The 71,844-nt window shown below is 37.0% G+C and overlaps 4 protein-coding genes and 1 long non-coding RNA gene across 7 annotated transcripts; 3 read left to right on the top strand and 2 right to left on the bottom strand.

Moving 5' to 3' along the window:
* Positions 1-13,842: 13,842 nt before the first annotated feature.
* On the top strand, positions 13,843-19,220 carry LOC147543576 (uncharacterized). 2 transcript variants are annotated; one of them, XM_086633975.1, is made up of 7 exons: positions 13,853-15,623; positions 16,065-16,498; positions 16,773-16,934; positions 17,526-17,601; positions 18,279-18,437; positions 18,720-18,901; positions 18,960-19,220. In XM_086633975.1, the coding sequence occupies exons 1-6, from the start codon at positions 14,016-14,018 to the stop codon at positions 18,867-18,869; spliced, it is 2,589 nt and encodes an 862-aa protein (XP_086490101.1). In that variant the 5' UTR covers positions 13,853-14,015; the 3' UTR covers positions 18,870-18,901; positions 18,960-19,220. The 2 variants fall into 2 exon arrangements, with proteins under 2 accessions (XP_086490100.1, XP_086490101.1); XM_086633974.1 differs by having other exon boundaries at positions 13,843-15,623; positions 18,720-19,220.
* A 7,194-nt stretch (positions 19,221-26,414) lies between these two features.
* Positions 26,415-47,138, top strand: LOC147543574 (uncharacterized). The gene is made up of 5 exons (XM_086674123.1): positions 26,415-26,754; positions 43,661-44,195; positions 45,322-45,471; positions 45,921-46,047; positions 46,704-47,138. The coding sequence occupies exons 2-4, from the start codon at positions 43,982-43,984 to the stop codon at positions 45,977-45,979; spliced, it is 423 nt and encodes a 140-aa protein (XP_086530249.1). The 5' UTR covers positions 26,415-26,754; positions 43,661-43,981; the 3' UTR covers positions 45,980-46,047; positions 46,704-47,138.
* Positions 27,108-29,039, bottom strand: LOC147543575 (putative F-box protein At3g24580). 2 transcript variants are annotated; one of them, XM_086637020.1, is made up of 3 exons: positions 28,500-29,039; positions 28,324-28,411; positions 27,108-28,194 (listed from the first exon to the last, which is right to left on the bottom strand). In XM_086637020.1, the coding sequence occupies exons 1-3, from the start codon at positions 28,615-28,617 to the stop codon at positions 27,261-27,263; spliced, it is 1,140 nt and encodes a 379-aa protein (XP_086493146.1). In that variant the 5' UTR covers positions 28,618-29,039; the 3' UTR covers positions 27,108-27,260. The 2 variants fall into 2 exon arrangements, with proteins under 2 accessions (XP_086493146.1, XP_086493145.1); XM_086637019.1 differs by having other exon boundaries at positions 27,108-28,411; positions 28,500-28,764.
* Positions 47,139-51,996: 4,858 nt separating the features above from the next.
* LOC147543573 (F-box/LRR-repeat protein 15-like) lies at positions 51,997-61,300 on the bottom strand. Its single transcript, XM_086674121.1, has 17 exons — positions 60,400-61,300; positions 58,801-59,017; positions 58,353-58,485; positions 57,667-57,766; positions 57,380-57,577; positions 56,893-57,163; positions 56,664-56,762; positions 56,385-56,473; positions 56,191-56,290; positions 55,942-56,112; positions 55,252-55,404; positions 54,857-55,017; positions 54,581-54,779; positions 53,845-54,305; positions 53,409-53,472; positions 53,160-53,246; positions 51,997-52,378 (listed from the first exon to the last, which is right to left on the bottom strand). Exons 1-17 carry the CDS (start codon positions 60,819-60,821, stop codon positions 52,298-52,300), a joined length of 3,006 nt encoding a protein of 1,001 aa, XP_086530247.1. The 5' UTR covers positions 60,822-61,300; the 3' UTR covers positions 51,997-52,297.
* A 5,962-nt stretch (positions 61,301-67,262) lies between these two features.
* On the top strand, positions 67,263-68,800 carry LOC147543572 (uncharacterized). The gene is made up of 3 exons (XR_015224202.1): positions 67,263-67,392; positions 68,021-68,538; positions 68,694-68,800. It is a non-coding gene; the product is annotated as an uncharacterized LOC147543572 (long non-coding RNA).
* The last annotated feature ends 3,044 nt before the right edge of the window (positions 68,801-71,844 follow it).

Raw genomic sequence — 71,844 nt, 5'->3', positions numbered from 1 at the left:
CCAGAGGTGGTAAAAAGTACTTCATCACCTTTATCGATGACTCCACTCGGTTTTGTTATGTTTACTTACTAAGGAGTAAGGATGAAGCAATCGATAAGTTCGAGCTTTATAAAACCGAAGTAGAAACCCAACTTAATAAAAAGATTAAGACTTTAAGAAGCGATCGAGGTGGAGAGTATGAATCTCCTTTCGCCGAGATATGTGCGAAGAATGGCATAGTTCATCAAACGACGGCTCCTTATATACCTCAACAAAATGGTGTAGCAGAGCGGAAAAACAGAACATTAAAAGAAATGATGAACGCTTTCTTAATAAGTTCTGGTTTACCTCAGAACTTGTGGGGGGAGGAGATATTATCGGCGAATCACTTATTAAATAAGTTACCCCATAGAAAAACCGGTAAAATTCCATATGAATTATGGAAAGGAAGGATGCCGTCTTTTAAATACACGAAAGTGTGGGGGTGCCTAGCAAAGGTATTAGTTCCTCCTCCTATATGGGTCAAGATAGGACCTAAAACTGTGGACTGTGTATACATAGGGCCCGCAACAAATAGCAGCGCCTATAGATTTCTAGTACAGAAGTCTGAAATCGAAGATATACACGTAAACACCATTCTGGAATCGAGAGATGCTAAGTTTTTTGAACACATCTTTCCTTTCAAACAGAATTCAGAAGTCCCATCTGAAAGTAGAAAACGTGTAAGAGATGAGGAAGAGGAAAATCTAGAAACATCTAAAGAAGATGATATGGAAATCGAGGAAACAACACTCGAACCTCGAAGAGGGAAAAGAACAAAGAAAGCTAAGACATTTGGTCCTGATTTTCTAACCTATATGGTAGAAAATGAACCTCAAACTTTCACAGAAGCAATGACTACTCCAGAAGCTCCATTATGGAAAGAAGCTGTTAATAGTGAAATAGAATCCATCATGCAAAATCATACATGGGAGCTAGTAGACCTCCCACCGGGTTGCAAGCCTCTAGGCTGCAAATGGATTTTCAAAAGAAAATTGAAAACGGATGGATCTATAGACAAGTATAAAGCAAGACTTGTCGCACAGGGATTCCGACAAAAAGAAGGGTTAGATTATTTCGACACCTATTCTCCAGTTAGTCGAATCACCTCAATAAGAGTGTTAGTAGCTATAGCATCCTTATATAATCTAGAAATTCATCAGATGGATGTGAAAACCGCTTTCTTAAACGGACAACTCGAAGAAGAGATTTATATAAACCAACCAGAAGGGTTCATAGCTCCGGGACAAGAAAAGAAAGTGTGTAGACTAGTGAAATCACTATATGGGCTAAAGCAAGCTCCAAAGCAGTGGCACTTAAAGTTTGATGACACATTATTATCAAACGGATTCAAGATCAACGAATGTGATAAATATGTCTATACAAAGATCACTGCGAAAGGATGTGTTATTCTATGTTTGTATGTAGATGACATGCTAATTATGGGAAATAATTTAGATGTCATCAATACAACTAAAAAGATGCTTTCGAAAACTTTCGACATGAAAGATTTAGGGAAAGCGGAAGTCATTCTTGGAATTAAAGTTTCCAAGACAGCTGAAGGGATAAGTTTATCTCAAACGCATTACGTTGAGAAAATCTTAGAAAAATTCAGCAAAGATGACCTAAAAATGGCGAATACTCCGATAGATCCAAGTATTCACTTGATGAAGAATACAGGGAACGCAGTAAGACAATTAGAGTACTCTCGGATTATTGGAAGTCTGATGTACCTAATGAACTGTACTCGACCAGACATAGCCTACTCAGTCAGTAAGCTAAGTAGATTTACGAGTAACCCGAATAACACACATTGGAACGCCATAACGAGAGTGTTACGGTATCTAAGAAAAACAAAGGAGTACGGACTCCATTATACCACATATCCCGCAGTCTTAGAGGGATATGCAGATGCAAATTGGATATCAGATACCGATGACACTAAGTCAACCAGTGGATATGTGTTTACACTGGGAGGGGCTGCCATATCTTGGAAATCTTCGAAGCAAACGTGCATTGCTCGATCGACAATGGATTCAGAATTCATTGCTCTAGATAAAGCAGGGGAAGAAGCAGAATGGCTACGACAATTCCTTGAAGATATTCCAATATGGCCAAAGCCAGTGCCTGCAATCAACATACACTGCGATAACCAAGCAGCGATTGCACTGGCACAAAGCAAGATGTACAACGGTAAGTCACGACACATTCGTCGAAGACATAATACCGTTAAGCAACTTCTCTCTGAAGGGATCATAACTATAAATTATATAAGATCCAAAGATAACCTAGCGGATCCATTTACAAAAGGGTTATCTAGAGAGTTAGTAGTTGCATCATCAAGAGGAATGGGGCTAACGCCTAAAGTAAATGAGTAAAGGCATGGTGAAACCCTACCTAGATGACTGGAGATCCCACGATCTAGGTTCAAAGGGCAACTGAAGCTATATCCTGACTCGACAGTAACACTGTAAGAGATTTCTATCTCTTACCCATTCCTAGGATGACAACAGTGTTACCTGCATTGAGAGGCTAAGCATTAAGCTTTTAATAAATCCGAAAACTTAGAACTTGATTCTAACGTGAGGTATAGCAGGATACCTTATTACGGATAACCTATATGTGTGTGAATTGATGCCGGTTCTATGGGAAGGTCGTCTAGGCCGACTTCTCTAAAGCACACATGAAATCGGGAATGTTCAGGGCCGAAATGAACACAACCGAGAACCTAAGTAAGTAAGGGATTAGCTGTGTGATAGCTATTTTGGATTACAATTCCCAGGACTCAGTTCAAGACGTAAAGTTCACTGCTGTCCTTGTAAACCTTGTAGTTATTCACTAGGAAAGGTTCAAAGTCGAAAGACTACCTTCTTCCGATGCAGCGAAGTTCCGCTTATGAGCTCTATCAGTGTCAGTGTCAGTCTGTTAGTATAGTATGTCTGCATATATCATAGTAAAACCTCGAATTTTCATTCATATGGGGGATTGTTGGAATCGGAGCCTATTTTGGCTCGAGCCGACTCGTCAAACTCAGAAACGGAACGCGCCATTGCGTTCGTCTTGTCGAGCTCTTCAATTTAGAGCCAAGAATCACTCGAATCCGATTCCGGATGAATGAGAAATTCAAGTTTAAAGTTTGAACAAAGATCGGTTAAATAAGGACTAAATCGTCAAAGAGGACAAGTCAAGTTGAGGGGCATTTGCGCGAAGAGGACGCGCTCAAATCTGAACGGCCAGCGTTCATCGCGCGGGTTTGCGCCAGATCCGACATCTGGCGTTCACTCCGCATTCGGGCACGCGTCAGGCTACCATCTAACGGTCGTTTAGCTCATCTGTGGGACAGTTTCGGGTTAATCCAACGGACCAAGATCTGGCCGAGTTTTTGAGCTCAATCTAATGGCCTAGATTCCACCCGAAAATCCCAGTTATATAACCAATTTTTCTCAAAGAGTTGTGTCCCTAAAAACCAAGAGTTTTGTCCCAAAACTCTAGAGATGTGTCCCCAAAACACTAGAGATGTGTCCCAAACCAATGTGACCACTCAATTCCTATAAATACCACCCAAACTCACTTCATTTTTCATCAATTCAATTCATTCTCTTCTTCTCTTCTCTCATAAGCAATTAGAAATTTCTGGTTTGTCTAGAATATCTAATTAGCAAGTATTTCTAAGAGTTTTGGTTAGACCAAAAAATTTAGAAAGAGAAAGGAAAGAAGTTTTAAGTGACATTTGAATTTCCGAAACATCCAGAATATCATCCGCATATAGTCCAAGAGCTCATACAACTTACAAAGGTTCGTCCGCTTTCAGAATATAGAAGTACCATCTTAAAATTCTGAAAGGTTAGTCGTTGTATCCCGAAGGCATTCACCCTAACGTTTGGTACTGTTACGGGGGTGTAAAAATGTCTTAAGGAAAGAGAATCTATTCTCGCCTCGACTACATTAACCGAAAGAAGGAATATTGATAAATCATTATTCTTTAATAATTTATCTCTCTATAAGTTAGAGAAAGGAAACTCTGTCTAAATTAAGCCAAGACAAAGAGAAATCGACTTATCGATTAATAACAGAGAAACAACACTACCAACTGTTGACCATAATTTCTAGTTTCTATACGTCCAAATTTAGTTCCATTCACATTTCACAACGTCATATAAGTCTTGTGGTGTAGCATGGTTGACACCTCAAAGTCACGTTTAGTAGAACTTATTAATGGGTCTTAATGTGTCTGAGCTAATTAAAAGAAGGCCTATTCAACTGACACACATCCGATGACAAAATTCTGGTGACACCCCATCCTCCCCAAACTATTTATGAAATAAATTGTGACGATATCGCTCTAATATGCGAGTCATTTAAAAAAACAAATCTTCGTTTTTTGCGGTGTGGCCTCGTGGGTAGATATATCCCAATCCTTTATAACAACAAAATTATTAGTGTACATACATTTACAGCCGTATGTGACAAAACCCTCCGATTAAACGTAGAAAGTTCCTGGTTGATTACATTGACATTTCATAATTCATATATGTTTAATGAAAAGGACCGCATGTATACAGACTTTTCGGACGTTGTACATAAAGACATTTTGTTGTAGCAACATACTGAGATTTAAATATGAAATGTCGGATCAAATGAGGACAAAATAATTAGTTGAATTAATTATTAAGACGTAAGAGCTAATATTAGCTTACAATTATTATTGTTTATTAGAGTTTTAATGAAAAGGACCTGTCTTATTGGATCTCAATAATTAGTCTAGCTTTCTTCTCTATACAAGATGCCCCTTAGACTCTGCCACTTAAATTTCATCTAGTTTTTCAGAAATACCAAATGAAGGAGGAAAAAAATGAGGAAGAAGAAAAACAGGAAAAAGAAGATCAAAATCAAGAAGATGAATATCAAAAAGGAGAAAATAGTGTTTGGGATTGTGGTACTCCATTGTATGATTCATTTGAATTGATTTCTCTTAATAATCTCATCGACCGAAATTTATTAGCGATCCCATTCTCCATCGGATCAAAGAGGTTTAGTAGTCGATTTTCGGATCTTTCAAGTTTGGTTGGATCAAGCATAACAAGATCGGAAACGTCAGGTTCTGAGACATCGATTCAAGGGTCCACGTCAAGGAAGGTAGAGTCATTGATTAATGAGTCTCTTATTGGGAGGAAAACTTTGAAAAGAAAAATTAATGTTGATGAGAGGAATGAGAAGAAAAAAAGACATAAAAATGGGTTTCATGGAATTTGTTTTCCTACTTTGGGATTTTGGAGAAAATAGTTCCAAATATTAACTAATGAGTTTATGCACTACGTTTTATGTGTTTTCATAACCATGTAATTTAGATCCATTTATACGCACCTCTTATAATTTATTTGTGCCAATATTGCAATCATTATTTTTTTATGCCAAAGTATTAATTCAAATGCGCAACTTACTATTGCTGAGACACACCTTGAGAAGGTTCAAACCCAAGTGATGGTTTACGTTTACCCACACCCACCTAATTTAGTGGTGAAGGAGAAGCATGCGGTTGAAGATTATTCGAGACTAGCACGAGCCGAAGAGATAAATCTAAAACAACAAGTTAAGGTGAAGTGGATGGAAGAAGGAGACAAGACCACCAACTTCTTTCATTGTACAATTAAAGAACGTCGATCTAGAAACAACATTGGATCGATCACAACTACGGAAGGACGTCATATAGAAGCCGATGATGAAATTGCAGCCGAAGTGGTTGGATACTTCACAGAGTTTTTTGGCACAAAGGAATGTAATCACTATGACTCAACTTTCATTGACCAAGTACAAGTTGATAAGGTTCTTGGGGTAGAAGACGGTGTTGATCTGATAAAAGATATTACTTGCAATGAAGTTATTGTCGCTTTTTCCACCATAGGATCTGATAAGGCACCGGGACCGGACGGGTTCTCTTCTCTCTTCTTCAAGAAATATTGGCACATCATAGGTGTGAAAAGGTTAAACCTTTGAACGATAAACACACTCGAATATAACCGAGTGGAGGTGAAGAAGATGATCGTCTCGTTGATAACCGAGAGAGATGGAGAAGGGATGATGGTCTCGGGTATAACCGAGATGATATGTGACGACTCTCGGGTGAAGCCGAGTGTGATAGTATGGATACCCGGGTATAACCGAGAGAGAGAAGAATGGAGCTCTCGGTTGTAACCGAGGATGATTGATGATGATTAGTGAACAGTTGATCGTGAGAGAGGGAGAGAGAGAGCTAGGTAAATACCTTGTTTATTAACACTACTACTTGATTGATTACATTGTCTATGGAGATACATATTTATAGGTTTATAACTTAGGAGTCTTATAAAATCTAAAAACTAAAACTCTATCTTTATTAGGATTATCTAATGTAATCCTAATAGAATTAGGATTAATGAAGACCAACCCACTCGGTTGTGACCGAGTGGAATTGACTCTCTAACACTCCCCCTCAAGTTAGAGCGGGAATGGAAGTAACGCCTAACTTGCCAATAATGTTCTTGAACGGTTCTGCCCCGAGTGGTTTTGTGAAGATATCTGCTAGCTGAGTATCTGAACTTGTAAAGCGCGTGGCAATGACGTTATCTTTGATCTTCTCACGAACGATGTGGCAATCGATCTCAATGTGTTTGGTACGCTCGTGAAAAACGGGATTATCAGCAATGTGGAGAGCGGCTTTGTTGTCGCAGTAAACTGTCATCGGATCTGAGTGATTGATTCCAAAATCAAGTAATAAATACTTGAGCCATTGTAATTCGCATGTGAGGATGGCTAAAGCTCGATATTCTGCTTCTGCCGAAGATTTGGCAACGGTGGGTTGCTTCTTTGATTTCCATGAAAGTGGGCTAGATCCCAACATTGTAAAATATCCTGTAGTTGATCTACGGGTCGAAGGACAACCAGCCCAGTCTGAATCACAGTAACCTGTAATATGGAGAGAGCTGTTTGCGGATAAAAATACTCCTTTATCAAGGGTACCTTTCAAGTATCGTAGAACGCGATGAGCGGCGTCTAGGTGTACCTGACTAGGTGTTTGCATGAATTGACTAAGGTTATTCACAGCAAAAGCGATATCTGGCCGTGTAACTGTTAAGTAGAGAAGCCGGCCAATAAGGCGACGGTAAACTGACGGATCTGACAATGGTGTACCGTCAGTGGGACGAAGGCGGAGTTTTTGTTCCATAGGAAACTCCGAAGGACGTGCAGCGGTCAATCCAGAATCTTTTAGAATGTCAAGTGCATATTTTCGTTGACATAGAAAAATGCCTTGTGAAGAACGAGATACTTCAATACCAAGAAAGTACTGGAGACGTCCTAAATCTTTTAGTGAGAAAGCATTGTTTAGGTATGATTTTAACTGGGAAATAGCATGATCATTATTTCCTGTGATAATGATATCATCCACATAGACTAAAACATAAATCTGAGTGGAGTGGGAACGAAAAGTAAAAAGCGAATAATCGCTCTTAGATTGAGAGAAACCACGTTCGATTAGAACGGAGGAAAATTTGGAAAACCACTGACGGGAAGCCTGTTTGAGACCATAAAGGGATTTATGAAGGCGGCATACTTTAGACTCCCCCTTAGACGAAAATCTGGGGGGAAGTTTCATGTAAACCTCCTCATGTAGGTCGCCTTGGAGGAAGGCATTATTAACATCCAACTGATGGAGAGACCAGCCTTTAATGGCGGCGAGAGAAAGAAGAACTCGAACGGTTACTAGTTTAGCAACTGGAGCAAAAGTGTCATTGTAATCTAACCCCTCTATTTGGGTGTAGCCTTTAGCCACTAAGCGAGCTTTATAGCGCTCTATGGAGCCATCGGGCTTGCATTTTATTTTATACACCCATTTACAACCGATAGGCTTCTTGCCGGGTGGTAAGTTAGTAAGAGTCCATGTTTTGTTTTCTTCCAAGGCAGAAATTTCCTTGGCCATTGCATCCTTCCAATGAGAAGATTTCATTGCCTGGGTGAAAGAAGTGGGTTCGGTTGAGGACAAGACCGAGGAAAGAAATTGTTGATGAGAAGTAGAAAAAGAGTTGATGGAAAAGTAGTTTTCAAGTGGGTACTTGACGGTGGTGTTGGAGCAAACATAGTCTTTGAGGTGACTAGGTGGATGGCGTGACCGAACCGGTCTGCCGGAATCAACGACGGAAGAGTCGGAAGCGGGAACATCGGTCGCGGGCAGGGGCAGCGAAGTGACCGAGCTGGGATTGATGACAGGAGGTTCTGACGGCACCCCTGAAGTGGGGAGTCCGTCAGAATTTTCTATCGGCACCCCCGAAGGGGAATTAAGAGGTCGGGCTTCCGAAGACGGGTCAGCAGGGGTGTCTGGAGGCACCCCTGAAACAGAGTCGATAGCAGGGACGACAGGAACAGTAGGTTCATCGGTGAACCTGCTGCTGTCGGACAGTGAGTTGGGAGCAGACTCGTTAATCACCGGAAAATTAAAACTACCGTCGTCATCGATAGAGAGGGACGGGGATGGATCGGTGAGAGGAGGTTGTGCCGGAGGCGGAGAGGCCATCGGAAAGCGGTTCTCGAAGAATGAGACATCTCGTGAGATAAAGATACGTTGAGTAGAGATATCGTAGATACGGTAACCCTTCTGTCCACTTGGATAGCCAAGAAAGATGCCGGCGGAGGACCGGGCGTCCATCTTGGTTTTTACCAAAGGGATACGGGCATAGCAAAGGCATCCGAATACACGTAAGTGTGAAAGATTCGGAGGAGCACCCATGAGAATTTCATGAGGGGATTTCCCATCAAGAATTGGTGTGGGTAATTTATTTATGAGATAGACGGCGGTTAAAACGCATTCTCCCCAAAAGGAAAGAGGGAGGTGAGCTTGAAGTCGTAAAGATCTAGCGACTTCAAGAATGTGGCGATGTTTTCGCTCAACAACACCGTTTTGTTGAGGCGTATAAGTGCAACTACGTTGGTGGGTAATCCCTTTTTCAAGAAACCAACTTTGGAGAGAATGATTCATGAACTCAGAACCATTGTCCGATCTAATTGTTTTTATCACACAATTAAATTGTGTATGAACGTAATTAGAAAAATTCCTAATTAGCATAGTAGAATCCGATTTAGAACTTAGAAGGAATATCCAAGTACAACGAGAAAAATCGTCAACAAGGGTCAAAAAATAATGACACCCGGAGGTGGAGGGAACCGGAAAAGGACCCCATATATCGGCATGAACTAACTCAAATATATGAGTGGAAGAAGTAGTGCTAGTAGGAAAAGGCAATCGACATTGCTTAGAAAGCGGGCATATATCGCACGACACTTTTTTCGATAAGAATTTAAAATTCATACATGGAAGTCTAGAATTAAAAAACTAAAAACGAGAAAAAGATGGATGGCCTAAACGGCAATGCCATAAAGAAAAAGACTCATGACTAGATGTATCTCGAACTAAATTGGAAACGGAAAGAATTTTACGCTCCGTGCGAAGGAAGTAAAGGTCGTCATGAAGACTACCATGCCCAATCTCCATCTTCGTTGTTCGGTCCCGAAAAAGACATAAGTCATTGTCAAATAAGACGGTACAACGAAGAGATTTAGAAATTTGAGATATAGATATGAGATTAAATTGAAAAGATGGAATATGAAGCACATCTTGTAAATAAAATCTATTGGAAAAATAGACCGAACCAATATGGAGAACCTTAACTCTTGATCCATCGGGTAATCTAACAAATAAATCCGGAGGAGCAAGAGAATAGGAAGAAAACCGTGATAAAACGGAACATATGTGTTTAGCGGCACCGGAATCAATAACCCAAGGAGGGTGAAAAGAAGAATAGTACTTACTTGTAAGATTGACGTGGGGGTCTTTAGTGGTATCGTGAACTTGAGAAGTTTCGGAAGCTTCGGGAGTAGTCATGATTCAAAAAAAAAAAATGGCTCTGATACCATGTGAAAAGGTTAAACCTTTGAACGATAAACACACTCGAATATAACCGAGTGGAGGTGAAGAAGATGATCGTCTCGTTGATAACCGAGAGAGATGGAGAAGGGATGATGGTCTCGGGTATAACCGAGATGATATGTGACGACTCTCGGGTGAAGCCGAGTGTGATAGTATGGATACCCGGGTATAACCGAGAGAGAGAAGAATGGAGCTCTCGGTTGTAACCGAGGATGATTGATGATGATTAGTGAACAGTTGATCGTGAGAGAGGGAGAGAGAGAGCTAGGTAAATACCTTGTTTATTAACACTACTACTTGATTGATTACATTGTCTATGGAGATACATATTTATAGGTTTATAACTTAGGAGTCTTATAAAATCTAAAAACTAAAACTCTATCTTTATTAGGATTATCTAATGTAATCCTAATAGAATTAGGATTAATGAAGACCAACCCACTCGGTTGTGACCGAGTGGAATTGACTCTCTAACAATAGGGGAGGATTTTTATAAGGAAGTCTTGAATTTTTACTTACGAAAGAAATTGATGAGTGAGACGAGCGCTATCCTAGTAACGCTCATTCCTAAGGTAACGAATCCCACCACATTCTCAGACTATAGACCTATTTTTCAGTGTAGTATATAAATGCATTACAAAAATTCTAGTGAATCATCTCAAGGATGTATGCATGAGGATTGTTAGCCCATGTCAGTTTGCATTTGTTTCAGGTCGAAAAATTCAGGATAACAATATGCTAGCTCATGAACTGGTTCATAACTACCACAGAGTAAGAAATCCACCACTTTATGCAGTCAAAATAGATTTGCGCAAAGCATCGATATGATTCGATGGGATACACTATTTCATTAGTTAGTAAAGCTGAAATTTCCGCCCTTGTTTACTGAATGGGGCAAACTACGTGTTACAACTTCTAAACTTTCAATTGTAATCAACGGCTATCAGATAGGTTATTTTGAGGGTAAGCGGGGGATTCGTCAAGGTTGCCCCTTATCTTCGTATTTGTTTGTTATCATGATGGAACTATTTAATTGCCTAATAAAAAAAAACAAGTACAACTTGGAAACATTATTTTGCACCTAAGATGCAAGGACCCAATGATAAACCATCTCTCATTTGTCGATGACATGATAACTTTTATGAAGGGAGACGAGAACTCGATTGAGGGGTTAACTTAGGTATTTCATGAGTTCTCTAGCTGCAGAGGACTGAAAGTGAATCATCGGAAGAGTAATGTGTTTTTGGGCGGTGTAAATGATCATACATGTACTGTTAGGTTATGGTGTCTCCTAGTGTTGGAAGCGGAATCTCAGACATTAGTCCGCATTCTAATGTCTAAACACTAGTATCCCCAGGATCTCATGCATAAGCTAATAATTAACTAAGAGTTAGAGATTACCTTAATCGCTAGTTTTTCCTCGAACCTTTCCAATCGAATGTGAAGACCAAGAGCTCCAATTGTTCCTCCTCTACTCAAGACACCCGAATGATCAACTTGATTTCCCACCGTTATTGCTAGATAGAACACCAATGGTGGTTTGATTGAAGAACTCCTTCTTTATGACTAGATAGATAGTTGAGAGTTTTCTCGCTTTCTTTCTCTACTTGATGTTGTAGAGTAAGGAAGCTCCTTGAGAAATTTCCACACCTTATTCAACTCCTTAAGAGACATTATATAGAACCCTAGTATAACCTTAATTAGGTTTCCTAAAAGTCTCTTTTGAATAAGATTTAGGAAATACTCAAAAATAGAAACTAGTTTCTATTTTCTCAATTCCCTAACTTGTGGGCGCCTAAACCATACCCAAGTGGACAGATCTGGCCGGCCCCGTTAGGGGACACACGCCCAAGCTTGTCCGTCCCCTTTTGGGCACCAAATCACCCCTTTTGGTGCCCAACCCAATTTCCCTTCTTTTGGGCCTTTTGTACTATCTTTGCCTAAACTTCTTTTAGGCCTATGAGACATATTTATGGGACTCTCGCATGATTATACGTCTCATCCCTCTAGTCATATCATCCGATCAATTAGACATTCTTTTGTGTAACCCGATAGTCGCGAATTACTTAGTAATTCGACGATCGTAGTTGGTTTCAAACTAAACAGTACGATCCCTAAATCGTCTGGACTTGATGATCTTCTTCATCAATTTTCTTATCTGAAAAATTGCTCGTATTACATCTTTGGTCTAAGGACATTTTCAAGTACTACTATACATGCCATCCTTCAATTTGGAAAGGGGGAACTGCATGTAAAGTATTTGGGTTTGCCATTAATCTCTTGTCGACTCTCATACTCAGATTGTATTCCTCTTTTGAATCATATAACTAACCGAGTGAAGTCTTGGAAAGCGAGATATTTGTCTTATGCAGGCCACATAAAAGCAGTGCTTACGGGAATGCTTAATTATTTGATCATTTGTTTCGGCCTTCCACAACGAGTAATACATGAAATTGAAGCCATATTCAAAAGATTTTTTTGGGTTGGGCAAAAGATGAAAACTAAACAAACTCTAGTAGGATGGCAACAAATATGTCTTCCATTCACAGAAGGAGGGTTAGCGATTCGTGATATCCAAGCCACTAACGACGCTGCTACCATGAGATACGTCTGGGATATTCTAGGTGGAAAACATACAATTTGGACTCAATGGGCGAAAACCAATCTTATCAAGGGGAAAAATTTCTCGACTTTCAAAATTACTCAAGACTCTTCCTGGTGTTGGCGCAAGATTTTAACAGCTAGAGAAAATGGGGGATCAGATTTTCCATCTAGTCTGTAATGGTGAAAATATCCCATTCTGGAATGACTATTGGCACCCGTTAGGATGATTAAAAAGTGATTTTCCTCCCACACTCTGCCAAGAACCCCCACATGCACTTCAATGCAACAGTTAGTTTTTTTTTGTTGAAAAGCAACAGTTAGTTCATGCATCAGTGAAGAAAAGTGGTATGTACCTCCTCATCTCCAAAATAGTAAGGGTGAAATAATACACCACCTCAATGAAATTAGTTGTGATGTCACTGTGCCTGATGTGATGGTATGGAAGTGCAACAAAGATGAAATTTACACTTTAAGGAACACTTATAATGTTATAAAGCCAACTGGAACTGCATTTAAAATAAATTAAATTTTGATTTAACGAAAATAAAGATTTTCGCATTACCAAACCAACTTATTTATCAAAATTATTATTTATTTATTTTCCTTCTTTTTGAAAATTGAATACGATCTACGATAGTCATTACAATTGCCTTGATACATCAAAGATGTGTTTATAAACACCATAAACCGCCAAATTTAAACTCTTACAAGAACAAACCAAGACCTAACTAGATTATGTCCTAAAGCCAAACTACTTTATTTACACTTCAATAACCCAAGTTCAATAAACCATGGAATCCACCTCTTTTGAGAATCGAACCTGAAACCTCTAGATTCAATTGTTTATGTCAACATTATTGACTACTTGGACAACTAAATGTTGACAATTATTATTTACTATCATGTTGCCAAATGACACCATAGGTGGAAGTGGTCACTAATGTGAGGCGCCTACATAACTCCCCTCTAATTAACCATATCAATGTACTAGTAACAACTTACACCGACGCGTCCACAACCATTTGGTGTAATAATTAGACATTCTCTTCTTAAACACAATTATAAGCAGTTTACCATCAAAATTTATCGTATGTAATTTAGGCTCAAGATGTCTTATATGACGGTGACAGTGCTTATTCAAATTTACAGTGTATTACATATTAGGTTCACGATGTATCAATGGCATCCAAACGTACAGACGCGCCCCACTTGCATAATATTGTGTTTCAAGTGATGTACCTAATCTAATACAGCATAAAACACCATATCACCATCAACTTTATTTTACGCGGGAAATAAACCCTCGACTCCCACATACCGCCGCCATAGTGGAAGTCGAAACGATACTCTCTCTTTCTACTCTCTTCATTTTCCGATTGCTCCTTCTTTCTCTCTCACTTGTTTTGTTAGGGTTTTGAAATTACTCCACAGAGACCAAATGACGATCTTAAGATCCAGAGAGATAATCCCTAAATCTCCTCCAGATATCCCAAAATGTAGCATAATCAAACCATCAACTCCAAATAAAACTCATGAGAGTGCTTTAATGTCTTCATCAACTCTTCATCACAAACAAACAGTCCGTTTAGGGTTACAGTTCGATTTAACTCCACTTTCTTCTTCTTCTTCACTATCACCTGGTCCAAGACGGAGTTCCCGCCTTGCTTCGAAATCGACTCCTATAACGGAAGACAGTAACGAGAAGGTCATCGTTGATGAAGAAAATGAGGAGAGTTTGAATGTTAGTGAAGTGAACGAGAGCAGTTTGGGTTCTAGTGAGGGGTCAAAGACTGGGGATAAGAGCAGTTCGAGAAATAGTGTTTCTGTTGATGAGAAAGTTAGGGTTTTAACAGAGGCGGTGGATTGTGGTGGCGGGAAGAAAGAGGGGAAGGAGAAAAAAGTGTTTTCGGGTTTTGGAGGTAGTTCTGGGTCTTCAAGTTTGAGGCGAAGTAAGAGGCTTATGAATGTTGGAATCGGAAACGAGGAGAGGGAAGTGGAAACTGATCTCAAGTTGTTGGCTGAAGAGAGAAAAGGGATTTTTAATTTAGAATCAGGAAATGGAACTGCTAAGAGCATTAAGAGTGAAGTGTTTGACATTGATTCTGATGAAAGCATGAAAGCCCTAAATGGATTGGCTGATGAAAAATTGGAATCAGGCCTAAGCTTGTCTCCTGATAAAAGTGGAGTAGTTGATGCCGAAATGATGGAGACTGAAAGTAACCCAGTGGTTAATGGAAATGAAGAGGTTGTTGCAGCTATGGAGATTGACCTAAAGATTACTTCCACCCATTATGGGAGTACCTCTAGAGGTAAAAGAAAATACAGTAAAGATGAGAAGGGGAAGGGAATTTCCATTGACTCTGATAATCATCCTGCGGCTAATTGTCATATTAAGGTGGATGAAAAGGTGGCAGAGGAGCAAAAGAGGACTATTTCTAAAGAAAGTATTAGGATGAAAGCAGTAAGAAGAAGGGAAAATAGGGAAAGATTCCATAATAGAGCGAGAAGAAGTGCTTCTAGATTTGCTCATTTCCTACACGAAGCGGAAGAGAACAATCCGCCACAGCCAGCACCTGCCTCTCGAAATAATGAGGTGCCATCACCAGTAGTTAATCACGAAGTTGAGGATTGGCCTGGTCCGTTTTCTACTGCAATGAAGATTATTAGAGACCGAGCCATGAAGCTTAACGCTCCGTGGATAAATTCCACATTTGGTGCAAGTAATGCAGAGGAACCTGTTATTGAATGGACTCCCTCAGTGGAATCAAGAAAGAAAGATTTGACGTCGATGGTTCCTTTCTTGCAAGATATGTGCTTGCATATGCTTGTAAAGAATGTTGAAGCAATTGTATCACTTGAAGCTGTGCCAGATGTATTGAAGCACAGATTGAGTGACTTACTCTGTGATTGTCGAAGGATGAACTCTCATTTTATGGAACTCCTTGCTAGTAGATCTCCTACAGAGATACGCGTAAAGGACTCTTCATGGCTCACGGAGGAGCAGTTCACCAAAATATTCGAAGGGTGTGATACTAGCAAATTAATGGTATATCACACTTTCTTTAGCTGATTCAGTTTTCTAGTTCTAATAGTGTTTCCATTCTAACACATCAATTGACATTCTTACAAGTGAAGTTCATCATATGACCTAATAAACTGTAATTGGGACTCGGTGAGTCCCCAAACTTGCGAAATACCCTGCTCGATGAAAGATATATGCCCCTTGACAACTACTGATAGTGTTAAGATACGAGAAGCCGATAACCATGTTTACTTGCATGTGGTTTTTAGTCTATGAGATGGTTAGTTGTGTTTTATAGTGCAATAACAAATAGCTAATTACCTTCCCACTAAAATGTGGGCCATTTTGTTTTCTTGGATATAAATTGAGGCCCAGGTTGTAAATTATATTTGCTAATTGTTTGTATCCAACCCTTAAATATTCACAAATTCTGCTTGGGTTGACTTTTTCTTGTTTTGAACTCAGGTGCTACAACTTGATCTATGTGGACGCTGTTTGCCTGATTACATATTACGGGCTACATTAGCTAGGTCCCCAAATAGTCTACCTGCATTATCCTCCATATCTCTGAAAGGAGCATGTCGGCTCACAGACGCTGGTCTGAAGGCACTTGTTGGTGCAGCACCTTCACTAAGTTCTATAAATCTAGGGCAGTGCTCCCTCCTAAGCTCTACGGGTATCAGTAACTTGGCTGATTCTCTGGGATCGGTACTCAAAGAACTGTACTTAGATGATTGTCAAAACATTGATATGATGCGGATTCTCCCTGCATTGCAAAAATTGGAAAGTCTGGAAGTTTTGTCATTAGCAGACAATCAGACTGTTTGTGATGATTTTGTCTCTCAATTTGTTTCTCTGTGTGGCCCAAAGTTGAAGGAGCTTGTGTGCACCGATTGTCGGTAAATTCTCTAAATCCCTAGCTTTTTTTCACATCTTACCCTACATGTTTGCGTATTTCTTTTGTCTTCATTTTATTTCCTTTGAAGTATATGATAGCGGAAGTAATGCCCATGGACCTAATAGACCACTAAAGTTCATTTCTATTCCCTGTTAACTTTACCCTAATATTTCTATGATCTCCAAGTCTAAGCAAATTTTTCCTACTCTTTTTCTAGGATTTTTATATATTTACCAATTGATCATCTCTTAATAATTTTGGTGATTTTTGTGCAGGAAATTAACTGATACTTCTGTGAAAGCCATTGCAGAAAACTGTCCTGAATTACGTGGCCTTGATCTTGCTAACTTGAACAAATTGACTGATTTAGCATTAGGATACCTTGCCAATGGCTGTCGTTCAATTCAAACTCTCAAACTTCGCAGTAACCACTTCAGGTTTTTCCCTGATGCATGTAGATATATACTTCTTACTTTCTTTTACATAAATATGTATCTAATACCTTAGTACACTGTAACTTTCTATTTATTGTGAGATTAAATTTGTTAGATATTGATTTCAAAACATAGCTTCTTGTAGCCATTTATGCATGTTTTAATTAATATAATATCTACTGATACGCGAAATCCTCTATTTTCATAAGCATGTGTCTATCCCTTAGTGTTTTCCTATCACTTTTATGTGCTATGTACTTGTGAGTTATAACCGTTAATGAAGTTAATCTAAAGTGGTACTCTATATACACGAGGGCGATACTGTCCTATTTTAAATCCATAGGAACTGGATGTATTGTTTTCTGGAATTTAGAGACATTTCTGGAAGTGGAAATAGCAAGAAGTTATAACCGCATTTGAAATTAAATTCAACAATAGGTTTGTAGTTTCAAGATAAAAATTAGAGGATCTGTTGTATCTCAGTAAACGCCAGTCGCAGAACAGTCTTTTGTATTTTATTTCGAGCTATACATATAACTTATTTTTCCTCTTCGTTAGAGATATGTAACTTGTACAAACTTTCCTTTATACCAGTGATGAGGCTGTTGCTGCATTTCTTGAAGCTTCAGGAGAGCCCTTAACGGTGTTTTCGTTGAATAATGTCAAGAAGGTAATGTAAACATGAAATGTACGGTTTCTTCTGCAAGGTTTTGTGTTGCTGTTGACTGAGGAACCATTGATTTTTAGTGTCTATCTGTACCTATGGGTCAATGTTTTAAAATACATTTTTACGCCTCAATGCGGTTTGCTCTCGTAAGGCCAAGCAGCGCCTCTAGGCGTACTCTTCAATGCATAAAAGGCGTAAACTATTTATTTAAGTAAGGAAAATGATATCGATTATGTAGAAACATCTACTTTATTACTATAATACAAAGTCCTAAGTATTTAATAAGCAAATTAACAGGTGACTTCAGATGCACACGTTTTATTCTCGAGTTCAAATACGTCGGCCTCGAGGCATGAGGTGGTCGCCTTGCCTCAAGGCGCACACCTTGATAGTTCTTCAAAACATTCTACTGTATTTTCATTCCTGCTTGATTTCTTCCTTATAAAAAATTCATTTTGCCTAAACTTTCTTATAAACATCTTTTGCGAGTGAAAATGAAGATTGAAACAAACAGATGATGCATCTATATTCTTTTCGGTCTGCCAAGCCTAAGCTTGTGAACTAATGCTTTGTGTTACCTTGGTTCAATTCTCTTTCCTTTTTGGCCCTGGGCTATATGCAACTAAACCAATTATAAAAACTAACTGTAAATGAATAATGTGTGGTTTGTCTTATTGTAGATTGGCACCAACACAGCCATATCTTTAGCCAGACGTTGCTCAAGAAACCTGGTGAGCTTGGATCTGTCTTGGTGCCGCAATCTCACAGATGCAGCATTAGGGTTAATTGTAGATAGCTGCTCATCACTGAAGATCCTCAAACTGTTTGGATGCACACAGGTTTTTTTTTTACAACTCATTAAGTTACTGCATAAGGACCTAAAAAATTAAGCAAAGATTAAACCTCTGCGCAATCATATTCCCTTAATGGCCTCTTTTCCATTCATCATATGCCACACCTTGCACTGGTATCAGATACCAATGCCCTTACTCCTTTCCATCATATAGATCATTGTGGGCCTCTCTCAAAATAACCCTTTATTAATCATCAATCATTTAGTTGTATTGGAGTTCTTGTATCTCATGGTATCCTCAACATCTAATCGTGTATTTTTCTGCCAGGTTACTCCTTTCTTTGTAGATGGTCACTCAAATCCTCTCGTTCAAGTTGTTGGATTGAAGTTGACTCCAATATTGGAAAATCTCAACATGCTCGGTCTTCAGGAATCTCCCTTGCGTTATTCGTCAGTGCATCTCAATTCTGAAATCTGAAATGTCAGCAAGATCTAGGTTCCTCACGTTTTGTACTTCTCTCTCCCTATCAACTAACCCCACACTGCTATATGTTGTATGCCCAAGCAGAACTTCAAGAATAGAGGGTGCTTGAAGATAGTTTCTGCATCTTTTGATCTGATCATCTATTTTGTTACCTCTTACATCACAGACCTCATACAATTCCGAAATTGTTTTGTTTATCTGTAATACATCGATGTTATACTGAGATGTTATAGAAAATTGTGCAGCATCTCCTAGACATGTTTCTTTGAGGGTTTGTCTTTCCCTTCTATGTTTAAAAGAGATTTGAGTTGAGGGAGAACCAAGTTTACAAGGATGGTTACTCCACTCTTGTATTTCATTCCAAGCAGACCAACTTAAAGTGGTGTCAGTCAGATCTTGCAAGGTCCACCACCCAATAGAAAATGGTTATTTGGATCGAAATCTTGTTCAGAGAAAGATGAAGCTTTTCGAAATACGAAGAGGAAGACGAAGCTTCACCGTAGTTATGAAGGATATGAAGAAAAAAAAAAAGGCTTATGGCACTGTCCATCATAGGCTTCGAGCACATTCTGGACTGAGTTTTGGACTTTAGGGCTGGATATTAGCCTTCTTTTTTGTATAACATATTCCTTGTCTTATTGTTCTAATCTCAACTCATCTAAACCTAAATTGCCATCTCTGCCTCGTATGAAAGTAAAAAAACTCTTGTATAGGGAAAACCACAAACATATATGTTTCAAAAACAATTAAAGAGAAATTGATTTAATTAGTTAACCCTTAAGAGATCTTAACGACTTAGAGTGCCACATATGACTTTTTGGAGTTTTTGTTAAAAAATCATCTCCAATGGAACACTTTGTTACACACTCTATTATGAGTTGTACATATTTATTATAGTGTCTAGAGAGAGAATCTCTAAAATGAGAGTGTCTACTTAAGACTCTCTAAGTGTTACTTTATTATTTCAACCAATAGAAAACTTTGCTTTTCAACTACTTTTTATCTATTGAATTGAAGAGGGACATGTGTATTAAGTAAAAGATTTTAGAGATCTCCATTGGAGACCAAACAAATGTCGAGTGTCTCTATATTGACACTAGGAAAGAGAATCTTTATTTGACACTTGACAACTAGATTTTTAGAGTGTTTATTAGAGTGTCCCATTGGAGATGCTCTTAACCCAGCCCAAAATTTGCCACTTGCCCAAGGCGCCTCCTTATGGTAAAATAGATTTGGCCAATAAAAAAAATGATAAAGAAGACTAAAACATAAACTCACGGTAAAATAGATTTTGATCAGTAGTATGTTTTCATTTGTATTCTTAGCGTGAAGACTTACATCATGAAGGCTTATATCATGAAGGGAGATGCTACAATTACTTAGAAGATGACATGCTGACTCACTTTCACTAAAAGATAAGATGTTTTCAAAGTTTAACTACGATTTAAACTGTTCTTTTACCCGGATGAGTCAGCATATAATCCTCTAAATAAAAAATCATAAGTAACTGTATCGTTTACCAACCATGAAATGGCATACAGTACTACAGGTTTTGGAGTTTTTATAAGACTCAAACCCAATAGTGGAGTAGTGAAAATTAATGTATCATGTCGATTATGTTGTGGTATCGTGTTGTTGTTATGAGGCTAAACTTTTTATCATCTTATCCACTCCACAATTTGTGGAGTGTTTCATACAAAAATGTTCACTCATAGTGGAACCAAATTTTGGTGGCCCTTTAGTTCTCTCCAATCTCTCCTTTAGCATAATTGATCTCCTCATCGTAGCCTGCAAGAAAAAAAAAAAATAAACAAATTGTTGAAAAAAATGAGGTGGATGACCATTGAAGAACAAATGAAAGTATATCAAGGATTTAATATTAAGGGGTGACAGTATGCCCGTCCAAGTACCCCGCCCGGATTCGGCCAGGATACTTGCTGGGCATACCATCATTTTTTGTTTAATATTTTCTGAAGTCTTAGATCTCTTCACTCTTCATTGTTATATGGTGGGGTCAAGTAGGTGGTGAGAATTAATTTCATTTGAAATGAAATTCTCATGTTTCTTCAGTGACAGAAGAAAGAAACTCAAAGTAAATCTTCTTCCTGGATTTGAGGAAGAAATTGCCTCCTACACATTAAATGAAGAAGACTTTGTTGCATGGCATTTATAGCTTTGTCTTCTGATCTTCCGGGTAAGAAGGCTATAAATAGCCATACCCATTCTCAACTTCATCATCCCATTTTTTCTCAAGTCTCCTGGATAAGTGAGAGAGTGAGAAAGAGTGTGAGATCAGAGAGTTGAGTGAGTGTGTGAGGGTGAGAGTTGTAGTGATAAGATATTGTAATCGGGGATACACTAGACTTTGTGTACGGTAACTCGGGTAAGTTGTAACTTCATATTCATAGTGGATTTGCTTGGTGCGGCTGAAAGAGGACGTAGGACTTGCTCCGAACCTCTATAAATCTTGTGTGTTATTATTCTTTATTTGCTTCGTGGTTATGTTCGATTTATTCACCATTTCATCCAAGATCCTGGTTTTCCGCATTAGAGAAAAACTCTAAGTAGACTGATCACCTATAAGGAGTGGTTATTTTTCTCAACAACTGGTATCAGAGCTTCCGGGTTAGGAATTGCTGAATTTTTTCTGTTGTCGGTGGACGGAGTTACTATTCACGTGAATAGTGTTTTTGACGTGAATAGTGTTTTCCAGCGTGAATAGTGTTTTCGCCGTGAATAGTGTTTATATCGGTGTTGGAACTATGGATGAGAAATCAGATAACGTTGCAAGGGTTCGGGTTTTCAACGGTAAAAATTTCTCATATTGGAAATCACAGATGGAGGATTATTTATATGAGAGAGATCTTCATGCTCCATTACATGGAGTGGATAAGAAGGGTAAACTCGATGATGAAGAATGAGCTATTCTTGACCGCAAGTGTGTTGGTGTGATCCGTAGGTGCCTTACGGAGGAAGTTTACAACAATGTCGAAGAAATATCTACAACAAAAGACCTAATGGACACTTTAGAGAGACTCTATCAGAAGTCGTCAGCCTCAGGTAAAATTATGTTGTGTGAACAATTATTTAATTTAAAAATGAATGAAGGCGAGACAGTATCTGCTTACCTTGGAAAGTTTAAATCAATTATCTCCCAACTTTCTAAGGTTGACATTACATTTTCGGATGAGGTTAAAGCATTAAGGTTGTTATCATCATTACCGTCGAGTTGGGATACGGCTGTGACGTCTATAAGCAACTTGGCGGGTAGTGAGAAATTAATGCTAGAAAATGTAACGGCTATGATACTCGGTGAAGAAGAGAGGAGACTAGAACGAGGCTACACCGCTTCTAGCTCTTCTTCAGGATCCGTCTTAAGCATGCAATATGATAGAGGCAGGAATTTTACTAAAAATTCAGATAAATCTAAAGGTAAATTTAGAGGCAAATCTAGGGGAAGATCGAAATCTAGGCCTAGAGGTGTGTGTTGGACATGTAATAAAGAAGGGCACATGAAGAAAGACTGTCCAGAAAGAAAGGGTGCTAACAATACGGGAAACAGGGGTGATCAAGAGGTCCATGTAGTTGCAGCTGCAGAGGACGATGCAGTCTTCATTGTTAATGACAACAATGTGATCACTGAGAGTTTCCTATTACTCTCCGAGGACGGTATGAACGAGTCTTGGATAGTAGACTCAGGAGCTTCTTTCCATGCTACAGGAAATAAGGGGATCATGACCTCTTACAAGGAAGGGAACTTTGGCAAAGTCTTCCTTGGTGATGGTGAAGCATGTGATATCATCGGTGTAGGTGATGTGAACGTGAAAGTCAATGGTTCGACGTGGAAGCTGAAAGATGTGCGACATGTTCCAAATTTGACGAGGAACTTGGTTTCTGTGGGCCAAGTTTGTGACGACGACTGTGAGGTTCACTTTTCTAAGACAAATTGGAAAGTGACCAAAGGAGCTATGGTATTAGCTCGAGGACTTCGAAATGGTACTCTCTACCGAGCTTCAGAAAGACCTACTCTAGCAGTGGCTAGCAGTGTTGAAGATGTCAGATTATGGCACAAAAGGTTGGGACATATGAGTGAGAAGAACATGAAGATTCTGCATTCGGCAGGTCATTTGCCGGAGGTAAAATCTGTAGAAATGGGCTTTTGTGAAGAATGTGTTCTGGGAAAGCAAAAGCGGGTGAGTTTCAACAGAGGCGGCAGAAGCTTAAGAAAAGAAAAGTTGGACTTGGTTCATACAGATGTATGGGGACCAGCTGATGTCTCTTCTCATGGTGGTGCTCAATACTTTGTTACCTTCATCGATGACCACTCGAGAAAGGTATGGATTTATTTTCTGAAACATAAATCTGACGTGTTTGATGCATTTCAGAAATGGAAGGCATTGGTTAAAACAGAAACTGGTCTGAAGCTAAAATGTATAAGGTCAGATAATGGTGGTGAGTATGACAAGAAGGAATTCTTACAGCTCTGTGCTACTAATGGGATACGTATGGAGAGGACGCTCCCAGGGACACCACAGGAGAATGGAGTAGCTGAGCGTATGAATTAGACACTAAATGCACGAGCAAGGTGCATGAGACTGCAATGCGGGTTGCCTGAAGCTTTTTGGGCACAAGCTTTAGAAACGACTGCTTATTTAATCAATCGGACACCCAACAGTCCATTAGATATGAGGATTCCAGAAGAGGTTTGGACCGGCAAGAAGGTAAACCTCTCTTATCTGAAAGTTTTCGGATGTGTTGCTTATGTTCATCTTAATCCTACAGAAAGGAAAAAGATAGGGCCACAGGCAAAGAAATGCATTTTCATTGGTTATGGAGGTGATGCATTTGGATATAAATTGTGGGACTATGAAAGTCACAAGGCAATCTGGAGCAGGGATGTAACCTTCAATGAAGATGTATTATACAAGGACAAGGATGCAACACGGGTCATAGGTGAAGGATCAATTACTCAAGTCGACAAAGAAAAATATGTTGACATGGGTGATAATACAGGGATGACAAGTAGAGTGGTGGAAGAAGCAGAGACTCCAGGTGAAGAGGAATCTCAGATGCAACAGGGAGACACTCCACAAGCAGTGGGAGTTTCTTCCCCAGCTCCACAGGACCAGTCAGGTGTTCAGACCGAGACATCTACGGTGTTCGTCCCAAGGAGATCATCACGTGTACCAAAACCGAATCCAAAATATGCTAATGTGATGGATCATTTGTTACTGACAGATGATGGTGAGCCAGAACATTTTGATGAAGCACTACAGGACGAGGACTCAAGCAAGTGGGAGTTTGCCATGAAAGACGAGATGGATTCACTTGTGCAGAACAACACATGGGTGTTGGCAAAATTACCAAGAGGTAAGAAGGCATTGGAGAACAAGTGGGTTTATCGGAAAAAGTCTGAAGCAAATGGTGACATTCGCTACAAAGCGAGATTAGTAGTGAAGGGGTTTCAGCAGAAACCAGGTATCGACTACAATGAAATATTCTCCCCAGTTGTGAAGATGACAACAATCAGAGTGGTACTCGGTCTAGTGGCTTCAGAAAATCTCTTCCTTGAACAGCTAGATGTAAAGACAGCATTTCTTCATGGAGACCTTGATGAAGAAATTTACATGAAGCAGCCAGCTGGATTCGTTGAAGAAGGAAAGGAGGAGATGGTATGCAAGCTTCAAAAGAGCTTGTATGGTTTAAAACAGGCCCCAAGGCAATGGTACAAGAAGTTCGATAACTTCATGCTCAGGAACAACTACTCAAGATGTAACGCAGATCATTGTTGCTATGTTCGAAGGTTTGATTCTGGTTACATCATTTTGTTACTATATGTTGATGATATGTTAGTGGCTGGAACATCTCTACAGGAAATCAAGAACTTGAAGGGTCAGTTGGCAGGTGAATTTGCCATGAAAGATCTTGGTGAAGCTCGACAAATTCTTGGTATGAGAATCAGCAGGAACAAGTCTAAGGGTACACTTATGCTTAGTCAAGCTGAATATATTGAACGGGTTCTGAAGAGGTTCAATATGGAAGGTGCCAAACCAGTCGGCATGCCATTTGGAAGTCATTTCAAGCTTTCCAAGTTGCAGAGTCCCGTAACAGATGTGGAGAAAGAGTTTATGGCAGGTGTGCCATATGCATCAGCCATTGGGAGTCTTATGTACGCTATGGTGTGCACAAGACCAGATATTGCCCATGCAGTGGGAGTAGTGAGCAGGTATTCTAGCAATCCAGGTAAGCAGCACTGGGAAGCGGTGAAGTGGATTCTCAGGTACTTGAGAGGTTCCACTGATGTACCTTTATGCTATGGACGGGGAAATTCTGTTTTAAATGGATATGTAGATGCAGACTTCGCAGGTGACCTTGATAAAAGGCGAAGTACGACAGGGTATGTTTATACCTTGGGATCAACTGCAGTGAGTTGGAACTCACGGTTACAGAAGCTGGTAACATTGTCAACAACTGAAGCAGAGTATGTAGCAGTGACAGAAGCAAGCAAGGAGATGATATGGTTGAAAGGTTTATTAGCAGAGTTGGGGCAGGAGAAGAAGAATAGTATTTTGTACAGTGACAGTCAAAGTGCTATTCATCTTGCCAAGAACTCAGCCTATCATGCAAGGACAAAGCATATAGATATTCGTTACCATTTCATTCGGTCGCTTCTGGAAGATGGTGAGCTACTACTGGAAAAGATTCTTGGTTCGAAGAATCCAGCAGACATGTTAACCAAAGGGGTCACAATTGAAAAGCTGAAGCTCTGCAAGGCTTCAGTAGGACTCTCAGTCTGAGAGAGCCGGATAGCCGCATCAGGAAGGTTATGTTAGCACCAATCCAAGTTGAAAGAGAAGTGGTATGTTCTACAACTCAAAGTTCACTGGTTCATTTGACCCCAAGTGGGAGATTGTTATATGGTGGGGTCAAGTAGGTGGTGAGAATTAATTTCATTTGAAATGAAATTCTCATGTTTCTTCAGTGACAGAAGAAAGAAACTCAAAGTAAATCTTCTTCCTGGATTTGAGGAAGAAATTGCCTCCTACACATTAAATGAAGAAGACTTTGTTGCATGGCATTTATAGCTTTGTCTTCTGATCTTCCGGGTAAGAAGGCTATAAATAGCCATACCCATTCTCAACTTCATCATCCCATTTTTTCTCAAGTCTCCTGGATAAGTGAGAGAGTGAGAAAGAGTGTGAGATCAGAGAGTTGAGTGAGTGTGTGAGGGTGAGAGTTGTAGTGATAAGATATTGTAATCGGGGATACACTAGACTTTGTGTACGGTAACTCGGGTAAGTTGTAACTTCATATTCATAGTGGATTTGCTTGGTGCGGCTGAAAGAGGACGTAGGACTTGCTCCGAACCTCTATAAATCATGTGTGTTATTATTCTTTATTTGCTTCGTGGTTATGTTCGATTTATTCACCATTTCATCCAAGATCCTGGTTTTCCGCATTAGAGAAAAACTCTAAGTAGACTGATCACCTATAAGGAGTGGTTATTTTTCTCAACATTCATTTCTCTCAATTTATATATATACAGACTAGATAGTACACATCCTCTTCCTTTCTAATTCTCTCTAGAGTTATTGTCCTCAGAAATGGAGATTGATAACAGTGAATCTTTTGAAACAATGTTTCATAAGGTTGCCTAATCATAAGCAAAAACGCAAAATCAACTCGAGACATTAACCACCCTAATTTCACCATTACTAGTAGCTGCTGGAGCAGCTGGTACTCATCATCAACCGGGTCCTAACAATTCTCTTCAACATATCTTAAGTGAAAAACATAAGCAGGTAAATGAAGACAATAACCAACAAGAGATTATGGAGGACTCCTCTTCTACTGTGATCAGTCCACCCAACTCTACCCGGTATATATTACAATTTTCTAACAAGATTTTCATTATCGTTCTAACAAGATCCACTGTTAGTACCTTGTAAAAGAATCAGAAAAAACGAGAATTTTTTTTTCCATTTCTTAACAAAAAAAACTAGATTTGTAGATATTGCAAACTCGGTTTTCTTTTTACAATATGGGTTTGCATGTCTCGCATATTCGGTTTGCATTGATTATCTGATTTTCATATATATCAAGAAGGCAACTTGAACACATTTGTCAAAATTGCTTAGAGAGTTACAGGAGTTTTGGTGTTTTTGTTCGATTTTGTTTGGAAGCTTGAAAAACTCATAGACTTGAGAGTACTAAGACCTTCATATTCATACATCTTGAAACATAAAGAGACTACATCCACATTTTAAAACTTAAAAGCATTTTTGACAAACACAAATAATTAGATATAGGGAGAAATGAAGTTTGAAACATAACTTACCTAGTCAGGGTTTCCAAATTTCACACCAATGAAATTTGGGTGCTACCTCAAACCTCAGCAAGAGTGCTTACACAAGGAAACCAACTACCCCATTTAAAGGCAGATATTCGTGAAACACCCGTTCGTATATTGTAAACATAGCTTCTATGTTCCAGCACACGATTTACCATCCGAGTTTTGGCTTGAAAAAACAGTCTCTCACCATCACATAATATGATTGAAGTAGGTAAATTCACCTTGTGTTTCTTGACTTCCTTTCTCTTAAGTTTCCACTCATAATTATGGAGTACCCAGAATTCTATTTCAAATTTTGGGTTAACCACTACATAATTAAGTTCATTTTCTACAACTCCAAGCCAACCACAACCACGCCACGCCCTTCCTGTCTTAATAACATGTGCAGTTGCACGGTTAACTACACTCTCTGGTATTTGAAATACCCTACTCTCTTCTTTAACCACATTGAATGCAATAATATATCCATGTAAACCAATTGGCCAATAAACAACCCCTCGATGGCAAACAGGCATCTGAGCATCCGAGCGTTGGACCAATAAGCCCTCGCGATACTTTATTATCGTAGTCTCATTTGAATCTCTCCACTTGCCAGTCTCGGGAGAGAAAATTTTGAACACTAAGGCTGTCTCCGTTGCAACCAAGCAAACCACATTGTAGTGGTTGTAGTAGTAGTTACCACCTGGTGGGGCGGAGGAGGACTTTGCCCCAAATGCAAACCCATAACTCTTAATTATATCTCTGTTGTTGAACGGATTAATAATCCGTTTCTTCTTAGTTAAAGGATTGAAAATGCAGATTTTTAAAACACGTCCCCCATTTCGGAGAAGAGTCAAAAGAAGGCCATGACAACTAGCTACAATGTTTACTTCAATTTTCTCAGACTTTTTAACTAACAATAAGGGGTTTTCAGTAAAGTTTAATGAAGAGTGATCGAAAGACAGTTGACCAATAGTTCCATAAAACCTGTGATTATGGTCAAAAATATGAGTAGCATCTTGATTGAAATGTTTGGTAAAAAATGTAAAAACATTTCGTTCAGTTTGGAGTCCAGTATGCTTGTTCACAAATGAAGGATCAGAGATCAAAGAGTACCATCTTTTGTTGATAATTTTGAAGTCAAGTAGGGTTTCTGAAGGTAGCCTTATAAGGATTTCTGTAAGGAGATAATCATCAAGGTTATCTGTACACACACAACAAAGACAAACTGTAAGTTTTTTCTTGAATATAGATACAACAAAATAATGAAGAAACTTATAAGTCAAGACTACCTATGTTGATTAGGTGAGTAGTCTCTTGTTTCAAAGTCATTTTGCATCTCTTGTTTAACTTTTCGCCCTTCATTCTACCGCCGTTTTTCCTGGAGCCGTTCATTGTGCCGGCTTTCATAGTCGCATAGAAGATGTTAAAGTATGGAAGTGAATAACCCTAGACTAGAGGAAGAGAGAAATGGTAGGGGCATATGAAAATACGGGAAGATGTAGAGAGACGCATTGAAATGAAATGACCAATGGAAAAACCCTAGGCAGTAGTTTCGGTAAAGAGACTGGAATTAAGAGATTATAAGAAATGACATAAGGGCCCTTTACGTGTAAGTATGTATACATACATGAATTCCGAAAATGGGATAAAATCGGACGACAAAGAAAGTATTAGAAGCAAGAACGGACGGTCAGATCTGTTCTACTTGGCAAAAGCAGTCTTATCTATTTACTAGGTATAACCCGTGCCGGATCCGGCACGGAAAAATTAACCGGATACATTACGAAGTCAGCAAGTACAAAGGTCCCATCAAAACATGGGTTTGATGTTTTGCTTGTCGCCAACCTTGATGAGACCTTATTGAGTTGGTTAAATAACATAGATGTTATATTTGAGACACATCATGGTGGATTGGATTAGTCTTTTTTAATAGTTACACTCGATTCTTTCATTTCTTGGACCTAGTCCGTCCAACCCCTTCCTCAAACAACCACTAGTTTTGACACACATTAAAATTGAAAAAATGAGGGAATGGTCCAACTTTTGCCCCATCAATACACGTTCAGCCCAAGCTCGGACAGAAATGCGTTTTAGGTCTAAATGTCAGGGACAGCTAAGAATTTTCTGTTTTTCAAAAAAATTATACCTGTTTTGCCCCTCCAATGGAAACGCTCTTGCTTCCTGTTGTTTTCTGACGTGTTGTCAGCGTGATGGAGAGGGAGCATTTAATTCCCAGGCTGGATTTGACGTTAATTAAACCCCCAAATCTTTTAAAATCTTTATAAATATCTCTAAATCCCACATAATACTGTGTTTCATTTTGTTTCTCTCTCTAAAACCTTCTCAAAACCGAAGATTCTTCCCTATTTCGTTCAAATTTTGAAAATTTTGGATAAAGTTTTGGCGAAAATTAAGCCTCCCGCTAGATTTTTGAAAATTAACCATCCTGCTGATTATTCTTCTATATCTCTCTAAATTAATTAAGCCTCCCTCTCTCTCTAAAAATTCTCCCCCTCTCTGTCTAAACTAATCTTAGGAAGTTGATTATCTTCTTCCTCTCTCTCTCTCTAAAATTTTATTAACTTCTAATATCTCTCTCTAAAAAAAATTCTGTAAATATTTTTTGAAAAGCAGAGGAAGAAGATATGTAAATTTTCTCTCTCTATATATAAATATTTCGAAATCGATTATATTCTCACCTCTTATATTCTTGTCATCTCTATCTTTTTGAGAAAAAGAAAGTAGTAAGATTGGAGAGAGAAAATTCTGGAGAGAAAATCTGAAAAAAAAAAAAAAAAAATTTAGAGAGAGGAAAAATAGGAAAAATCTAAAGAGAAATTCGAAAAGTGTTAGTACACAAGAATATCCCCAGTAAATTAAACAGTTTCTGGTAAACCAGAAAATTCCTAGCACAAAAGTGTCTAGTACACAAGAAATTCTTAGTAAATTAAACAGTTTCTGGTAAACCATAAAATTCGCAGTACAAAAGTGTCTAGTACAAGAAAATCTCCAGTAAATTAAACAGTTTCCGGTAAACCAGAAAATTCGTAGTACAAAAGTGTCTAGTGCACAAGAAAATTACCAGTAAATTAAACAGTTTCCTGTAAACCAGAAAATTCTTAGCACAAAAGTGTCTATTCTCTGTGAAAATTCCCAGTAAATTAAACTGTTTCAAGTAAACCAGAAAATTTCCAACACCAAAGTGTCTAGTACACAAGAGAAATTCCCAGTAAATTAAACAATTTCCGGTACACATGAAAATTCTCACTACAAAAGTGTTTACTAGATAATCAAGAAAAATCAAAATTAGTTAGAAATTGGTTAAAATTTGAGAGAAATTAGGAATTGGTTGAATTAATAAGTATGGAAAGTTGGAGTGAAAAAATAGAAATTTGAACCAATCTCGAAAAATTCGAAATTTGAACCAATCAGGAAAAATTCGAAATTTGAGATAAGAAACAAATCAGGGAAAAAAAAGAAAGAATTTTGAACCAATTGGAGAGAGAAATTTAAAGAGAAATATTTGTTGAGATTTGAGAGAGAATTTTAAAAAGAGAGGAAGTTGTTGAGATTGGAGAGAGAATAGGAATTGGAGAGAGAGAAAAAATCCTAAATTTGTTAGAAATTGGTTAAATTAAGAGAGAAATTAGGATTTAGTTAAATAAATCTGGAAAGAGAATTAGAGAGAGAAAGTAAAAGAGTAGAGAGAGAAAGTAAAAAGCGGAGTGGAGAATCCCGTGATTTTTCAGAGTGGCAATTCCGTAAATTTGTGGGTGGCAGTTTCCGTAAATTTAATAGAAAATCCAGGGGTTCACGTTAATTTCCAGTGTGTCTAACTCTTTGGACTGGGTTTACATATTTACCCGGTAATGGACTGGGTTTATATTTTGGGCCCAGTTTTGGGCCCAACGCTCATTCCCTCATTGAAATTCAATGCAATATTAGATAAGTCTCAAAAATGAAAGTAAAGGAAGAAATTGAGAGAAGGTTTATAGTCAAACTTCCCGACTGAAAAAGACTGGAAAATTGTATTGAGTATATTACTTTCTTGCCAATGGGGGTAGCTGACCAAAATAGTTAGTAGACATCTATTCCGCACTTTAATAAGGGTAACATATTTGAACTGAAGAGAGAACAATCATATATATAATGATAAAAGAAGAAGCTATAACAGGTAAATGGCATCAAATGAATTGGCAAAGAAAAGAAAGAATAAAATTAAAAGACAGATATCTCGCCCGCACGAGAAAAACAACAGTTTGATTGATTAACTTTATTTCAAGTTCGAATTTGTTTTTCACAACATTATTGATGTGATCATTGAATATATTAAAATAGACACCCGAAAGTGTTAAAATAAGACATACCAAACTTGATGATGTTATCCTGTGCTAAACTTCTTTTACCTACTCAACCTAAGGCATTATTCGTTGTCGTCAAGAGACCCTTCTTTTCTCTTACTTGGGTCTTCCTCTTGGGAAATCTCCTAAATGCAAGTCTTTCTGGGATCCGGTCATTGATAAAATTCAAAAGAAATTGGCTACGTGGAAATGCAAATACTTATCTAAAGGAGGGCGAATGGTTCTTATCAAAAGTACATTAACAACCATTTCGATATACTATCTCTCGTTATTCTTGATGCCAGTCTCTATCAGTAAGAAGATTGATCGTATTATCAGGAACTTTTTATGGGGAACAACTGCAAATAAAAGAAAATATAACTGGGTAGCTTGGTCTAAAATCAACATCAGCAAGAAATCAGGTGGACTTGGTATTAAAAACTTGGCATTGATGAACAAAGCACTTATTGGCAAATGGGTTTGGAGGTATGGACAAGAACCTCATAGCTTTTGGAGGAAGATAATTGATGAAAAATATAAGGGAGGTGCTGCTCCGTGGTTCCCAAGCGACCAAATAACATCCAAAAATGCTGGCCCTTGGAGAAGAATATCTTCCCTGACTCCTATTATCATGAAGAAAACCAAACTAGAGATCAATAGAGGTCGTCAGCTTAGCTTTTGGTTGGACGACTGGACGGGCAGAGGGTCTTTTAAGTCTAGATTTCCTACTCTATGGAGAGCTACCAAGAAGAAACTTGCATCTATAGAGGATAATTTGGGTGGTGCTTTCGTCGATGATTCATGGAATCTTCATTTTTCTCGGCCAATTAGAACATCAGAGATTAATCCCCTTACTTCTCTCCTTGAGTCCACAACGGAAGCTTCATCTTCCCTCAATTCCTCGATTGACTCACGTAAGTGGCTCCCTTCGAACCATGGTTTCTCGGTCAAATCTTTATATCTAGAGCTAGAATATCAAGTTGCATCCTCACAACAACCAGTTGCAAGTTGGATTTGGAACAAAGGTATTCCTTCGAAAGTCTCTTTTCTTCTATGGGCTATCATCCATAAAGCTGCTCTAACCATGGACAATATTATTCGAAGAGGCTTTATAACTCCAAACAGATGCTCTTTGTGCAAGTCCAATTGTGAATCATCTGATCACCTATTCCTTAATTGCACCTTCACTTCTAAGATTTGGCAAGCTTTAATCCCCTCTCATGATACAAACAGTAGCACTCAATCAATCTCCAACTTCTTGATAGAATGGAAACCAAAGAAAGTAACAGATAGAAAATCCTTCCTCCATCTTTGTACCCCTCCGGCAATGGGTCATATGGTTAGAGCGTAATTATAGAGTTATGGAGATAGAAAGTGACAGAGAAGCTACACGGGATAATATCATCATTCAAGCTAAGAGCCTAATTCACTATTGGGCAACCAATCAACTATGGAGCAAGTCGACCCCTTTTAGCCAATACTTTAGCTATTGGGATGCTTTATCTAGGCTATAAGCCTAATGTATCTATATTTTCTTGTCTTTTGTCTGTGTATTGGATGGTTAGCCATCTAGGCTTCTGCCATTGCATTGTTTTTTCATTAATGATACTATTTTATCTTCTCCAAAAAAAAGTATTGAACTTGTTTTGTAATATCAGCTGGTATCTTGAATTACCAGTACCTTTAGTGTAGCCCAAAGACTCAAGTACTTCAGAAGCATCCAGGTATAGTGATTATCAATCCACCTACATTACGAGAGTATAACAATATCCACACCGTTTCTTGTCCGCATTCTCTTCAGGTGAAATATAATTTACACATATATCTCTTGATAAATCTTTGTACTCATCTTATCAATGATGCCTACAAATGAAATAATGGGCTCTTAGAAAAATGGAGAAAACACCTGAAGACTATCAACTACAGTAAGCAAAAAAATGGAGAAAACACCTGAAGACTTGTAACCATGATTTAGCTCTATTGAACACCCTATTGTCGTGCGCATTACAATAACACTCTTAAGAATGAAATATGTTGGATTTAACTTAATATTATCTATTCATTAGCCACCTTTAAGCATGAAATGTGTTGGATTAAACATAAAATTATCTATTCAATACCCAACAATTTTGCTGGAAAGAAATTTTTGCCCTCTAAGTTGCGAAGCATTTCACAATTGACATTTTCTTGAATCATATAAGAAAACAACATAACACTTAATCTGTCTTCAACAATAAGATTTAACATCACATGTGAAACATTCCATCTTCAAAAAACAACAATTTCGGATTTGTCGCTATCACATCATTGTAGGTGACATTATCAATTGATAAATTGTTACAAAGGTTTGATGACAATACTAAAGACTTAGTGATCTCTTTCCACAAAAAAAAAAGACTTAATGATCTCCCTCAGAACTTCTTGTTGTTGCGAAGATGGGACCATTACTCTTACACTTATTTTCTTATGCATCATCCAACCTTCATTAATGCACTGGCAAGTTAGAGACAACATTCTTGTTTTCGTGTATAGTTCTCCATCAATCAGATACTATACTAACTCGTGAAGGTACAAAATCTGACACATCAGAGTGTATGCATTATAAGAAACAAAGTTAGATTTGGTCTATCAATATTTATGTTAAAAACCAAGGCATCCATGCATGAAAGAGTGCATTCGTGTATAAATTTAACAACCATTAAATTTAATAACCATATGTATGGGACTCTTATGCAAAATATTCGTAGAAGACTTTGTTGATTGTAAAGAAGTAGCCAAGGTACTCACAAAAGAAATGGTGGCAGATGATGTGGATTCCATCATTTTGATTATCAAATGAAAAGATATTAAATGGAACCAAGAACACTGGGGTCGACGAAGAAGAAGAAGCTAGTGAAGCTTTGATTCAATTAGCTAAAGAGACATAAAAACTGGCTATAAAGGAGAAGGAGAACGTTAGTCATATACTCAAGAGATGGCACCCAGTTAAAAAACGAGTTAGCTGCCAAGGTACCCTCTACAATAGTTATGGAGCAGTGTTGAAACAGTACTTAAACCGAGTTTCGACGTTGACAAATGAGGCGATTGGGGTCTTATGCAAATAGTTATAGAAGACATTGTTGATTGTCAAGAAATAGCCAGGTATTCATAAAATAAATGGTGCCATATGATGTCCGTTCATCATTTTGAAGCTCGAGCTTCAAAAACGACGGTTTAAGACCTCATCTACAGTAAAATATAGACTCCTATCATTCATAATTTTGACAATTCTAAGAAGTGCCTACCGAAAACTAAAAATCTAAAATGTAAAACTCATGACAAGCAAATCCGACCATGTATATACATGTCCTCGAAATCTTCACTGAAAAGAAAACGAAACCCAAAGTTTTTGATCTATGATCAAGGTCTGATCGACTTACTATCTTTAATTTTGCTCACTATCGCTTGCAAGGGAATGAATACTTCAAGCAGAAATAGTTCAAGGAAGCAATTGACTGTTATTCAAGAAGCATTCCCTTATCACCAACAACAGTAGCTTTTACAAATAGAGTCATGGATTACCTCAAAATAAAAACGCATATGCTATTCAATACTTACATATTACGGACTGAGTCTTAGGTGCTGTTTGTTTTTTAATGTTTTCAGATCTGAAATCTGAATTTCAGATGTTTGTTTTCAAAATGAAGACAATCTGAAAAATTAGCTGAAACTAATCCACATCTGAATTGGCTGAAAAAGAGGCCATAATTTTCAGACTTCAAAACAAGTCTGAAACAAAGCCACATATCTGAATAAGTGTTGAATGACGGTATTGCCCCAAAGTAGAAAAATTTTCCCACTACCACACACCACCACCACCACCAATGTCACAACAGATAACCACCACAGACCGCCACCACTACCACCACCACCACCACCACCATAGACAACCACCACCACCGTAGACAACCACCACCATAGACAACCATCACCACCACTACAGACTACCATCACCAGACCATAAACCACCACCAGTAATCTACAAACCACCACCACCACAACACTTCCATACCACAAATCACCATCACTATACCACCATACCAGAAACCACCATCACTGGACTACAAATCTCTCCGTCTATACTAAAGCCAAGAAGTACAAACTAATTTTTTTGAATAGGCAGTGAAGGAAAACCCTCAATTTCAAGAGAAGATATAAAGCTTCACTACCAACACTCACAAATTAGGGTTTATAAAAAGTTGCAGAGAGGACGAAGAAGAAGGGGAGATGACAAATATTATGTTATCAAGAAATATAAGCGAACTCAAAGTGCAGATCGTAATAGACCTCTTCATGGCCATTAGGGTTACAGAGAGGGAAGAGAGGTAGATGAGAGAGATCGATGAGAGATGGAGGAGGTTTATTAAGTTTTTTGCTTAGGGTTTTGTTGCAGAGAGGGAGAAGAGGTAGAGGAGACTAGGAGATAGATTGAGGAGAGAGAGGGAGAAGGCTTATTAGGGTTTTTTGGTTAGGATTTTTTCCCTTTTATTAACTTAGACATGGAGAAATAATTTAGTTTTTTTTGTTAATGTCAAACTATAATTCAGATTTTATGATTCAGATCTAAAAAACAAACATCTAACTTTGAAAATAATTCAGCTAATTCAGATTCAGTTAATTCAGATTCAGCCAATTCAGATTCAGACACTACAAAAACAAACAGCACCTTAATCTCTTGTTGTTGTTGCTCCTCTTTTTAAATCGTTTCACTTTTACCCTTTCTTATTTTCTACAAATTGATTTAAGTATTTACCTTGCAAAAAAGAATCGTAAGAAGCAAAGTATTTACCTTGCAGAATTGTATGAACAAACCCTAATTTAGACAACAATTACAAACAAAAAAGAATACCTTCCACAAGCCAACAGGAATGGCGAGATATTCTTGAGATTTGAAACCAATAAAACTTGAATAACCTTCGATGACTATAGCCGAACTTCATGTCAAATTTAAAAACCAAAATATGATAACGGCTCCAATCCAATTGTTGGAATATGGAGGCAAAGAAGAAGGAACAATGTAACTGTTGAACTTCATGACTATAGCAGATCCATAAGGATACGATTTCAATGTGTGGTTGGAGTTTTAATGAAGAAATGAAAAGTTTCAGATTCAATGGAGGGATAGAGAACGTAAGAGTGGGAAATGAAGAGAGATAGGGTTTTACTTCTTTTATGTCAAAGGTCACGATTATTCAGATTCAATGGTTGATATTACTGCTGATATGGCATGGACGGTCAGACTTATCTCTTGGTTTGTCCTACTCAGCATGTTTTAACCTGTTTTATTATATAGACTAGGTACAGCCCGTGCCTCCGGCACGGCGAAACTCATCAGGCCAGGGGCGGCCTAGGCCCAAAGCAGCCAAAGCGGCTGCTTTGGGCCTCATTTTGCCGAGGGCCCCAAATTGTGACATCTTAAGGCACCTATAAAGAAACAGAAAAATTTAACGATCTCATTAGCATTTGTGTTTGGTAACAGTTGTGACTGAGTAATGTAAGGGGGGGTAGTGGATAGGGATTTAGAAGGACATTCGTGGACAAAATGTCTCGTAGACATTTCGAGACATTTATCTGTAGATAAAATGTCTTTATAGATATTTCAAGACATTTGATTCATGGACACAATGTCTTTATGGACATTTCAAGACATTTGGTTTATAGACAAAATATTTTGGAGACATTTCAACATATTGAATCCATGGACAAAATGTGTAGTGGATATTATTATTGTTACTTTATTATTATTATTATTATTATTATTATTAATATTAATATTATTATTATTATTATTATTATTATTATTATTATTATTATTATTATTATTATTATTATTATTATTATTATTATCTCATCATGGATGACAATTGGTAACCATTTATTTATTTAATTTTATCATTATCGTTAATCATATGAAATAATATATTTGTACCACTATTTCAAAAATATATTTTTCGACTTTCATAGACATTCGTAGATATCTGTGGACATTGATCGACAATGAGTAGACATATAATAAGATAATAATAATAATATAACATAGTAATATAATAATAAGATAATATTATAAAATATAATAATAATAATACAATAATATAATAATAATAATACAATAATATAGTAATATAAGAAAATAATGTAATAATAATAGGATAATAATAATATAATATAGTAATAATATAATATAATAATAATATAATATAATAATAATACAATAATATAGTAACATATAATAAAATAATAATAATATAGTATAATAATATAATAATAAGATAATATTATAATAATATAATAATAGTATAATATTGTAATGGTAATAATATCATTATTACTATAATAAAGTATTATAATAATTAATATTTTTATATATTATTTATTATAAATTATTTAATCTAATTTGATAATAATAATTATTTTTATCTTTCTTAATGAAATGTCCACAAGTGTCTTCCATATTTTGAGAGACATTTTCTCTCCAAAAACTCTCCAAATTTACACTAAAATGTCCTCACATGTCTCCAAAACCAATTTGTCTTGAAATGTCCTTAATTTCGTGTCTCTAACGAATACCACAGACATTTCAGGACATTTGAAATGTCTCAAACGAATAACACGGACATTTAGAGACATTTTAAATGTCTCCAATCAATAACACAGACATTTGGAGACATTTAAAATGTCCCCAACCAATAACACAGATTTTGAGGGACATTGTGTCCCTCAAAATCCCCAACCACAACCCCCCCCCCCCCCCCCCCCACCCTAAGGTTACCTTTATTGCGGGGCCCACTCTAAAAGGTGATACAAATCTAACCCTAATCCATGTTCTTTCCTAAATCTACATGGCCACGAATAAAGACAGACTCACAGACCTAATAAAGAATGTACTTTTATTTCTCTGTGAGTAATTTTTATTTTTGCCACTCTCCACTGCTGCTTCCCTTTCTTACTCACGTGGGGATTCGGGAACACCCCTTATCTTCTCTCTCTCCTAGTGAAGGATTTGCTATGTCAATTCTTCTACAATTCTATATCAAACCCAAAATTTGGGATTTGGGGGATAATAGAAATTCAAGCCCAAAATTAAATAATATTATAAAAAAAAATTCATTTTGTAACAAAACAGTTCTTCTACAATTCTCTCCTACATTTTTGGTTTTTTTTATGCATTATTACTCTCTATTAATTCGTCTACAATGTCTATCAATTCTTCTACAGTTCTCAACACTAATTTACAAGTACAAAGTACTCCCTCTCTCCCTCCCATTTTAGTCTGATGGGTTAATTATATGTTATCGATTGAACATGATATGATAAGAAGAATAGAAATATATACACATAATTAGTAATTTAGTATCTTAGAGAAGAATAGTTTTGAAATATATTTAGCTCATCGCTATATGTAAATCGAATGCACGCCTTCTTTAGTATGTAAGTTAAGAATGACATTTTTCAATTACGCTTTTCATACTATTATACAAAAATTTGTATTTTTGTAGTTAGTGTATAAAGGGCCTCAAATTTTGCTTCGCTTTAGGCCTCCCAACTACTTGGGCCGGCCCTGCATCAGGCGCATTATATAATAGCAACTACAAAGGTCTAGTACACTATGTTGGTATTCTTATATTCCATTTATTCATGATGGGTTGGCCCTGTTTCTGATAAATGTACTATATTAACTAATTTGGTTTGAAGATTGTATGTTATTTCAAGTCCTAAATTTAAAATTATTTCGTATAGTTCTTGATTTGTGCATCATTTTCTGTCTAGTTTCATCAATCAAAAATACTTCATAAGCTATTTACGGAGACAAACACAAATATTATTAGGTATGTCTTATTTATTTATTCATGTCTCCGCACTTCGTTCAATTTCTCCTGATAGAGTGTAAAATCAAAATGTGTGATAGCTGTTTGTTTAGCAAACCAAAGTTCTATATTGAACTAAGTTGAAAGTTATATAACTTCAGTCACTTGCTTCAAATTTCATATGAAAAAAAAATTTTCACATTAGTTATCACAGACTTGTAGAATTTTTAATATTGGTAGTATATGATACTAATATTAACAAATATAAGAATAAAGAAAGAAAGCAAATGACAATGAAGTTCAATGGATAAAAAATGAAGTTCGAAATAGATGAAGTTCAGTGGATAAAAATTACCGAATTCAAAATAAAAAGAAATTAATACTATCTAGGACAATGAATAAATTAAAGCAAATACTAATATTAACAAATGTAAGAAAAAAAAAGCAAAATGACCTTAACTTTTTCCCATGGAGTTAAAAAATATGAAATTAAATATTTATGTTGATATATCTAAATAATATTTAGAAATATATATAGGGATAAGGAAAAGGAGAGAGAGATATCTTGATAAAAAATATTTCAAATCTAAATACTCCGATGACTAAAACTTCACTACTCTCTGCAAACTTGTCTCCTATAAACTAAAATTACAAAAACTTATGAATAATTTATAAAATTAATAGTTAGATAATACTAATCACAAATGAAAATTAGATAGATGATAAGAAGTAAGTTTAGATTTTGATCTACACTTTTCAACAAAAACTGTTTAGCCCTTTCGGTTGTAATAAAATCTAACGTTCATTTCGCAAAATAAAAATGAGAGAAAATTGAAGAAGTTGAAAAGTTATTAACCGAAAGAGTTGAAAAAGTATGTAATATACATTATGAAATTGAAAATCTCGGAGATCCTGCAATCTAGAGTTGGTCACAAAATCTAGAAAAAAACTAAACATTTCATTATTTTCCTGAACGAATACCTCAACTTATCGAACACCTCGGCTGCAGAGAGAAGCATATAACATGATAAAAAAGAACATATATTTACCCTAATTAATAGTTTGAGTTTCTTAATAAGTACATCTCAAGAAACAAAAATACAAAAAGAAAAAACTCAGATTGTATGTGTTACTTGTATAATTTGAAAACAAAACTCAGTTTGCATATTGCAAATCTAATAATAAATATTTTGTAGAAATAAAATAGATTTGTAATTTTCTTTATACACTATTTTCATACTTCACTTTGACATGTCAAGAAAACACTTCAGAGTACACCCTTTTCTAGTCTTGATTCCAAGCTACTTCAATTCCATTGACTTCACCAAACGCTTTATATCTATACCAAAATCACCATAACTATTAAAATCCATAACAAACACGAAGCCTCTGCACATAAAAAATAAAAATATATATATATAATTTTTAACTACATATACATCGTTTTGAAAGTGCTTCGTCCAAGAATCCCTTTCTAATACGAATAACAACCAGATAAGGACAAACCAATTGGTATTTGGTGGGTTATAATATGGGAGAGACAAATGTGTACCTGCAAGAGAGAATAGTGTTAGAAAAATAGGTAAATTTGTATTTCTATATCGCAATATCTGAGAGATAAATAAGTCCCTTCAAGAGACAGATATCAGTGAAAGAAATTGAGATGATTTGTTAGCTCATTATAATTTGTAATGGTGAAGAGGAAGTAAAAGAGGGGAGTTACAATTTAGTAATGATGGAGAATAAATTATACTAATGGTGAAGAGGAAAAAGAGGGACAATTACAATTTGGTAATGAAAAAATAAAACATAACTAAAAATTAGAGGGAAAAAAATGAGTAGCATTGAGACGCTTTATTTCAATTTTAACGACCTGTATATATAATATAGTGATAATAATAAAAATCTAATGGCTATGATTAGAAGATAAAATATTGGATGGCTAGTTGTTTCATATCATAATCATATAAAAAATCATGCTTTATAATATGAAAGATCATGGAACGTCCTTTTGGTATTTCTAAGTGTAAAGGGTATATTAAATAACCATTAACTCTAAACATCTAAAGGCTAGGTGTCACCATTATCCATATGTTTGACCAAATTTCTCATATTCTTTTTTGAACTTTTCAGTTTTTGTTTAAAGAAAGTAGAAGTTATATAAAAATTTTAATGGCATTTATTATATATAATGGTCATTTAGTAGAGGACATTTAGAGGAGGTTTTATGGGTGGTTTGTGAGGGTAAGACATGATAGGGTTGAGATTTGGAGCTAGTGAATCAGACGGTCATGATTTTGAGATATATCAAACGGATAACAGTGATAATGAGTGGGTAAACGAATTATGTCCTTTTTAAGGAGGTAATAGATCTAACCGTCAAGATTTAAGATCAAACACAACGAACGACCGGATTTATCTATGGGTTTGTCCCAATCAGCACAAAACATTGTGTTTTGTTATATAGTTTTTTATATCTAAGGTGAACAACGGTCGTTTTTTTTTTCGGTTTTGACTCGAACTGAAGCCAAACCAATAAGTGACCGTTTAACTAAATCGTTGGTCGAAGTTTAGCCGATCATTCAGCCAACCGACATTGTTTGACTCGGTTTGGTTCGGCTCGATTGATTGGTTTAACCAACACAATTTAGTGAAAATGCTAGAGTAATCATATTCATTTCATTGCAAAAGATTAAATTTTTTTTGTTCTTTATTAGGTTTTTTTTAGTTTTCAATTTAACACTTTTAAACTAATTAAATTATTATTAACCTGAGAGAACAAGGATAACTTGGAACTTAATACTAAACTTTAGTCTTTTTCAACTCTATGCCCTTATATACAATATTTTATTATGATAAAGCCCTTAAGGTTCGGCCGGTTTCTGGAAACCCAAGTCGTTGGTTTGGCTTCCTCGGTTTTCTGGTCGAACCGAGTCAACCAGTGGTTAGTTTGACCAAAAAAACCGATCGCGGCGGTTCGACTTGGTTTGGTTTGGCCGATTGCTTCATTTTTTGCTCACTCCTAATTATAACAAAACAAGTCGGGTTAACCGACGAATAAGTACTCGGTCGTCCATTTTTATTTGGAGTTCGATAAAGATTACATCAAACGGCTTCACCATCTTTTCGTGCATTTTCTATTTCTTTGTCCTTGGTTATTATTCCCTGGGCGTTACAGAGAGGCTCTTGAGCACCGTGGTTGGAAGAAGCCCATGGAGGAGGAAATTGACGCGTTGAATTTGAATCATACTCGGTCGCTTGTCTCACGACCAACTGATGCTAAGGTCGTTGGATGCCGATGGGTATTTACTCTAAAACATAACCAAAATGGAACCGTTAGTCATTTAAAAGCACGTTTGGTGGCAAAAAGGTTCACTCAAACTTATGGCATTAATTACGTCGAAACCTTTTCCCTATTGGCTAAGCTGAACTCCATCCAGATTCTTATTTTTTTAGCGGAAAATTTAGATTGGCCCCTTCATCAACTTGAGGTGATGAATGTCTTTATTCATAGAGATCTTATGGGAACTGTGCATATGATCCAACTTCCTGGTTCGAGTTCTGTAATGACTTGGTGTGTCATCTGAAGAAATATATCTATGAGCTCAAACAGTCTCCTCGGACAAGATTTGATAAATTTAGTATTATAATTACTTCTAATGGGATGACATAGCCATGTTGACCACTCTTTATTTCATAAGAAGACTTCTTGAGGGATTGTCATCTTACTTTGTATGTTGGTGTTATTGTTGTCACAGAGCGTGATGAGACATGAAAATGTCTCATATGATTCTTTTAACTTTAGCATGTTTTTCTATTTCGAGACATTATTTTTATCAATTGTTTGTTTCTTTTACTTAGGTGTCTTCTAAGGAACTAAGCACGAAAAACGGATAAAAATCAGAGAAAGACACAATCAAATAGTAGTTTGATCATTTGGTGATGAAGGTATTCTGGTAATTTCGATCACTATTGGTACTCGGATGAAAATTAGAGTCGAAGACGAACCCGTAGGCGAAAACAAAAGTCAAATCGGAGTCCGAAAAGTTAGTCCGAGTCAAAGTTTGAGTCAAAATCAAGCCAACATAGATTTTTCAGCGACACGTGGCGCACAAGAGGGATGCGGATCGGATGGCTCGGATTAGGTGAGGGCTCTCTTCAGTCACAAGTGGTTGGACTTCGAGATCTTCTGGAGCGAATGATACCGTGCATCAAAGTCACCATACTCTTCTCAAATCTAGCGGCCACTAGTAAGAACTACAAAAGGAATAAGGGAATGGTAGTAGGAACAATAGAAGGAATACCGGCTATTATGTTCAAGAATACCTGCCACTCCTCTATAGAGCAACTAGTAATGGTGATTGGAAATAAGCTAGATATTTGTTCCTTAACGATTTGAATGCCATAACTGCACCTCTCACATTTTCCTCACACATACCAGTCCGTGTAGCAACAGTTAATGGGCATACTGAGCTCGTGAAGGAACTCGTGAAACTCTTGCCAGAAAAATAACTTGAAGCCAAGGAGACCAATTACGGTCGAACTGCACTTCATTATGCTGCCACAGCTGAAGAATTTGAAGCTGTTATGGTAATGGTGAATAAGAACCCTAATTTGACACTGATTGGTGACAATCAGAAACATGTACCTCTCCTCTCGGCTGCTATGCATGAATCAGAAAAACAAAAGGAGATAGTCCAGTATCTTTGGAATGTTACACGTGACGAAGGGGACCCAAATCCCTACTCTGGTCCTCGTGGTGCAGACCTTATTTGTTCTTTGATAGATGCCCGTTTCTACGGTAAGTAATGATATCCTTTGCCAATGGGTTAATTCCCATTTGGCCCTCAAATGTGACTAACTTGCTGAGAACTCAGACGATCAAACACCCCTTTTTCGCCCTGCGGATAAAAAATTGATTATGGTTTTCTTTTACAAGATATACCTTTGGGTGTGTTTGATATCTCTCATTTTCATGGAAATAAAAGAATTTCCATGGAAATGGGTATTTCCACCGTTTGATACGAAGTGTAATTCCATGGCTTTAATTCTCTAAGGAATCTATTTCCATGAAATAGTCCACTTTTAATTCTTTGCTCCCCCTTCGGAATTAGTTTCCGTGGAAAGTCAAAAATCAAAATAAAACTATTCTAATATATTTGGATACTTGAAACCTAATATTTATCTCCATATATGTTCAAAATGATATTTTTAACCATAAAATTTAGCAAAATAAATTTTTACTTATACATTAGGCAAATGACGTTTTTGTCCTTCTTACCAAATGTCATGTTTACAAAGTTGTCAAAATGACATTTTGGATTTTTTATAGCCAAAATTACATCCTTAGTTGTCAACCAAATAACAGAGTTCATAATTCCACAGAATAAGAAAATGACTACCAAACGAAAGAACTCTTTATTTCCACAGAGTAAATTCCGTGGAAGACTTTCCATGGAACTCTTGTATTTCCATGGAATTGTTTCCCTGATATCAAACACAACCTTTGATCTTTCTAATTTCTTTCCTTTTCATAGAAAGGTTAGATAAGTGACCAAAAAGATGTGTTGGGCAATATGAGGTCTAAAATTGTAAGTTAGCACATTTAGGGGGCTAAATGAAAATTACCCAAAATACTTGCTTTGCAGATTTTTGGCTTTCTGAAATGCTGTCCTAGGTTAATGACTTTATAGAAGTGCTAGAGTCTAGTTCTATTCATAGTGTAAGCTAAGCAGTTGAACTCGCCCGAGGAGGTTGGGATCTGTTTGGGCTTGGTGGTAGCCCAAGTCAATCCCTAGCTGAATTCTTCTTCTTCTTCTTCTTAGGTCCATTTGAGCTCACATGAGTGGTGAAAAGAAGGGTTTCTATTGTGGAACCAAGAAGGTTTATCTTAATACTGATTATTAATGTCACAATTATGTGTTTAGATATATGCTCATCAGTTATCCAAGATTTTCCAAAGTTGGTTGTTGAAAAGAATAGTTCTGGTGAATGTGCATTGGAAGTTTTAGCTCAAAGACCACATATATTTCCAAGTGGAAGACACTTAAAATGGTGGCACCACCGCATCTGTTTGTGTAAGTCAATTGTAATTCTTAAAATCACTTCGATATAAACTCGTCGATTAAGTCAACAGGGACATCTTTCTTTACCCAGAGTTTCACTTAAAGCCTTTTTTTTTTTTAATTGTTCAGCGTGCTTCGAACCCTTGACATCTAAAGTGGAAGATTATACCTCTTACCACTCCAACCAAGGGTTGTTGGTGTTTCACTTAAAGTCTTACTCAAAACTTCATGCCCCATTTCTCTGGCCACATATACTTTCACCAATTTAGTCTTTAAAATCTTAATGATATAAAAATAGGGGAAAGAACTAGGCCATCAATATTTTGAGAAGACTCCAAGAGAGCTGTGCCGTCAATATTTTGAGTAACACTCTAAGATAACTGTACGTAGCTTTGTTAGAAAGTAGTTGGCTAAGGGTTGACCACATTCCTTTCTCTCCTAATTTTATTCATGGTGTGTAGTGATTGAAAAAATGAATGTCATTGTTACACGGCGTCAGTGGCAGCGTCAGAGAAGATGAGGAAAGTCTTCTAGGAAGGTCAAAACACTCTTCAATCGGTATCAAATTCCTATCCTACATGACTCGAGGTTTGGTTTGTATTTTTGGCTCGTCAGAATAGCTATTCATTTTGGGTCCTTCTAAATTAGCAACAAAATTAGTCTTATTTAACATACACTAGGTTTCCTCTCCGTCCTACGGACAGGGAAGATCCTTCTTGGCTAACGCCTAGAAGAGGAGAAAAATAAATTTAAATTACAACATAAGTAACATTAAATTCTCTTAATTTGTAAATCGTATTCCAAAATCAATAGAGGAGAATGAATTGCAGGGGAAAGAGATAACCGTGTGTTTAAAGAGGAGAGAAGGAGAACCGTATTTATGGAAGAAATATAGGAGCCAGAATTTTGAATTGACTTAGAAGTGTAACCGAATCACTAATATTAAAGGAAAAGTGGATGTGCAATCGGGAGTGAGAAGATTCCTGAGGTATAGTTATTTTAAGGAGATTGTAACCGAAAATTCAAAAACAATTCATTGTCATTTTGGCTGATTTAGATAGATACCCTTCTTTTTTAGTCTATATACATAAAAAGATTTTATATTATCCATCGGATGTGATCCCAACCAAATCTCTATAATAAAATGGATGGTCAGACTTATCCCCTGAATAACCGACTGAGCTGTTTTAATATAATAGATTGTCTAAAATGACTATTAGTCCCTTAACTTATTTCTTGACTAGTCCCTGGATTCAAACAAGTATACGAACAAAACTTGGAGTAGAAAGAAGCCTCATCTATGCTTCAAATTATGTGTAACCTTCATAAAGCGATGGGCTACGAAGAATATCTGTCGAATTTTTCAAGAAATCGAGCGTCTTGGAGCTGGCAATAAAGTCAACAACATATGAAGTTGTAGAAATTTGTCCCAAGGTATTTCCGAACCTAGTCTGGCGTCAAACAAAGGGGAAAACAATTATTCAAATTGCAGTAGAAGAACGAAAGCATCTTAAAGATGATCTTAACTCATAAGGACGGCGAGAAAATTGTTTCAAGAATTGACGAAGGAGGCAACACCATTTTGCACTATGCTGGGAAGTTAACAACATCCCCTGAACTCAATTCTCTATCCGTGAAGTTATTCAAATTAATTCAGCGAGAGATGCAGTGGTTTAAGGTATGTACGTACGTACTACTCTTATCCCTTGTGTTTAACTTAAACCACATGTGTTAATTTGTGGGGAAATTTAACCAAAACTCCCTAAAAACTTTGAGTTTTGGTTAAAAAAGATTTATCAACTTTTTATACGCTTCAGCTCCCTATGACATGTTTGTAAATTATCTAATAATAGGAAAAAGACGAAACTGACCTTATTGCAAACCAGTCAAACCAGTTTGCAAAGCTTCGCAAGCTAAGATTCTAAGGGCAATTTCGATATTAGAAATGGGAGTGTTTTTAGAATTGTCCTTCAAGACTATTTCCGAACTATATATGGGGCCTAAAATGACAAAAAGATAATTTGTCTTTTCGACAAAAAAAAAAAAAAAAACATGCCTCCGGCCTAATTTCCTGATCATCAAAGAAATCCTCCTCCATTTATATTTATCAAATTCCCAACAAATAGACAGTCGGATTTATATGTAATTGACTAAACTATTTCAAAAAATTTATATCATTTTTTTTCTGTTGATAGAACCCTAAATGTATGGTTGAATGGGTTGAATAAAGGTGTATCGGTTTAAAACTTTTAAAAAATGGTTAATTCTGTTTTGGCCCCCAATTTGTGACCAACTCGCCGTTTTGGCCCTCACCAGTGTCCGACAGTTCGTTTTGGCCCCAAAAATTTCCTATTTGACCCCTAATTTTGTCCAACCTCCCAATTCTACCCCCATGGCATTTCTGTAATTTATTTTTTCTTTTTTCTTTGTCCACCTCATCTAACAGTTACCACATCACGTCTGTCCACATAGGATATGGCCGGAAAAAAATTACTGGAGAAAGGTCGCAGGCCGGCAATTTTTTTCGACGACCTCCATTTTTTTTATCTTCTTCTTCTTCCTTTCTCTCTCTGCTTCTCTCTCTTTTTTCTTTCTCTCATTTCTCTCTCTAAAACCTTCGGCGAAGGGGTTTCCTTCGCCGGAGGTCTGTTGAAGCAAACCTTCAGCGAAGGAAACCCCTTCGCCGGAGGTTTTAGAGAGAGAAATGAGAGAAAGGAAGAAGAAGAGATAAGATAAATTTTTTTTTGGGGTTAAAGGTGGCCGACCAGAATTTTTTATTCCGGTCGACGACCAATTGCCAGAGAAGAAAGATAAGGTGGAGAGGAGGTGGTGTGATGGAGGAGAGATAAGGTGAAGTGGAGGAAAAAGAAATAGGTGATGTGACTTTTGTGTCTTTATCATTTTTTCACAAATAATTCCATTTTGGCCCCTGAAGATAATTTGGTAAAAAATTTGGCCCTTTGGAGTCAAAACAAACTGCTGGACACAAGTAGGGGCCAAAACGGTGAATTGGTCACAAATTGGAGGCCAAAACGAAATTAACCCAAACAAATTTGAACTGGAAGCCCAATAACTGAAATGATACAAATATCAAGTATACCATTCCAAAACATGGAATATGCATTTCCATCTTAATCATTTTCACTTCACCATCACCATGAACGGCACCACCAAGGCACCAACCTTACCACCACCTTCTTCTCTCTCATGTTCTCTATTTCTTCCATGGGTGGTCCCCAAGCAGCTGCTTTGGGTCTCATATTTTAAATTTTTGTATGTCTGATTTCAAATAATTATGTTTTAAACAAACTTTTAACATGATTTGAGTTACAGTTTAGTGGTTTAAAGCTTAGACCATGTGCAGCGGGTCAAGAAAGAGTTAAGTCCTCCATAAATACTATTACGAATTTTATATATTCTTTCTAGCATGAACGACCTCAATGTTTACCTCTGTTTGGGCCTCCCAAGTGTTTGGACCGACCCTACTTTCTTTCCCACTTTTTTTTTCTCTTGCACTATCTCACTTTCATGGTTCTTTCCTTGAACCCTCGCAATATCTGGCGAGAGTTAATACCATTGAACCCTTACAAAGATTTCGATAAAATTGAATCCCTTAGCAGAACTTGGCGAAGAATTGGTTCTAGTGAAGGTTTCTTTGGACCCTTCTCCAAAATTCTAGTTTCCAAAGAGTGAGGGAGAAAGAGGATACAATAGAGAATTAAGGGAGGGTGGCCAACAATGTTGGTCGGCAACTACTGTAGCCAATGATGATGCTGAAAAGGTGAACGGAGAAAGAGAGAAAAGGGAGACGTCACATATAAACAAGGGTATAAGTGTCATGATAAAATTTAAACATAATAATTCAAATTAGAAAACAAACATGTTAATCTTAACATGGGACCAAAACAAATTTCAACCAATCCAAATTCAGATAGAAAAATAACATAACTTCGTAAGTTGAATTGTGCAAAGAGCAGACTCCATCGAATCAGATGAAAAGAGTTATTAAGCAACTTATTGAAGGTAGAGTGCGTCAAACCTCAAAAACAAAATCAATTTAGTTATAATCTTCTGTTCTATACAGGTAGAATTGGGAGGTGTAATCTTATCCAATGAAAATAAGTTTAGAATATCTCAACCTTTGAAGATAAGTCTGAGATAATAATCCCAACCCGTGGAGATAAGTTTGAGAGGTGTAATCTTAGCCACTGAAGAAGAAAGTATATTCTAAAAAAGATACACTTCTTCCTTATTATATAGATAAGTACAAATTTATATAAATTCACACAAGTGAGATTTGCATATATACATACATACGGTTAAAAGAAGGTCGATGCTTCGGGGAAATAAAAGAATTTTCATGGGTACAAAGTTTTAGGTGGAAATTAACAAAAATTTTGTTTCTTCCAACTACTATCCCTTTTAATGTTTTTCATTTTCTTCTTCCTCCATCTTCCCTTCCCACCACCATCAACTCTGGCGACACCATTAACTCCGACACACCTCCAATACAATATCTTTCTTCCTCTCTCTCACAAACTCTCTCTCTCTCTCTCTCTCTCTCTCTTTCTTTTCTCTTCTCTCTCTATTTCCCTATCTTTCTACTAGGGGTGGACATTTAGTATTTGAATCGACCAAACCAATCTGGTCCAAACAAATTTGGACGGTTTGGGGACCGAGCCAAGGGTTACCTAAATTGGTTGGACACTAAAAAGTTCATAATCGAGGGGTTTGATTTTGTGCATGGATTTGTTTGATGGATAACCGAACAAACCAAACCAGACCATGTATTGATTTCTTTTATATATTATATATGAAAAAGTATATGACGGGCATGATGGATGGTGGAGATTTAAACAAACCCTCATTTTGCCCTCCCGCTTTCAATCCTTCGTGTTCTTCTTCCTCAAGGCTGGTCATTCCTCTTTTTTTTCATCATCTAATCTTCTTCTTATATTTTCTTCTTCAACAGTTCTGTGACCACGACTAAATAATGCTTCAACTCCAAGTCGGCAAGTCTATAGCTCCATGCTTCATCTAATCTTTTTCTTTTAATTATTTTTTCTCCCTCTTTGACAAACTAATTTTCAACAGGTTTCGAGTATAATTGTAGCATGATTTAGAGTCGAAATTATGTTGTTCTTGAAGTTTAACCCTTAGAATCGGTTTTCCAACCGAGTCAAACCGTTCAGACATATTTGGTTCCGTAACCAAACCAAGACATGTGCTGATTGGCCCGAATTGAGTTTTTGGATTTTCCAAAACGAACCCTTCGGATTGTTTTGTGGACAGGATCCAAAAATCGGATATGAAACCTACTTTCTACTATCTTCTATTTTCTGCGAAAGGGATGCCCCTTTGCTGAAACCCTCATCTAGTAGAACCAAACTGCCTCGCCTAGATCTCGACTCAGATTTAGGCGAGGCTCGTCTAAATCTAGACTCCAGATGTAGGCGAAACTTGCCTGCATTTGAAGCGCAAATCCAGACAAAGGGAGAGATAAGACAAAGATGAAGTCACCGGCCATCTCCGACCGTCGATTTGAAGGATGTGTTCGGTACGGGTGAAATCGGTCCTGGTGGGCCGGTTTTTTGACATATTTGAAAGATACCTATTATAATTGTCTGGTTTTTATATGCAATAAAACCCGACCAAAAGCACGTACATAATAAAATAGTCCACCAATTTACAAACTGATTTTTCGTTCGGTTTTTCAGTTTCAACCTAATTTGATCTTTAGTTAATCAAACATCAACAATCAAGAGATTAGTTTGAGACTAACATTGGGCGCAAGAGATCAAATGAATATGATCCAACAATTGTAGCAATCTCTGCAAATATTTCTTTCCCTCAACAATGTATCGAGACAAAAATCAGAACAAGAGCAACTAATTTCAATAAACAATAAATTCTAATTTGATTGATTATTCAAAAATGAAAACTTCAATTGGAATGTCTTAGTTTAAGCATTTCAATTAAATTTCAATAATTAATGTCTAACTAGATTGTATAGATAATATATAGCATTTAATTCAATCCGGTTCGAGACCCACGGGCTTGTCAGAAAAAGGGACCATAGGACCAATTCAATCAAAAAGAGACCAACCATTCTAAACCGGGCTTTTCTGATCCGGGTTTTTTTTGTCCACTCTGGTTCGATCTTCAGGGTCTTTAATTTCACCCCCTAGTGTTTGGTTTATATTTTCTGGGGTTTCCACCTTTTACCACAGAAACATTCTTGTTTCCCATACCACCCAAATATGGTTTTTTGTTTACCGAAACCAACACAATTTTTTCAACAAAAAAAAAAAAAAACACAAAATTGGGTCTTCCTTTCGATTTCCTAAAGCGAGAAATTTACTCAAGTTTTGAGGCATAGAAATGGGGTGCACATACACATAACTTACAAACACAATATGAAAAGAGAATGGCCAAGTTCTAGGCTATATATAATAACAGGCCAAGGACAAATACCATAAATATACATATATATCAAATATGCAGGTCAGAAGCTCACTAATAAAGACTAAACTCAACTTCCAATGTCAAGATCATCAATTTATATTTCAACAAAACATACAATAATTAGGGTTTATAATCATCAAGGGAAAGAAAGCAGCTGATCAACAGCACCAAACCCCTAGTCTCCTATATAGAGTTGTTTCGAAAAGCACAACAAACAAACTCCAGTCATGTATTTACATACAAGGTGCATCAACAACAATGTTTCACTTATATGATTTCAAAGCCAAGGAGGGCAGACAGAATCCAGTTGGAGAGAGAGAGAGAGATAGTGAGTGAGTGAGAGAGAGAGAGAGTGAGAGAGAGTTATCATCCTTCAAGTGGCCGAGAGGCTGCTAAAGATTCGCTTCAAACTTGGACAAACCAAACGCAGCCTTACCATGCTCACAGAGTGTACCTGTTAACGATAGTGGGAAGGAAAACCGAAAACATTTTATGCGTAAGAAAACAATAACCACTATTGTAATATCCCACTTGCTTAGGAAAGGGCTTAAAGTCGAGTCCTACAGGGTTCCATTTTGGATTTTACATATTGCAAGTCCTTCGGCGAGGTGTTACCTGGCGTTCGGTGGTCAAACCTCGCCTAGAACAAAATCCTGTACCATGATTGTGAATAAAGTGGGGTAGTTAAATATCTATTTGACGTAAGGGACGGGTTCCCATCAGGCATGATCCCTGCCAACGGCTCTATGTTAAGAGCTTATAACTTGACCAAGATAATGAGAGGTTCATCTTTCGCTAAGAGCAAATCAGTTAACTGCAAAAAACATAGGTTTTCGACGTATTCCTATACATTAACGGCATTGGGCGTGCAAAGCTATTGACTACGCTTACGTGGTAGACATGTGGTCTAGTGATATCCCACGTTTAATCAAGTTAAGGAAATCCATGAGAACTACAATAGAACTTTTGTAAGTTCACATATAAATGGTAAGGTCCAAACTCTGGTCTCTCCAGTGGAGAGATAGAGATATACATGTGACCATTCCGATCTAGGTTTCAACCAGATCAGAGTCTACATGTTACCAAGGCGTTCCTTGAGATTGAGTCTAGGTTTCAACCAGGACTCTAGCCCACTAGCGGTGGCTGAAGCGGAAACAGTATAGGTAGATGCAGGTCGGGTCATATAATTATGTTTCATTGTCCTAGTGACTACTACATTGAGAAGAGCGGCTCACCTTTGGACAGAAGCGAACGTCCAGCGTTTCCAACATGTTGCATTGTGAAACTGCGGCTTCTAATGCTTCCTCAGAAATGCTGCAAGACTACTCAACCCAAAAATAAAATTAAAATTTTGGAAAGAAAGAACAAGATTGAGCACCACCTGAATAGTAAGATAAACAAAAACACTTCAAATCATTTTCAGACTTCTCGATTCCCAGAATCAAGAGTGGTATTTGAGTAATGACTTTATAAGAGATGAATACCTGAAGGAAGAGGCTTGTCAATCTGGGGCATTGAAGCTTCAGTGTTTCAAGGGTGCAACAATTGCTGAACAAGGCAAAGACAAAAATTGGAATATCGTGAAGAACTTTTTACTTGTAAACCTTTAAATTTCAAATAAATTGCTGTCTGAACACTCGGATACTCGAACTCGCTTTAACGAGTATAACATGAAATTTCCTGAGTGCATATTATGTATACTTGCACAAAATCGTTTGGATATGAAAAACTAAGCAATGCACAAAGACACAATTATGTGTGTCTGTTCTGTTCAGCTGAGCACCCGTACTGGGATTTTTGCCGCTGTCAATGTTGCATAGGAATCTCCTAACTTGGGTTTAATATACTAATATCCAAATAATGTGAAGGTTATTAGAAATACAACATAACTTATCTGACAGAAGGAAATGAGAGAAATACCTCAAATTGAGAAAACTCAGGTTGAAACAAGCAAGATCAACTTCCTTCAGATTAGCTGATAAAGAGAGATTTAGCGATGACAAAAGCGAACAACGAGCTATTGCAGGAATGACAACTTTCTTGACATTTGGGCAACAAACACAGTTAAGGTTTTCCAACAAACGATCAGGCCCCTCAATAAGTTCATCCTCCGTAGGAGAAAGAGCATATAGGACATCAGTGGCGGGAGATTCGGGAAGTTGGGGACCATTAGAACCCCAAATAAGATCGTGCATGTTGATGCATCCATTCAAGCTCACGTGAGTAAGATGTGTACAGCAAGCAAGAAGTTCCTCTATAGCTGATTGGCAGAGACTACCATAAGACAAGTCTAACTCTTGCAGTGCTGGTAGAGCACCTTCTTTATAAAGAGCCTTCAGCGATGAGTCCTCTAGATACTTGCAAGCCTGCAATTTCAATACCTAGAAAGAAACAAAAATGAAAAGAAAGTATTAGAATGATCTAGCTGAGATGAGGTAGAGAAAGAACCTACTTGAAACTATGAAAAGTCACTGGACTCGCGGGCTCTTGTACTTCTTTGATTATGGATACGGTTGGTATGCCCGTGAATTTTGTGGGTACCCATAATTCCAGAGTTTAGCTTAGACTATGTTTTTGTGTTGTCCTTCGAAGTGCATTCATATGAACCAATCTGTAAGATTATTTTCATATTTGTTGGTAGAATATCGAAAATTACCTTTAATTGCACGCAAGAATCAAACACTGGCTGCAAGTTCACCAAGAAAGTATAGGACAAATCAAGCACAGTCAATTGAGACAAAAGACGCAAAGAGAAGAGACCAGCAGGCCCAACAGATTGGCATGACATCAAAATCATAGACTGGATGGAAGGGCATGAACCAGTCATTGCAGACAAGCAATCATCTTTAAGCTGGCTGTAATCCAGAAGTACAAACTTTAGCAGCAGGAGAGAGAAAATACTTAAAAGCGAAATATAGAGAAAGAGCTTTACCCGCAAAAGGAAGCATCTAAGGATATTAGACGAGGGCAATGAATGGATGCTTCAGATAAAACACCACATCCTTTCAACTCAAGCAACACCATTTGTGGTGCATCGACGTGGAGTACCTCCAATTTAGGGCATATCCCCAGATTAAGAGATCCAAGACCAACCTAGTAGCAAACACATATTTCAAGTTAAACCAAACAAGAAACCTGCATTTACCGTCTATTCGGCCCGCTACTTGACCCTTTTGCTCTGTTCAAGGAGATCGCTCCCAAGAGCGTTGAAAGGGTAGGGTACCCGATAGGGTCAAGTATGGGTAAATTAGCTTTACTATAAATCAACGACAGCAAAATAGCGGAAGAGAGAAGGCAACTTTGTCACAAGAAATGATTTTCACTTACAGGGGAAAATGACGCTCTTTCAAGATGATCACAGCCATCTAAATGAACTTGCTCAAGATGTGGGCATTTGAGCTGCAGAGAAACCATGGCACGGCAACCAACAAGAGAAAGACTAACCAAAGAACTGCTACTGAACTGTACTGCAGTTACACTCTGCAAAGTTAACATGAACTTTAGTCAAAAGACATGTCAAAGTCAAAGATACTAATAAGAACGCCCAGTAAGCAAGTATATCAGCATAACCATTTAATGATTCGGCAAAGTTTGAAGTTTTTATACAGGATAGCAGAAACTCTTACACAGTATTGGATTTTGCCTTATATTTATTAGTCCAATTATGGCCTCAAATTTGTTTGAACACTCAAAATCAATGACCTTAGTTCGAAATAATTAGGTAGCATGTGGATTTACAATTTCCGAAACACGTTATTTTCTGAAGATACTCCTATAAAATGGTTATCATAGAATTGTATAACATCTGTTTGTGACCAACTTGGTGACACATCCTGAAGATGAATACACACGCAGTCATAACCCATTTCCTTTTTTGGCAAATGATAGAGTTTCATACTTAAAGTAATCATAACGAACATCTAAGTTTGGGAAATTTCTGTACCATAAGACTGGCAATAGGCAAATGAGCTAACAAACAAACATATGTATTGCAAACAAACCATTTATTGCACAAACCTCACAGTTGTCGAGGACCAATGATCTAAGCATTGGACAACCACCCCCATCACTAAAAGCTTCACAAATGGAATTTGTCAAAGATTCACATTCAGTAAGGTCCACTTCTTGCAGAGACTGGCATTGCAATGCCAAAGTGGCCAGACTCTCCTGCTTCTGCAATACCAATTTCTGCAAAACCAAGAAAACTAGTATCTTCCTGAGTTCCACTACTTGAGAAAAGAGAAATAATCGAGTATTAAGACGGACCTGGAGTGAATTTGATGAAATGCTGATGCGATGAAGTGCAGGACAATTAGAAATTTTTATAGACGAGAGAACAGGAGTTTGTAGTTTCAAATCAACAAACCTGTTCAAAAGAAGCAAATGATCGTTAGTAGTAGTATTACGGGCGATCAAAGGGTCCACGGAAAAATTGTATGAGAAGGACAAGAAAATTGTACTTTCGACAATGAACTAGTCTGATACTTTGCAAGTGAGGCAAATTTAAAGTAATTGAAGTCAACAAACAACAATTATCAAGCTCCAAAACCTGCAATAAACTTTGTTGGTTTGGTTAGTGAAACTAATGTAAACCAAGTGGCAAGGGTACTAATTTACTAAAAACATTAATTTTGTATATATACTTATATATATGGACACCAATAACAAAAAAATCATTATTGAGAAGAGAAGGAATTAATTCAGTTTGTGACTTTTCAACCAAAAAAAAAAATCCAAACCTCCAGCATGTAACTATGTGATATGGCAACTATGGAAGCCGAAGTTATGCCCTCACAACTATGTAGCTTTAGAACGGTCAACATTGGCAGTCTTACGGACTTCCAAAAGTAGCACAAACATGACAAAATAAAGATACATCAGATATTAGATAAACAAATCAAACCAAATTATAATAAAAATATATATATATATAACACATATAAAGAACCTAGAGCTGAGACGACTAACCTCAAGGGAGATGCTTGGGCAGTATGATGCATTAAGAACATGAAGATTTGTACAAGTTAGCGCGATTTCACGAAGTGTTTCATCACTAACACAAGAACAATTTGTCATATCCAAAGATGTCAATAGAGGACATGATGTAGCTGCTGAACGTATTCCAGCATCTGATAGCTTATGGCAAGCTCCTATATCTAGCTCAAGTAATTTGGGGCAGTTAAGCATGGCATGCGCCATGTTAGTACGCTTCAGCGACAAGGTCTCAAGTTCGGGGCACCTGAAAAGTAATTATTGTTTCACTGTAGAAATTAGATTGTGGGTATAGAAAACAAACTTGGGTTGAATGGTGATTTTAAAGGTGCCTTAAAAAGTGTTATTCGTGCCCCTTCCCTCGCACTCCCCCTCTAAAATTTGCCTTGAGGGGGCGCCGATAACACTTTGAGGAGGTGTCTTTGAAAGTACCCTTTCTATAATACACTAATTTCCACTTCACCTGATAGAAATCCGAAGCACACGACACTTTGTAATCTGTAGGTGTTGCAGTTTGTCATGGTAGACAGGTATCTCTTGGTTGCCATTCCCAAGATGTGTGTCGACAATAATCAAGCTTTTCAGGGCAAAACAGTCCCCCAGTGCATGAAAGAAAGTATCATCCAGTTGTCCTTTACCTAATTTCAAGGTCTCGAGATTTCTGGAGATAAACCACATACAATTAGAAACACATAACTGCCATAAGGTACTAGTGTACTACAAACAAGCATATAGGAGAAGAAACATTACCTCAGGGAGGACATTGCTTTCATTGCAAGCACAGAAACACCAGGGACAGCATAAATATTCACTTCAGTGGCATTGGGATATCGGCGACACATATCGGCAACTGCCAATGCATAAAACGTCGTAAGCATTAAGAAATTTTGGTATACACATAGTCGTCCTTAAAAGCGTGACCAAGTCAAACAGAAGTAGACTATTCCAGAGTTTTAACAGCTCTAGCTGCATTGAACTTTCAATCCTAGGTGGGAGAGTGGGACTTTGGCTCCCCTTTAAGGTAACAGAATGAGTTAATCTAAAGTAGCTCGCCCAGATGTTTATATGTTTCAACTTTTACCAAAGTGGGAAGGTTCATACGAGTAATGAGAAAATTACTAGGAATGCGGCTTTCAGAGTCTTATATGGAGCAAAGTACATTTTATGATTCCTGAATTATCAAAATTTCTATAATTCCTTCAACATCCGAAAGTTGTGGTGGGAGTACTAGTGATTTCTACGTAGATTAATATTTTGTAGTCGTAAATATATGATATTTTGTAGTCGTAAATATATGATATTTTGTCATATCTGCACCCTGCAGCCCAGAATTAAAATTAAAATTGTGAAAGATTCCTATTATGTTCCAATGTAAGCCGCAATTCGTAATGTACATCCATTTGCATTTATCACATTCAAGTGAACTGAAGACTCACACTGCACTGCAGAAATATTCCGTTCTTCAAAATTCAAACACCTCCAGAAGTCGTCATGACTACTAGCTGAACGCCACTGCCGACACACCATGGCAGCTCGACAAAGATTAATGTGATCCAAGAAAGAAAAAACCTGCCAACATAACGACAAAGCACGACTTATGAGTTACAACTATAACAACAAGTAACCTCTTCATTTTGGAGTGACCGTTGGATGAAATGTACTTTTATATCAAAAAAGCGTAATCGTGCAAAACATTTGGAAAATAAAAGGATATTGGGCAGCGACAAAAGCTCTATAATAAATCTCTTTCTACCGCGAATTCAAAAAAATTGTGCAACAAACAACGAATCCGCCTTGGAATAATCTGAATCGATATGACTAAATAACTTCGCTAACTGAATATATGCAATGAAATAGACCCTAACTTAAGTTCAAGAGGAATACCATGTGCAATAAGTCATCTGTAAGATCCATCCTAATAACATTATCTGCAAGCTGATCTTCACTAACATGATCGATGATGTTTCTAGTACTATCATTATCCGGCATCAAGTTAAGATAAAGAACCATATCCTTTTCGGACGGATCAGACGAGCTCCAAGCACCCTCAAGAGATGATGTATCCGGAATCCAAGGGGCCAGAGGCGTAAAACGGCAATCCCTAAGAAAGATATAGATGAAGAAGTTCCATATTAGTTCCTTCAAAATAAACAAAGATATGACCACCAAAAGCATATAAAAAGATTTCTACATGATTTCTTCAATTAGAAAGTAAATATCTTTGACATCAAGATTACCACGATATCATCAAGGTAATTATTTCCTCCTATGTAAAGCAGTACGGGTTTCCGAAACCACTATAATGTGCCGCATACGGGATATCGAAGAGGCTAATACGAGGATCTAGTTGAACTAATTTCTTTTCGTTGTTATTAGGTCCTTCATTTGCACTTACGATTTTTTACTTTTGGATCAACAATGGTTAAATGATACACAAGACGGTAACCAAAAGTGACATTTTAGGATCCTAAGACGATTCTGAGCAAGTTCGTACCATATCTACATACAATGATACACAAGACGGAACCGAAAGTGACATTGTAGGATTCTAAGACGATTCTGGGCAAGTTCGTACCATATGTACATACAATGTCTTACATTTGAGCTACTGAAGTCTCAAGTAACTAGGGTGTCCGAGTGTCCATACGAGCATCCATGAATTGTGGTATCCGATTAAAAAAAAAGCAAAAAGGAGAATATGTAGAGAGATTTCGGAGTACAGATTAAATTAAAACTTTGCTAAATACTAAAACAATTTCTGTAAGTGTTACTTTCACAGAAATTACAAAGATTATTAAGCACCTAATAATTTGCCTTGGACAATGTCTTATTAAACCCACAGGTACTCTTTAATCGTCAATCCACCATTTCGAAAAAGAGAGACCGGCGTACTCTTTTAAGAAAGCGATTAACTTCCTGAGTACTGTGCTGACCATATCACTACTTCCTGACTAAAATATGTGATATTAATGTACAATGCAGTAATTTGGCTTCTAGTTAACCTCAACCAGGAGATTATAACGATATAGTTGGACACTGAAACAAGAAGACTACATTCTGCAATACACTAAAGAACATCACATGCTCTTTACTATACCACCAGACGATTTTGTTCAATCACTTAGGATCCTGGATTTGCCTATGTTGTTAGTAAAATCACTTCACCATCGAGAAAACTAGTTTTGCCCAGCATAAAGATACATGATTGATCTAACAGAGTTATGCAAGAAGCGTTAATACTCATGGAAAAAATAAATCTAACAGATACAAAGTCTATTAATTGTCTACCCAGAACTCAAATGGTTCTTCAAGTTAACATGGGAATTGAAAATTTTAGGGATCAGAATATCAGATTAGACAGATCCACCAAAAATGGCATGCATATTATTCCCATAAGAACAAACTTGCCAATTTGAATGAAAATGAGACAAAAGTTCAAAAAAAAAAAAAATAATGATCTTTAATGCAATGTGGAGAACCTACATAGAGCTATAATTAACTTTAGCTCGTTTGTGCTGAAAATCTCGATCAAAATTCACTCTTTCCAACCCTAATGAAGTCTCTTCCAAGGGAATTTGTTCATCAGCCAATCCTTTACCACTAGAAGAAGATGCATACCGATCGAAACTCCGAGAACACCCAATTGTAAGCTGTAAATCATCTGAACCCTCATTTTGAAGATCTCTATTTGGATAAAACATACCATCTAACAATTCAGGCTTCAATCCCCTTTCTCTCTCTAAAACTTCAGTTTCAACTTCCTCATTTTCTGTATCAGAACTCGAAAATTCTTCGGAATTACCTTCATTATCAGAACCAAATTCTTCTCCTCCTTCCATCCTTTCCTCTTCTTCTTCTTCTTCTTTGGTGTATAATAAACCAAAACAGGAACAAATTCCCCTCATAAACCAAAAAATACTAACCAAGAATCGAAGCCCTAAGCTACAACTTCATTTCCCAAACCAAAAACGAAGAAAAGGTTCGACATTTAAAATTACTAGATAAAGTTCCCATCTTTTTCCTTCTACAAACCCTAACCCTCATTCAAAATCCAAACTTTAAGCACTGTCTAATCTCTCTTTTCAAGTTTCCAACCGATTCGCCGTCAAAACCCTAAATTTTTCAAGATTAAATCCCCCAAAAGTACAAACCAGTAAAACCCAAATTAGATTTTCAAACCTTGAATTTGATGCTTCAAGTGAAATTTATACATGGATCTGATTTCTTTCTTTTCGGATCGGCTGAGTAAATCAGACAGAAGTGAGAATTTGTAGTTAAATGCATGAATTTTTTGGACAACCCCAAGAAAACAGTCCCTCTTTTTCTCTCTCTCTCTCTCTCTCTTTCTTTCTCAGTCTCTTTCTCTCTCTAAATATTCTAATTCGTCTCCCAAATTAATTTGTGTTTCCTCTTTTGGGGGAAATTAATTAATTTCTCAAAAAAACAAGCTTTAAATTTGTTTCGATTAATTAGGAAAACATTTTTCTCATTTTGATAAGATTAGCCCTAATCTTTTACACCGTCAGAGATTCATTGGAAGCCGTTTGGATCCAACGTCTCTCAATATTGAAACTTGTAATACACTGAATATGGCTGGCTACTTGTATAAAAAGTTTGTCTGGCAATATTATCTCCTTTTACCTAAATTTAGCAAGTGGACTCTCTACTTTGGTAGTATTTTGTAACGTCGCGTGACAAGGAGGTTTTTTTTTTAGGAGAAAGACTCTCTCGAGTAACGTCATCTCTAAAACGTTTTTTCCTCTCCTTTCTCTGAAACCCTAGCCGCTGCAGGAAGCAAATCAGTTCCAAATCCTCAACAATTTTTAACTAGCTTTGATACTTAGTCTCTCAACCCAAAACACTAAACTCGAACTATCAAAACCTAGATTTTAGATGACAATTTGCAGTAAACTTCATAAAAATCATATATCTAGGTTTTTCCTCTCTCCCCTTTCCCTCTCAAACCCTAGTCGACTACCAACAATCACATTCACCCATATATAGAAAACATCAAAGAGTTTTACTCTTCTTTCCCTCCTGCCTTAAATTAGCCAGATCGAGATTCAAACCCCTATAGTCAGTCGCAAATCGAGGCTAAACAACTGAGCCAACAACTTTTATCAACTATTTTCATCAAAGAAGACCAAGGAGGAGACAATACTTGCAGATCGACTTGTAGAACAGAAAATCAAACTGAAGAAGACATCCTTAAGCAGCATGCAGATCACTTCAATCCAGGGAAGACAAATCTTTTAACTTTATTTTCTGACATGCTATTTCAAGTTCCTACCTGTTACTCCCTCCATCCCATTTTGTTTGTAGTTTTGGGGAATTCAACTTATTAAGGAGACCTTATTTATTGTTGACAAAAAGAAACACTTTCCTAAACTACCCTCATTTAACTTAGAGTATTTCATTAAATATAACATTGGTAGAAGTGTAGAACCAATTAGAACTTTTTATTGGTATTGAAATTAAAGGGTAGTTTTGGAAGTGCCATCATTTTAATATTTGAATGAATGTTATTAAAGGAAAGTGACCAAAATTCTTAAAAGCGAAATACTACCCAAATTCGGATAGTCCAGGTCCACTGAAGCAGCACCACTCGTGGATCTGGAAGAATATTTGCAAATCTCTCAACCAAATAAACAATTTTAGCATTTGGGAAGTCCTCACAGGTGAGGACATCAAGATTTGGCACGAGATTTGGATCCGGCTATAAACAGTACAATTACGAATCAACAAAACTCCAATCTTACAAAAGTGTCACAACTCATCACAAATCACGAATGGAATGAAAATCTCCTGATTGATAACTTCGACGTAAACACTCGAAACTTGATAAAAGCGATTCCCATCCGACAGGAAGGAAAGGACGAGTTGAAATGGGCCCTATCCGATTCCGGAAACTTCACGGTCAAATCGTTGTACAATCATCTCAGAAGGGAAAACCTTGACCCGGACCTCGGCCAATTAAACTGGAATTTCTTATGGGGACTTCCCGTCATCCCAAGAATCAAACTATTTTTATGGAAAATTTGCAATAAGGCGCTCCCAGTGAAAGACCGAATAGGTAAATACATAGGGAACAACATGAATTGTCACCTATGCACCAATATCGAGACTATCGAACACGCGCTCCTTCGTTGCCCTATAGCCAAAAACGTCTGGTTCCATTTTAATATTATCTCGGAAAACATTGAATCTATTAAAGAGTGGATTTTCTCTTAACAAAACACTCCTCATAGATGCAATACAAAAAACAAGACTCATTTTGCTACTATTCTGTGGATTATATGGAAAACAAGATGTGACAGCTGCTTCCAATGCACTAAAGCCGAGACAAAGTATATCATTAACACCATCAAAAGTTTCCCGGAAAAACCTAATGAGAACGACATGGAAAATTAGATCAGCATTGGAAAATGGATCCCCCCTATCGAGCCGTACCTCAAAATTAATGTCGACGCCTCATTTACATCAGTTGATGCCTTTACAGGCACGGGGCTAGTCGTTCATAATAAGGAAGCAAAGTTCATAGAAGCTGCTACAGCCTACTCCAGAGCAAGAAACAGTGAAGAGATGAAGCTATCGCTATCTGCAATGGAATGGAATGGGCAAAATGTCGAGCCTATAAGCACATCATCATGGAAAGTGACAACTATAACCTCATCAAGCACATCCAAGATCGAAAGCATACGATCAAATGGCAATCAAAGATTCACATCCACAAACTTCGAGATATGATAGGAAACTTCGACAGCATCCTTTTCCAATATACAAAGAGGACGCTGAACTCTCATGCAGGCAAGCTGGCAAAGTGGGAAGAAAGAAGAAAAGAGGCAAGATATGGAAGCGCGTGCCTTATCTTTTAATTAAGCAGTATTGTAATAGTATTTTATTATAATTAATAAAGAGTAACTCTTTCAAAAAAAAAGTGACCAAACATTTTGGGACATCGATAAAAGGAATAACAACCAAACAAAATGGGACGGAGGGAGTAATTGCTATGGGTCTCGAAGTATCTTAGATTGTTGTGTTTGGCTGGTTTATTCTCCTTAATTTTGTTGTCGTTTCTTAGGTTTGATAGTGGTGGCCTTTCAACTTACTAGCTATTAGTTTGGGTCTATAGTTTCATCCATGCTTTAGACTTAGGCTTCTCTTCTCCTTAGTTTCTGATAAGTTTTCTAATTTTTAGTTTGCTTTATAGTCTGTGTAGCATACTAATATTACCTTGGTAGGTACTTCTAGTAGTCTGATTCAGGTGGAATTTACTCAATGTTACCTATCCTTTTCCTGAATTTGCATGCTACGTATCTTTAGGTTGCACTTTAGATTAATCTTATTATTTGATATTATCGCACACCTTCATCGAATCCATGAACACTTTGCTCTTTTTCCTTACTCGTTGTTTATAGATGCTATTAGGCTTTTTAGAGTTTATATATTATGTGTCTTTCTGGTTCTACTATATTAGTTTTCAGTAGTTGGTTGTATTCAATGGTTGGTTTTTAGCGTGAGCTCAACCTTGGTTTAGTATTGATATTAGTTTTCAGTTAGTGGTTTTTATAGTAGCTCAACCTAGGTTTTAGTTGCTGTTTATATTAATTGTCTCTTCTAGTCCTTTGAGTGTTTTATTCCAGCTTGTTTTCTTTACTATTCTCAGTTATCCCACCTCTTTGTCTTTGTTGGTTTCTTGTATATTGTTATTGGTTGTCTCTGCTAGTGTCATAATGCAGCATAATACTCCTCATCCTAGTGACATCTCTATCCTGGCATGGAATGTGAGAGGATGCGGGAGTTACACGAATCGTAAGCATCTTTGGAACTTGATAAATGAGCATAAACCTGACATTATTTTCCTTTCCGAGACCAGATGTATGAATATAAACCTTAACAAGCTTCTCAACTTGAGCAACATATATGACCACAAGGCGGTAGACCCCATAAACAAAGCAGGGGGTCTAGCCATGTTCTGGTCCAAAGCCATAACCTTAGACTTTGTGATGTTAGACAATAACATTATCCATGCTAAGGGCACTCAAACTAAGACCCAATTCAATTTTTACATCACTGGTTTTTACCGGTGCCCTTATAATAATAACAAAATGCAACCCTAGAATAATCTGGGCCAGCGTATCCCTAATGACACCACTCCTTGGGTGGTGATAGGAGACCTGAACTGTATTTTACACCCCTCCGAGAAAATGGGAGGGAATGCAGCCCAACCGACCCATTTGACCAAAATTAATCAAACCATTAACAATATGTGCCTGCAAGATATTGGTTTTTCAGGCCCTCCTTTCACGTGGTCTAACAAGTAATTCAAGGGCAATCTCATGCAGGAAAGGTTAGATAGGGCTTTAACCAACCACAATTGGCTTCCGGACTTCCCGACCTCTCAACTTACTCATCTCCCCAATATTGGATCGGATCATAACCCCATTTTCCTCACTACTAAAACTTAATCTAATCTAGGTAAAAAGCCATTCAAGTTCATTCGGACTTGGATGTCCCATCAAGGGTGTGTCAATTTTATTAGAAACAACTGGAACCAAATTCCTAATCAAATTCAGCATAAGCTCAATTCTCTGGCCATCCAACTCTCCAAATGGAACAAAACTGTTTTTGGTCACTTGGAGTCGAAAATTAAACAGCTTACCATCTGCATCCAAAATGTCAAAGATCATGATACCTTTACTGATATCAATACTCAACTTGAGAAATTATCCTTCAGCAAGAAAGCCTCTGGAAAGAAAAATCCTGCATTTCCAACATAAATTTGGGTGATCGCAACACCAGGTACTTTCATGCTAAAGTTATTACGAGAAACAGAAAAAAAACAACATTAGCTCCATTAAGAGAGAAGACAATACTTGGACTAATGAAGAGGCAGAGATTGCTAATATCTTTGCCCATCACTTATCCAATATTTCTACTTCTGCAGGGTCCTCTATGTCTAATAATCTTCTCAACTGCTTTCACTCCCAGATCAACAATGCCCAAAACCTCTCTCTTGTTGTCATTCCTTCGGAAGAAGAAATTCGTAAAGTTATTCTCTCTCAAACCTGATGCGGCCCCTGGTCCAGATGGATACCCTCCTTTCTTTTACCAATCCAACTGGGACACGGTCAAAATTGATCTCTCTACCATGGTCATAAATTTCTTTCAATCAGTTTGTCTTCCTTCTCAATCCAATCACACTCACATTTGTCTTATTCCCAAAACCAAGACACCCCAAATTTCTGGGGATTTCAAGCCCATTAGCCTGCTGAACACCACTTACAAAATCATCACCAAAATCTTAGCTAACAGGCTTAAAAACCTCCTTCCAGAGCTTATTTCCCCTTTTCAAGCAGCCTATGTCCCTGGAAGACAAATCACGGACAACATTCTCATTAACCAAGAAATTATCTACTCCTTTAAGAAATGTTGAGGCTCCAAAAGCTACTTCGGTCTCAAACTCAATATATCTAAAGCGTTTGATCGAATCGAATAGGCTACCGAGAAAACATCATGTCCCGAATGAACTTTTCCATTCAATGGATCCAACTCATTAAGAGCTGTCTGAGCTCCTCTTCTATGGCTATTTTAATGAATGGTCGCCCTGGCTCTACTTTTGAGGTAAGCAGAGGCATTCGTCGCGGTGACCCGCTTTCTCCTTTTCTTTTTGCCTTAGTTACGGAAGGGCTCAGTCGAATGTTAGAAAGTAACAACACAACTCTAATCAGTTTGATGGTTTTCCGATCTCCAACTCTGATATTAACATCAAACATCTGCTCTTCGCTGATAATTGTATTATATTCAGTCGTAACACATTGGAGAACATCCACAATCTTAAGCAAATTCTCGTGGAGTTCAGCCTTGCTTCGGGGAAAATAATTGTAGAGAGGTTGAGAGAGATCAAATATAAACATTGATTATCATTTTATGTGTTCTTTTGTTTTTGTTTTGACTCACTACAAAAAAAATGGTCAATAGGGACAAACATTTTTACGTATGTCCCTAATATATTCAAAATAGGGACAATTTTATATCTTTTGTCCCTAACAAAATTATAATAGGGACCGATTTATATTTCACGGACAACTTTTACGAATAATTGGGCGGAAAGGCAAAGGAAAAAAGTGGCGCAAAAAGTTTCGGCCAAAAAATGGCGCAAATACCAATTTTTCCGCCTTTTTCCTTTTTTTGTCTTTCGCTCTCTCCTCTTTTCTCCAATACACAACACGATCTCCTTCTTATTGGTTTAGGGCACGATTTCATCTTCTTCCTCTCGTTCTAGGGCACGATTTCATCTTCTTCTCGGACTTGCTTCTCTTCTTCTTCTTCTTCTATCTCTCTCCTCTATAATTGGTTCGTCTTCTTCTTCTAGGTTTTTTTTTCTGGTGGTATCACAGTTGGTCTGCATCTCTTGCACCACCAGGTTTTGATCCTAACATTTATTCTCTGCTCGTATTTCTGCCACTTTACAAGGTAAATTTGGTTCAGATCTTATAGTTTTATATTCTTTCTTGTTTATTTCCATATCTCTTAATTGTTTATTTATGAATCAAACTTTATCAAGTTCAGTAGGTTTCATCTATATCAAATTTTTTTTGTTGTTGATTTCTTCTTATTTGGGTTTGAGTGTATTAGTATAGGGTAATGAAGTAGATGAGTTTAAAGAGAATTAAATTATGCACTTGTTTGTAATTTGGTTAATGTGACTGACTTGAATTTTTTTTCTTCTGAAATCTGATGTTCTTTCCTGTTCAGTTTTGAGTTTCTTCAATGTGTTTTTAGTGAAGTTTTGAGTTTCTTCAATGTGCTGTTTAGTGAAGTTTTGAGTTTCTCTACCTGTTCGATAAAAAAGAAAAAACAAGACTTCATTGAAGCTTACTTTATATTCTAGAAATCAGTACAAGTTGATGCCTCGAGTTCTGTATAATGGTGTCTTGAGTTGTGGATAAATTTTTCTAGATGTCGCTATTAAAGTTATTGATTTGAAAGAAGCATGACTTTAACTTGCATTATTTTGACGTTGCATTTGGTTCTCCATCTATGTTAAAGACCGAAAGATAGTAAATACTTTTTCTTTATACTTCGTTTGCATGTTTGGTAGGTGCAAAAGGTACCTAAGAACTCAAATAACTACTTTAAAGCTGGATCCAGTCACATGGAGGACTTAATATGTCTAATAGGTTATTTCCATGGAAATGTCCGAAAATGCTGGGAGTAAACCTTTTGTGGAAGAATGTGTTAGAAACAATCACGTAGGTCGTTTTTATCCTTGATAACTGGGTTATTGGACTTGTCTTTATCATTATCATTGTTCAATTGTTTGTGATGTTTAAAACATGGCTAACTCGTTCCAAGTGATTACATGCTTGTTGTGTCTCTTGCGGTGAAGATGAAATTGAAGGCATTCAGAAGGTATTTCTTTTGCATTCTCAACTGAAAACTATCTGGTAAATCATTAGGGTGAAGTTGCTCATCTGACTTGGCTGTAGTAGAGGAAATTTCAATTTTATCCTAGTGCAGATCTCTCCGTATAATTCTGAGGACTTCGAATCCTATTTAAACCAGACCAAACTGTGGATTGTAATGGAATACATGGCTCGTGAATCTGTTGTTGATATAGTAAGTTCATTCCACTTAAATATCTTCCAGAAGTCCTCCTTCATTCATTGTGCATAGGCAAGCTTCGAAATTCATTTTTCTATGTAGTTCTTCACTATCTGTATTATAGGTTATTTGACACATCAAATTGCTCTCTTATATTTCTGTTCTTGCAGATTCAAACAGGTCCGCCACTAGATGAATTGTCAATAGCTTGCATATTTACGTGACTTGCTGCACGCAATTGAGTATCTTCACAACGAAGGGAAAATTCACAAGGATCTTAAAGGTCATACTCCATTTCATGAGTTCTTTTAGTATTTAATAAACTATTCAGGACCCATACTGCTCTATTTTGGACTCTGACCAGTTTTTCCATTCCGCCTTTTAAATCTGAACAACCGCGTAGCTCACAATCATGTTAATAAACTTGGCAGCGGCACACATCTTATTATGTGAGAATGAAGATGTTAGAGTACATAAAATCCACCTTGTCACTTTCAACCGAAGAAAAGTGTTGACCAACACTTGTTGAGGAAAAAGAACAATAATCAGCAGAATGAGGAGTTTGCAGCAACCTTGTTTCTCACTCTTTTTGCTCATTTCTTGGTAAGTTACAGTTTTGGCGTTTCTGCTGAGTTAACACGGACGATTTCTAGGAGAAAGGTCAGACTCCTATGCCTCTATGGTTGGTTTTTCTTAAAAAATTGTTTTGGTTATTTCCAGAAGATGTTCGATTGAGCATCACATATTTTGGTGGAGTCCAGTAGTTTATGTTATGTGTTATCTTATTTTAGACTCCTTCCATTAAACTATCATTTTACAATTTAATTCCAATTTGAGTCCCTGATAACTTTTATGTGCAGTCAACCTTTTGAATTGGGAAGAATTGTTTTCATATCCTAGACTTAGGAAAGCAAAAAAAAAACGTCCTCTGCTTGGTTGTTGCTAGTAGTTCATTTCAAGCTGACACAAGTTGGTGCATGTTACGAAGCACCATCTTTATTTTTATTAGATGTGTTAGCTTATCTGTTATGCTCTATCTAACGTGGCTTAATTAAATCTGTTGCAGACATTTGTAGGAACTCCAATTTGTATGGCCTCAGCTATGATAATCACCACACTGGTATGAATCATGCCGCACCTTACAGAAATTATTTCTTTTGATGATAGTATAAATTATTGATGAGTCTATGTATTCTGCACTTATCAAGAAAACTGAACTTACGTGAACCCAAATCTGTTTGATTACCCACTCATCCATCATCAATTTCACATAGAAGCTATGCTTATGAAATGATATCAAATTATTTTGTGCTCGTTTTGGCTGTTGTGGTTTTTACAGTCACACTCTTTTACTTACTGAATCATGTTTCATTATGACAATATCACATGAATCAGCATATTTTCTTGATGGTTTCTACATCTTAAAATATTATCTTGTTATCAAATCATTTCTTTTTTGTCTATGATTTATGCACGTTGTTAACTTTAGTAACTAGTTTACTGCTTATCTTGGGAAGTATTTATATATATAAGAATATCATGATACTTTTTTTGGTTGCAAGTGAATATCATAATACTTAGAGTTTAATTGTGAATTTTGAAATAACATGAATAATACTACGTAAAGTGACAACATTGCACCTTTCTATCAAACACTTGTGAAATATATAGTTAGTGAATATAATTTATAGATGTCAATATCACATAATGAAAAGTAAGTTTTTCATTGAACATCTCTAACATCTTTAAAAGTTACCCTTTCCCAAGGGGCTCCAGCAACAGTCCAAGGGGCCCTCTGCATCTTTTTGTCTTTCTGTTTTTTGCTGGTCATTTCTTGTGTAAAAAATTCAGTTCATCTAAGTTTGGGTTCAATTTTTATATGATGTATAAGATCACATGCCTTCTTAATTTTATTATATTTTTTTTGATTTTTTATTATCAGACACGTACTGATGCTTGAGGTTTTGCAGATTGTCTATATGATGTTACTGCGGTGGAGAGTTACAATCATGTTGAGCAGTGGTTCAGTGAGATAGATAGATATGCAAATGATAGTATGTTCAAGTTTCTTGGTGGTAACAAATACAATTTGATATGTTGGATCAGTCTAGAAGCATTCATCTTGGATGTTGTTTTGTTAATGTTAAATACTCTAGTTCGTTGAGGTTGACAATAGCTACAAACATAATATAATATTTTTTGTATGAACAAATTATTATGATTATTGATGTTTGAACTCGTTTTAAGTGGCAGTGTCAAATTTATTTGATTCCAAACAATTTCTTGTAAAAATGTCTGTCTCGAACGAAATTCCTGCGGTAACTCTCAGTTTTCTCAAAAGTAAGTTACAAAAAATTCTCGTCGAAATTGTAGGGACGAAAATTAATTATCTGAAATGCAAGCTAGAGAAAATTCCCGCCAAACTTTTAGGGACAGAATCCAGTTGTCCCAAATGCGAACAGCAGGAAACTCCCGCCAAACTTTTAGGGACAGTTAAATATTGTCCCTAATAATCGTTGCTATAGGGACAAACACAAATCGTCCCAAAAGAAAAATTAGGGACAGACGCCATCCGTCGCTACAACTGTCCCAAATACCATTTGGGACGCCACTTTCGGGGACGAACAAAATCCGTCCCCATTAGACTATTAGGGACGGTTTTTAAGCTTTTGGGACGGTTTTTTGCTGTCCCTAATGGCCATGTTTTTTGTAGTGACTCTTTTAGTGAGAGAAAGAGAGGAAAAACAGAGAATGAGAAAGATTAGAAGAAGTTAAATGCAGTAAAGAGAGAGAGAAATCAGTGGGGAAGATGAGAAAAATGTCTGGAAAATAATTTTCCCAGAAAGAAAATACTTCCGAGAAGACGAGAAAATTATTTTCCTTAGGGGCGCGTTTGGCTGCCAGTGAAAAATCAGTGAGAAAAGTTATGTTTTCCTCCCTATTTCTCTTTTATTTATCATATATATTTTAAACTTTTATTATGAGTAGCTAATTCTCTATCTCGGCTAGATGATGAAACCGTGCTCAAAATTTTAATCGAGTTTTAACGAAAACATCTCCCCGAATTAGGATAGTTCATTATCCGAAATTCTGAGTTATAAAAAGAAAGTGATTTAATTTGTCTAAAATTTGTTCTTAAAAATGATTTTATATGGTGAATTCAGAAAGCCCAGACTTTCCCCCATTTGAGTTCCTTGTATCATTAGTATTTATTTTCATTTCCGTTATTTTATTTTAATATTTTATTCATTTTAAAACCAAAATCAAAACATTTGAAAAATCTTATTACTTCCTAGTTTTAGAATAAGTTTAACTAGTCTC

This window comes from Eschscholzia californica, unplaced genomic scaffold, assembly GCF_041429995.1.
Source record: "Eschscholzia californica isolate CP2 unplaced genomic scaffold, dmEscCali1.0.p SCAF_4, whole genome shotgun sequence".
In the NCBI taxonomy this organism is placed as follows: domain Eukaryota; kingdom Viridiplantae; phylum Streptophyta; class Magnoliopsida; order Ranunculales; family Papaveraceae; genus Eschscholzia; species Eschscholzia californica.
Note: the sequence above shows the minus strand (reverse complement) of the source record. Positions and strands in the feature narration are given on the sequence as shown.

What these genes read in the sequence shown, in the direction of transcription:
- LOC147543576 (XM_086633974.1), top strand. Translation starts at nt 14,016, where the DNA reads ATGACGATCTTAAGATCCAGAGAGATAATCCCTAAATCTCCTCCAGAT. An exon ending in GTGATACTAGCAAATTAATG is followed by an intron (nt 15,624 to 16,064) that starts GTATATCACACT and finishes TTTTGAACTCAG; the next exon opens with GTGCTACAACTTGATCTATG. An exon ending in AACTGTTTGGATGCACACAG is followed by an intron (nt 18,438 to 18,719) that starts GTTTTTTTTTTA and finishes TTTTTCTGCCAG; the next exon opens with GTTACTCCTTTCTTTGTAGA.
- LOC147543575 (XM_086637019.1), bottom strand. Translation starts at nt 28,617, where the DNA reads ATGAAAGCCGGCACAATGAACGGCTCCAGGAAAAACGGCGGTAGAATG. An exon ending in TACTCACCTAATCAACATAG is followed by an intron (nt 28,412 to 28,499) that starts GTAGTCTTGACT and finishes GTGTGTGTACAG; the next exon opens with ATAACCTTGATGATTATCTC.
- LOC147543574 (XM_086674123.1), top strand. Translation starts at nt 43,982, where the DNA reads ATGGTAATGGTGAATAAGAACCCTAATTTGACACTGATTGGTGACAAT. An exon ending in GATAGATGCCCGTTTCTACG is followed by an intron (nt 44,196 to 45,321) that starts GTAAGTAATGAT and finishes TTATGTGTTTAG; the next exon opens with ATATATGCTCATCAGTTATC. An exon ending in GCACCACCGCATCTGTTTGT is followed by an intron (nt 45,472 to 45,920) that starts GTAAGTCAATTG and finishes CATGGTGTGTAG; the next exon opens with TGATTGAAAAAATGAATGTC.
- LOC147543573 (XM_086674121.1), bottom strand. Translation starts at nt 60,821, where the DNA reads ATGAGGGGAATTTGTTCCTGTTTTGGTTTATTATACACCAAAGAAGAA. An exon ending in AAAGTTAATTATAGCTCTAT is followed by an intron (nt 59,018 to 60,399) that starts GTAGGTTCTCCA and finishes TATCTTTCTTAG; the next exon opens with GGATTGCCGTTTTACGCCTC. An exon ending in TTAGATGCTTCCTTTTGCGG is followed by an intron (nt 54,780 to 54,856) that starts GTAAAGCTCTTT and finishes TCTGGATTACAG; the next exon opens with CCAGCTTAAAGATGATTGCT.